The 52,855-nt window shown below is 35.3% G+C and overlaps 2 protein-coding genes and 2 long non-coding RNA genes across 8 annotated transcripts; 2 read left to right on the forward strand and 2 right to left on the reverse strand.

Moving 5' to 3' along the window:
* Positions 1-254: 254 nt before the first annotated feature.
* On the reverse strand, positions 255-2,499 carry LOC140009660 (uncharacterized). The gene is made up of 2 exons (XR_011817146.1): positions 2,183-2,499; positions 255-1,662 (listed from the first exon to the last, which is right to left on the reverse strand). It is a non-coding gene; the product is annotated as an uncharacterized lncRNA (long non-coding RNA).
* A 3,101-nt stretch (positions 2,500-5,600) lies between these two features.
* Positions 5,601-7,354, forward strand: LOC140009190 (uncharacterized). Of its 3 annotated transcripts, none has more exons than XR_011816546.1 (3): positions 5,601-5,790; positions 6,337-6,494; positions 6,575-7,354. It is a non-coding gene; the product is annotated as an uncharacterized lncRNA (long non-coding RNA). The 3 variants fall into 3 exon arrangements; XR_011816545.1 differs by having other exon boundaries at positions 7,112-7,354; XR_011816544.1 differs by having other exon boundaries at positions 6,337-7,354.
* A 5,295-nt stretch (positions 7,355-12,649) lies between these two features.
* On the forward strand, positions 12,650-19,458 carry LOC113691484 (uncharacterized). Its single transcript, XM_027209629.2, has 4 exons — positions 12,650-12,975; positions 14,932-15,065; positions 16,516-16,965; positions 18,622-19,458. Exons 1-4 carry the CDS (start codon positions 12,901-12,903, stop codon positions 19,031-19,033), a joined length of 1,071 nt encoding a protein of 356 aa, XP_027065430.2. The 5' UTR covers positions 12,650-12,900; the 3' UTR covers positions 19,034-19,458.
* Positions 19,459-25,067: 5,609 nt separating this feature from the next.
* LOC113692343 (uncharacterized) lies at positions 25,068-31,662 on the reverse strand. 3 transcript variants are annotated; one of them, XM_072055808.1, is made up of 5 exons: positions 29,211-31,656; positions 27,533-27,790; positions 26,079-27,426; positions 25,717-25,948; positions 25,068-25,600 (listed from the first exon to the last, which is right to left on the reverse strand). In XM_072055808.1, the coding sequence occupies exons 3-5, from the start codon at positions 26,190-26,192 to the stop codon at positions 25,569-25,571; spliced, it is 378 nt and encodes a 125-aa protein (XP_071911909.1). In that variant the 5' UTR covers positions 26,193-27,426; positions 27,533-27,790; positions 29,211-31,656; the 3' UTR covers positions 25,068-25,568. The 3 variants fall into 3 exon arrangements, 2 of the variants coding, with proteins under 2 accessions (XP_071911909.1, XP_071911908.1); XR_011817147.1 differs by having other exon boundaries at positions 27,533-31,662; XM_072055807.1 differs by having other exon boundaries at positions 27,533-31,656.
* Positions 31,663-52,855: the final 21,193 nt, after the last annotated feature.

The raw sequence follows: 52,855 nt of genomic DNA on the forward strand, positions 1-52,855 counted from the left end.
CAGTTCTGACACCCGATCTTGTTTTGGGTATAACTAGAGTTACGAAACTCGGATTTGGACGCACTTTATACCGTTTTGAAGCTGAGACAAAGATCTACAAGTCTTATGAAGAACTCAATGCCTAGTTCCTTCGTTATCAATGTGAACTGAGCACGGCAGAAGCAAAATCAAGAAACGTAGCACAATTCAGAGTTTAGAATAGAAGCGAGGGTTTCGGCCATAACTCAGGCTACACAGATCCGTTTGCCTTGAAATTTTGCAGGCACAACAAGAACTTAAGAAGCTACAATCCTGAATCAGTATGTAGCACAAAGAAAAACGTAGCCAAAGTTCAGATTCTGGGCTGCCTTGTTTTCTAATTTAACCGGTTTCGCACATCGCAAACGCATGGTCCGTTGCTATGGTTCTCATGCAAGTTTTCTAACCAACTTCATACCAACCAAACACACATAAACCACCTCCTATTTGCCCTACAAGAAAACTGAAATTCCTTTCCCAAATTAATCCCAAAACTTACCAAACACTAACCATAATATAGCTTCTAGCATGAGGAACAAAAGGAAAGGCGGCGAGAAAGGCAGCTTTGCCATCCTTTGGTATTTTGATCATAACTTTTTCAAAACTTATTAACTTTATCATTTTCAAACCATGAAACATACCTATCTTCAAGTTTAACTTGTATACTCATTCAATCCAATATACTTTCTCAATCCAATATTAATTATGGCTTATAGATACTCCACTCCTTTTTTTTTAACAAAACTTAAAGTTATTTGTAAATTAACTTAGTCCACAACCTTCACCTCTCACAATTTATAATCTTTGAATTACTAAGAAAACCAAGTTTAAGCGATTAGAAGTCATTTCATGAATACGACTATAACAAATTACTTTAGAGTTTCTAAAATATCAAATAAGTTTTAACTCATTGCCATACAACCTATCTACATAAATTCAGCAACAAAACTTCAAGTTTTCATCCAATAACTTCATTTTTCACTTGATTAAACCGCCAGCTACTTAACTTACATTTAATCTAACATGTATTAGGATGAGAAACATTTCATTGTAACCAATGGTTTGTTCAAACTATGGACACAAATCAGTCTTAACTATCACAGCTTTTAAGCAATCCCTTAGCTACGTATAAATCGGTCCAATGTTTGCCGTTTCACTCAAGTTCCTCCTTCCAAGTTTTTATCCCAATTAGACATGTTAACCACGTTTATTAAACTACAAATGAGCCTTGTACAGAACACAAAAGATTGTGTAGCTCACTCTTCACCAAAGAAAACTGATCAGTCTATTTTTTCTTCTCTCTCGGCTGTGAAGTATGGAACTACGCATTTCATAGCTTTTCCTCCCTAATTCATTCAGTTTAAACCCAATTCATTGAGTTAATATACTGATTAAACTACAGAGTATCATCAAATGTCAGGTAAGAGAGTTCACAGAATTGAAATTGGAAAGGAAAAATGGTTCTCACTTAATTCCCTCCCTCTCGGCTATCTTTCTCTCTCTCAACAGATTACTTCATTTTTGTTCGTTAAAATCCACATGCAAGAGTTGGTTGCTAAACTACAGAGTATCCTGAGCAAACACACAAGATGGCAGCCAAGGAAAATCAGAACAACTTTGGTTCAGCTCACGATCTTCCTCCTCCTGCATTTTTTCCAGAATTATAGCAGCAATCCATTTAACACAAATTTTCTCCAATAATCTCTTCAGTTTATGTTCAAGTCTTTCATGCATGTTCAGACCAAGTTAATATACACTATATATTACAGTTTAACGCAAAGATTCAAGGCCAAAATTCATGAAGACAGCTAGAAATCTGTCCATTTCCCCCCTCGGTTAACCTGGAAAAATTCCAGCAGAAGTCTTCCCACGGTTTCTACCAAAATTCCAACTTTTCCCTAGTTTCTTCAACTAAACCCCTTATAAAACCTGAGATAACCATAATTCTTGCATTTCTCACATTAGTTTCCATTTTTACGCTAATAACAGACTGCAACTTCCGATAATATACTCCCGGTTCCTGTAACTTCAGTCCAGTTCCAAACTTGTCTTCTTTATCAAATTTTCTTCGGTTAAAACTCATTATTCCTTGCTAAAACTAACTTGCATCTTATATATTCACTGGTATTTAGTAAGTAAAGGATTACTACAGAAATTCTTTTACCTCTTTTCGGTTAAAACACAGCAAATTGTTGACTGCTCCTATTCTTAGCTTCAGTTTCCTCGAACTGCAACAGCTTGCACTCTTTCTCTCGGTGAAAGCTGAAAGCTAATCAGGGATGGAACTAGCAAAGTTTCTCCTCCTATCGATCACTAGCTTAGCCCTTAGCTTTAGTGTTTAGAAGGAAGAAAATAGTTGGCTCCCTATTTTCTCTCGGTTATTGCCGCCCAAGAAGAAAATGCAGAACTCTCTCTCTCTCTGGTTGCAACTTTTCTATCACTCTCTCGGTCGATAATAACTAGGTAGCTGATCCCTCCAGCTCTTCATCAGTCGGTGGTGTCCAAAACCCAAGGTCTCCACACAATTCCACTTCTAATATCAGACAACTCTCACGGCTGCATGGTAGTTCCCCCACAACTCTAGGTTAGTTTAGTCTTTTAACATTATTTCATCTATTTTACCAATCTGTAATTTTTTTCCTTAATTCACTCGTTAGTTCCAAATCTTATTTGTATTTCCTTAATCTCATAAATTCTCACACATTTAATTTTTAGGAAATTAACTAAACAAGTAGCTTAGCACTAACATATGTTTAATTCATACCAATTATGGTATACACCATGTTTTTATTTGGTTCGTACAGTTTGTTTTATAAGTTTTAAATTTAAACATTTAATTAATCTATGAATTGGTATATAATAATTCTAATGGCGAAAATGAAAATAATACATGCATGGTTTACACAAAAATTTTCTAGGGCTTTCACATATTCTATTTATGCGAACACAATTTCCTGTCCGTTTATGTTTTGCAATGACAATCAATAAATCTCAAAGTCAAACTCTTGATTATGTTGGAATTTATCTCCATGAGCTTGTCTTTTCTCATCGACAACTCTATGTTGCTTTCTCTAGAGTTAGAAGTTCATGTGCAGTTAAAGTTTTAATTATTCCAGGCACTTCTGATGACTTGAAAGTTGATGGTAAAATAAGTAATGTTGTCTTTTGTGATATATTTCGTTTGACTAAGATATGATATATAAGGTATAATTATCCATACCATTGAATAGTTATTGTTTTATGATATGAACAATGAAATATTGTTTACCAATTTGCCATTTTATTTCTACTTTTACTTAAAATTGCATAATGGAACATGTTATCCGAATAAAAGATGTTTTGCTTGGCTCTGAAGGGTGGGCCTGCAAGGTCACCGTGCAAGAAAAGCAACAGATAACTGGATCAGCAACAACGCCTACAAAAAAACAGAAGTTTATTTTTTGGATTCAGAGGTCTCCTGTTTACTGCCATCATATATGCTTTTTCCTACTATATAATTAAATAATTCATTACTAAAGGAATACATTAATATGATCCTTATATTTTTATTATAATGAAGACATCTGCTACTTTTATTTAAAGTTCAATACATACATAATTAATAATTTTATGAATGTTTTCCTTGTGAATAGGGATCACAAGTAGAGGGAATTATATTCAATAATGACATTTCAAAAATGAGTCCTACCTTTCAAGCTTATAAAAAGTATCTGATTTCGAATGCTATAGTAAGGCTCATTCCAGAAAAGTATCAAACTGTTGAACTAAAGATCCAATGAGTTGTCACCAATCGAACAGTCATCGGACCAGTCAATGATGATGAAGATATCCTAACTATGAAATTTGACTATACAAAATTCAGTGGTCTTGTCAACTACATGGATGACAGAGAAAAATCAGTTGGTAAGCTTCAACAAATGTAATCTTTCCATTTATTCATCAGTTATCTGCTTTTTCTTGACTGATTTTGTGTTATTCTACAATAGATGTACTTGCTATAGTTATTAAAGCACTGGATGTCAAACATATCAACAAAAATGGAAAAGATTCAATTGCCTAGAAATTCATTATTGTTAAGTAAGTTTTTCCTTACAGATATCATACAAGGTTTATTTTTTTGCTTATTTTATAATTCATTATTTTCCTGTATTAGTGCGCAAACTGTTATGCTGTCTCTGTGGGATGGTTTCTCACTAACAAAGGTCACCAGATTGCACAAAACATGCAAAATCACCCTGTTCTTGTTTGCCACAGGCTGAAAGTTAATTTTATAATAGTATGCAATTTTGCAGTCATATAATGTATCTCTGTTACGTTTTAGAGCTCATTATTTTTCTTTTTCTTAATACACATATGTATTCCTTTTTATCATTTTTATGTCACAGCTGAACCCTTTTTTTAGGTGTCACGCTATCTACCTGGTTTGACTCTGCAATTTTTATAGATCCGCCTATAGAAGAAGTTGGAGATGTATGCAGAAGCATATGTGAATTTTTAACTCATATGAAAAGTAAACTGCTCATTTGGAATCTTAAGAAGCATTGCACAGATCATTGATTGCAAGAGAAAGTTATATGACATATAAGTATTAGAATGCACTACTCTATCAAAAGATATTAGAGCAGTGGACCCTTATACTGCATTTTCAGCTTGACAAAGTCACGAAACTAACTTTTACATCTTTATGATTTTGGCAATAATAGCCATTAGCAGGTGAGGGAGGTCCTAGTAAGTGTAAGTATTAGAATGCCCTCAAGTAAAAAGGCATACCTACTATCCTGAGGTGCTGTTTTCTCTTGCAGGTAAAGGAGTTGTTTCAAGTAAAAAGATGAAAATGCCCTTAATAGTGATGCACTATTCTGGTCAAAAGTCTAAAAATTGAGGCCATTTTTTGGAGACAAAATTTTTTAATAGTTCTTTCCAGCCCCAGACACCGCCATATGGCCAATTGTGCGAGTAGAAGTATTTAATTTTCTATTTCTGTAAGATTTCCTAGTTTTCTATTTGTCCTCTTTATGATTACTTTTATTAACTCTAACTACTCAATCATTCACTATAATGTATTTACAATAAATTTTCTCCCGCATTTTTATCACTGCAGCATTCTATTGTCTCCATTTTCATTATTATAAATGTTTTCCTTGCAACATTCTATTGTTTCCATTTCCTCTTGACAATCCTTTTCAATTGTCCTCGTTTAATCCAAAACAACTAACTCACAAATATCTAATGTATTATAGAATAATTCCCTTCATCCACGGATACATTATATTATACACTTCCATAAACTCAGTACTTAACAAAAAAAAAAAAACTATCTAAAAAGTTAACATGGAAACAACCTATTAACACAGGCCACATACGAAAACCCTGTACAAAACATAGCATCACTAGACTATTATTTAATCGCTTAGAATGTACTGCTTTCTTGCTGTAACAAAACAATCACTCCTTTTGACTAAAACTTAACAACATATACTTTATCTATCAATGCATTTCTGTTAAAAAAAAAAAAACGCCTTACAACTCCATATCTTAAGAGAAACTATATGGTTCTAGAATACTCGTTACTGATAGGAAAGCCTTGCACACAAAAACTTCTTATCTAGACCATCTTAGTTGTCTCCTGTACCACGCTAGGCACCTCTGTCAACTACTTTGCAACCCAATACATAAATTTCCTCTCTTTGCAACTATTTAAGAGAATTATTTCACAAAGAAGAATTCCCAGATCAACTTTCTTCCTTATACTACACCGCACTTATTCTTAAGGTGATCTTCCTTCTCTTTTTCCTGTGATGATGTTGTAGTTCTTTCTATCCTCCTCGAGTTTTTTATATTGTATCTGTTCATTTTTGCCCTTTAAGTTATTGTTCTTCTACTTTTATTATCTTTTTTTTAACTTTCTAGATATACATACATATACATCTCCATGCTTATCATATAACTGATGTTTACTTTCTTTGTAATATTTTAATACACACATCTTAATAATAGATCTCTAATGGATTCATTGATCAAAGTTCAATAGAAAATTTCTATATGCCTTTTTCTCCTATATTTTCTCCTATTAGCTATATATAATCCTATACATATTTATTTCGTTTTCTCTATATTGTGAAATTTACGTACTGATTACACTATTTAATTAATATATTATATTCTATTTTACCATATATTAAGTTTAACGCTAATTGCGTATAACTTCAAATATTTCAGAATTTACCAACCGCTCAGATCTTACTCTTACTACAATTAATCTGCTATTTGCATGTTATGCTCTTTAAACATTGGCATATTACTATCATTTTACTGCAGGTTTTGGCCTCATGGAAGATACTATCGTTCCATTATCAAACACTGATCCAACTCTATTCAATTGGACAACACTTGTCCAAGTTATTGAAGTAACACATGTCATACATATCGGTGGATCTCAAACTAGATATCAACAATATGCGCTTGCTGATACATAGGTTTCAAATTTTTGCTCCTCTAGATTATTCTCTTGTTATTCATTTATTTTTTAACGAGAACTAACAATACTAAAATACAGGGAGTTACAGTCAATATGCATGTACCTGCAGACTTTCTTGAGCAATTTGTCAGACTATTTTTGTCTTTTAAGACATGCTATATATCTAATGCAATTGTGCATGCATCCCTTGCCGATATCGCTGCCAGAGAATACCCATACTATTGGGTTGCCACAAACAAAACCCAAATTCAACAGATACAAGAACTGTAACATCCTCTCTTCCATTTTTTTTTTCTAGTTGCACCCTTTTGCTATGTTGGACACAATTGCTAATACAAATCATTTGATAAGCATATCAACCAGTGCATTTTTGTTTTTTCCTTTTTTACTGCATCAAAAAACACTTGTTCATCATCTAACAATTTCTTGTGTATAACTACATTAGATATCATAGGAAGAGTGCTACATGTTCTGCCTATAAAAGAAAGAAGTGTTCGAGAAAGATGGACCGTTAGTAGAGACTATGTAATTGCTGATCAAATGTTATCATTCAATTTCTATTAATGCCTTTATGTAAACTAACAAATATCATTTCATTTCTTAATTCTTTTCCAGTATGCGGCCATTACTTCTCACTCTCTGGAATCAAATTGAAGAGGCCCATGGACCTATTATTGCAGCCAAAGATGAACCCTTTCCAATTGTTTTTGCTATTAGAGTAAAAGTTACAACACAAAAATGTAACCATACACACTTCCCTTTTTCACACACATTTTTAGCAATTTTCAAATTTATCTATCGTGAATTTCAAACAAGAATTTTTTTCATATAACATCAGATCTTAGCTTCTCAACTCAACTATCATCTATAATCCTCATAAATCCATACGCTCAAGAAACAGTGGATCTACGTAATTGGTACGAATTTAAATTTTCTGTTATCTACTTTTATTATCGGAATTCTCAACTAATTTTGCTATATATGCATTAGGTTTTATGCTAATTCTAACCAATCAACACAGCTGATTAATAACATAAGTTATGCTAATCCGGATGTGCTTCTTCTGCTTGTCAATGATAATCAGATCATTGATATTGCTACTGCAAGACAAATTGTAAGACTCAATACTTCTATTTTATTCAATGCTATTATCTCTAAATTTACTTTAAAGATATTTATATTTTTCATCATTCCTCTATCTACTTAATAGGAAATTGGCACAGCATGGATTAGATGTTTTGTTGAGATCAGCTACAGAGATAATAAAATGTACCATATCGCATGTCCTAATTGTGAAGAGCCTCATTACTCTACCCATTTAATGCAAACGTTCTGTCAACATTGTCAGTTCACTGTTCAACTATTGCCCAGGTTCTTTTCAATTTCTTACATTAGTCATAAATCAAACACTCTATTTTCCAAACAATTTCATCTTTCTCTAAATATTATCACTTTTTCTTTATAGAGTATCTATTTCAATTTCACTTATTGATCGAACTGGATCAATATATGCAACTGGCATGGATAGTGAAGCTGAAAATTTGCTTGGATATTCAACAAGTGAAATTTACCATGCAAACCAACAAGTAATTATCCATTCCCTTTGTTTCCGCAAGTATTTTACTTATTCTTTTCTATTCTAAGAACTACCATTAGTGATCCTTCTTTTACTATTCAACCAGAATTTTGATACCGTCAGCCTTGTTGTACCTAAATTATACGGAAGGATGCTTATTTGCTGCATTAAACCTTCTCCTCCAAGATTCAGGTTGTCTCAAGCAACTGCATTCAACATTATAACTTCATACTTTTTGGATGATCTTCTTGGCATTGATCAAATCGACTTTAGCAACCTGAACATTCAGGATTAAAAATGAACTTGTTTGGTTTTCATATTTAGAATGACTATAAAACTTAAACTTCTTTCGGATGACAAACATGGAAGCGGAGGCCTCGGCATTACTGGAGGGTATGTTGCTCTCCACAGGTTACCACTCTCTGCAAGTTGAAATGGACTCTCAGGTTCTGATGGCTATGGTGAATGACAATGGACGAGTACCTTGGAAGCTATGGAAGACTATCTCACGCATCCAAGCCTTAGCGCTGGGCCGCCAGGTTACCTTCTCTCATGTCTATCGGGAGGCAAACGGGGTGGCTGACGCCCTGGCAAATCTAGCAAGTTCCACGGGTGTCGATCACAGCTTTGGGGCCTCCACCCTCCCGGACTACATACAGGGGCTAGCCCGCCTAGATAAGATGCGAATGCCTTATGTACGGTTGTCTTAGCCCTTCTGGCGAACATCTCAAAACAGAACATCTCTTGTGTCTATTTTTGAATAAATTTGGGAGTGGCGTCCCCCCTCGTGTTCGAGGTTAGCCGGATTAAAAAAATAAAAATAAAAATAACAACACTACATTGTTCAATTCATTTTACTCGGTTTAATATTTCAGTAATTTTCATTCTGACCATGATTATCAACTAACCATTAACTGGACACACACACACACACACACACACACACATATATATATATAATGTGTAGTCACACCGCACACCGTGCGATGACAACCTCCTAGTCCCTAACACATATGGTCAACTATAAACTATTTATCAGTAGCCTTTTTGGTCTCACATCAAATCAGAAAATTAGTTAGCAACACATTAGTTTGAGAAGATACAACTAACTTGTTTATTGTCTCAAGTTTTTTCGTATCTGGCTAAAATACCTTTAGAAGTGCAATTGATATTTAGATTGACTATTGTTCATGTTTTTATAAGCCTTATCACATAGATTTAGAATGCATTCTTACAAAAAAATTATATTTAGTGGAACATAGCTAAATAAATCATGTGATGCAATAACCACAAGTTTGTGTAGATTAGGACAAAAACTATCAGAAAATAATGTACAAATCATGTAAAATGTCACTAAATTATTAACTTTGACTGATTTTGATCGCTTAACTTTTTTAGCTGAAAATGTTGTTCAACTAGGCAAACAAAAAGATAGCCACCAAATCTACACGCCAAGGATTTATGAGCAAAATTGTCAAAAAGCTTTTGAACAAATTAAAGGAAAAATAAAAGTTCCATGACTTTTATGTCATCCTCCTCAAATATTCGTACCCGCCATCACCGCCATCTCCCTCATGATCAGCTACAGAGTTACCATTACCAATACCAGTGTCTAGCTTTCATTTTCAGAATATAGTCTGTTGTTTAATAGGCAATTTATTTTTGATAGTTTACTTTCCTTAAACACTTATTAATTTAACTGCTTCAATCATGACCAATTGTATTGTCTATATTGTTGAGCAATTATATTTTATAACTGTTTTTTTTTCAAATCATAGTGCAAAGCCCCTTTATGTTTCATAATCATCATAAAGTGCTGATTTGCATGATAAAAGTCCAAAATTGGAAACTAGAATAACTATAGAGGGAGTCAAGGGTATTGAGAAAAGAGTCAAACAAAAGAATGAGAAGAGATATACGAGTCCAACTTGTCAAAAGTAAAATGTAAAGTCCACTTTCCATGGAAAGCAATAGTATTTTTATAATTTTAGGTTATAAGGCAACATTATTGTACATAACCCACAATTGTCCATTTACATAATTGACCTTATTCTTATGTTGTATGTTTATAAGTATTTTTCTCATTGAAAAAAAAATATAATAGATATCAAATGGGAACCTTTTTCATCCCCTATTAGGGGGAAGGGTGAGATTCAAGGATAGTGAGGTGGGAATGGGGGATTTAAATCTAAAACTTCTAATACATATCAAATAGGTACTTGTTACTCTACTGAATATAATTAAGTTTCACGTTCATATATATATATAAATATATTGGTTCCATGACATTTATACACGTTGCAAATTTAATTTTACTAAAGCCACACATACATACATACATACATACATACATACATAAATATATATTAAACTCCGGTAGCCATTGAATTTTTTGAATAGTCAAGGTTTGACCTCTCAACTATTAATAGTATGTTTTTTCCCACTAAATTATCAAATGTGCAAATTTTTGGCCATTTCGTCTGATTTCATTGTTAGCTCTGATAGATCTAAGGGTCTGCACAATTTATAAGACATACTATTAATAGCTAGATTTGGCAGAACTAATGCATGCATATAGCCCAAAAATAGAAAAATGCTAGTAATTTAATTTCTCAATAGAAAATCTATATTCAATTTCATAATCTCTACAATAATAAAACGACAGCAGATGATTTGGTATAGACAATCTCTTGACACAACCAATGAAATACATTTTTATAATTTCAGTTTTAGCCTTCAAAATAACTCCTCACCAATGGCCGTATTGGATGATACAACCAATGAAATACACCCACCAAGTTTATCGCTTAAATCTTCCCCTTTTTTTTGAACTCTTTCACTCCTCTTCATATTTTATTGACCCACAATTATGATTAGGACTGTCAAAGAGATCGAGGCTAGCTCAAACTTGACCCGAGAAAGCACAATTATGATGAGGCTCAAACTTGATATAGACTCAACCCTTTAATCTGCATATATATATATATATATATATATATATATATATATATATATATAATTGTACATAATATATTCATATTTTGATAACACACACACGCGCGCGCGCACACACACACACACACATATATATATATATGGGGTTAAAAACAAAAAAGCCCCCCTGTGGTATATGTAATATACAGAAAAGTCCTCCGTGATTTCAAAACATACAAAACGACACCTCACGTTTTGAACTAAATTGTAAACTAACAGAATTTGTTAAACTTAACGGAATCCGGTAAGTTTAACGACCGAAACCGTCATTTTCGTTAAGTTTAAAGAATTCTATTAGTTTACAATTTAGTTCAAAACATGAGATGTCGTTTTGTATGTTTTGAGACCACAGGGGGCTTTTTTGTGTAGTAGGTATACCACAGGGAGTTTTTTTGTTTTTAACCCATATATATATAATTATACTTAAATATATAATATTACTTTATACTAATGAGTTATGTGTCAAAATATATTAATATATATATAAGAAATATTAAATATATAAAATCGTGTCAAAAGATTCAGAAGGACAAACCTTAGTACAAACAAATTAAGAACTTTTGAAGATGTATTGACTGTTGATAATGTTTTATTATTATTTTTTATGCACTTTGAATTAATTGGATACATTATTATTGGAAAATTCCTGGTTAATAAATTTTTTAATAAACTATTACTAGTTTGTGTAGTTTTAATGTTGTGGTCGTGTGAATGTTAAATTAGCTGTAGAACTTAATAGATATAGTAATTATATATTAAGGAAATTAAGGAGTAATATAAGTGAGTTTGGGTAAGCCTAAATTAAACTCACAGTTCAAATATTTTGAGTCAAGTATGAGTTTTACATTTATCAATATGAAACTCATAACCCAAAATCCGAAAATGGTACTAACTATATGAGTCAAGTCTGAACTTGTTAAAATCCGACTCAGATGGCTTGATTAACGGGCCTAAGATTTACTAGGGACAGAATTTAAACCTAAAAGTGAAGAAGACTTTCAAAACTCCTCTGACTATTAGGACGACCCCATGGTTATAACTTAAATTTAACCGCTATTTTCACATAACCATTGAACTGCAATTGCTAGCTATTCAACTTCAAATTCAAATTACAGACCCATGCATAACTTATTCTTAGAATTATGCTATAATAAACGTCTACTCGATCTCCCCTGTAGGAAGCCTTTTTCATATTTTTCCTATCGCTTGTCATAAGATTTTGATACTTTTCAAATGTTGAATAAAATAATTGCACAGATGATTGTCGTAATCCAACTTAATGTTAGGGTACGTCCTTTTTTTTTTTTTTTTTTTCTTGCATATAGAGATTCATTAATCAATTATCTCAGATAATTTCTTGATTTAATTTTTTCGCTTGATTTTTATGAGATTTTGCTATATTAATTTTTTAAAAATTTATTACTTCTAGATTTTGCTGTCTACATTCATCAGTTCAAATGATTTTTTTTTTTTATAGCAATTGGATGCATATATGAAGGTGCATCCATCACTAGTGTAAATAATTACACAACAGTATAGTTTTTGACTGCCAGAATTACCCTATAAACATCATAAACATGGCCTCAAACAAACATATACAAGTCCTAGAAAAACGAAAACCTTCCCAAAAAGAAAAGAAAATCATTAAAAAAAAAATTCCAATTATCCTCACCCAGAGAGACGGCCACTCGGCCATTGCCTCCCAAAACCGCCCCCCAAATCACCACCGTCCTCCGCCGCCTCGGTCGCCACCTGAAGAATTCCTTCCTTCTCTCTCTCTCTCTGTTTCGGGTTCGCCCTTGTTTTACCAAAACGGGACCTCATCCGGCCCAAAATGTATTCTGTGATAACTGGACCGGGTCGCGATTTCCTTAACTCGGGTTCTAGGAATGATCTTCCTTTTTCTCAGGTAATGTGGTTCCATTCATGTTTTATTTGTCGTTTTATTTTTGAGAAAGTTATCATTTTGGATGAATTTTGCTGACCCTTTTTCTGGTGTTTTTACGGGGTTTTGGAATTCGATTAGTTGGGTGCTTTGTCTGTGAAATTTTTAGCTGGGAAGTTTGTATGATTACTTTTGATGAGGTAAAAGTTTGTTGATGAATGTTGAGTGGACGTGTTTTTTATTGGAAAATTATATGTTTAAAGGAAATGGTTAGTTTAGAGGTTGTTCTGGACTTGGGTCATATATGCATTGATGTTTTAGGGTTTATTGGATAGGAAATTTTCTGAAAAGGATGCCTTTAGAATTCTGATGGATAAAGAGACACAGTTTTGGACGATTTATTATAAAGGGCATTTAGCGGGCCAATGTACAGAATGTAGACTTTCTCTGTAATGGGTAATGCTTCAGAATCTTTTGATTTTGAGGGAACGGTAATTGTAATGAAAATTAGAGCTAGCTTTTACTAAGAAAATTAGGAATAGAAGTTGATTCAGTAACATGGATAAGAAAGAAATGATCAGCAATGAAGGAAGTGGAGATTGAGGAAGAAACTTGTGGAGAAAGTAAAAGTTCCATTCACCGCCAAAAAGGTTTACAAAATTTCAGAGATAATGTGATGTCGTACTACTAAAGCTACTTATCCTAATGAAATAGAAAAAAACATATAATGACCCTTGCTGAACTGGCATTCTAGCTAAATTGTGTGAAACTCGGAAACTAAACGCGACAAAACTGCAAGAAAAGGACAGTTAAAGCAACTAACTCTTAACATTATTATTTCGCCAAAATGACTTTATTTTGAGCTACTGACTCGCCAATTGATGAGACTGGTACTTTTGTTATGTAACAAAATGCATCAATACATTTTGTACAAATGTCAATTCATATGCCTTTATTATAGCTGCAAATAATGCCCGTGCCCTCTTTATTAATTAGGACTACAAGCTCTTCTTTTACACTATTTTCCGTGTTCGTATATGATCTTGACCAATTTTACTTCCTTCTTGATTACTATTATAGTTGATTGAGTGTAGAGGCATAATTTAGTTTGCTTGATATCATATTTAGGTGCTCAAATCAAGCTCAAACGCAGCATAGGACTTGTTTCCAATTAAGCTTGTTTCTACTGCCAACAAATGTGTAGAAAATAGTAAGCTAATCAAGATTAATAAATCAAGAGCTATTGATTAATATTTTGAGCTTAAACATGAAGCTTTGAGCTCATCAAGAATCTGAACCAGACCTGATGAGGGTGATTCTTATCTCAGCTGGCTGAGTTCAGTTAAAGCTCTAATCTTTTGGTTTATTGATAACAACTAGAATGCAAGTTTTAGCTTCTTGTTCTTAATGAGTGTTTATTGAGAACTGTGCAGTTAATGTTGCTCAGATGCCTGAAAGCATTATACTGCTTCATGGTAGAGTTGTTCTTATTTGTATACTCCCTCCAATAATGATCATTACATTTTGAGATTGCTGCTTTATCAATAGTGAATGTTTAGTGCCAGATTTTTCTCCAGATTCCCAATCTATCATTCCAAAGTAATGCTTCTAAATGCTAAAGGTAGCTTGACTGAAGAGAAGGCCAGACTTTTAATTTGCTTTCAAAAAATTTTTTTTATTTAATTTGCTTTCAAATGTTGGAAAGGAAATAGTGCGAATTTGCATGTTGTCATTGTTGTCCTTATGTCTCAGCATGAAAATCTAGTCAATGTTTGACTGGCATATGTGTGCCCACCAGGGTAAAAAATTTATTACCTTTCGAAAATGAAGGGTACAAATTGGAAGGGGGACTTGATATCTCTGGTAATCACAGGAGTTTTGGGACAGACCAAATATGAAAGCACGACAGTATCAAAGAAACTGTGGGAATATATTTTCTTCTTTTGCATTATATGCTGATGAGTAATTGGTATCTTTCAGGCTTCTCAAAAAGTGTTTCCATCTATGCGTATATTGTGGAACTGTGGCAGCAAGCTGGAATGCTCCAGAAGAAGTAATCATGCCGTTGGCCCTAAAGCTAGGTTTACCTCCCTAAAATGCAAATCTTGTTTAAGGTTAGAGGTGGTCCCTCGATTCTGTTGTGTTTCCTTAACTCTAATTTTTCTACTGCTTTTTGTTGCTGTTCTTTGTGCTAAAATTTCATGGTTATGGTTGGCATTTCCAAGTACAGAACCCTAACTGCTGGTCCGCAGACCAACTCTGCCCCGCAAACTGTATTTTATTTCAATTACAAGTATATCAGGACTAAAATTTAGAATTATCTTCTCGAAGTTTTACTTTTTGTATGCCCTATAATGCCCTCTAAACAATTGAATTTTTTCTATAAGTCCTTCCTGCTAACATATCGGATCTATTACAATTTTTTGAAAATGGACATTATTTAAAGGTGAAAGTCTATAAAATCGTGAATCCAAATGCACAGACATGCACATAATGTTCCTGCTGAGTCTGCACTACAATCTTAACTCAAGGGACATAATTTTCTAGCTCATCCCAGGCCATGATACCACCTGGTGCTTAGTATATTGAACCTACTGGTGTTGTGATACAATGATCTCACCCGAATCATGGGATATGGTCTGATATTGTTAGATTGATCTAGCTTCAATTAGTAGGAAGGGACAGTTTCTTTTATGATAGTGCATACTCATTCTTGCCTCTGTTATTAATTATCCATCTTGGATACTTGTATGATGATGCAAGCGCTATTGCTGTATGATGTTTGCAAATAGAAAAAAATTATTGAATTTGTGAGAGTTCTTTTGTGAGGTGAAGTTTTTTGTGACCTGAGTTTACTTTTAATTCTATAATACAACTGATCAATGTTTAAAATGAGAATTTTGTTCTTTATAGTGTCCAGCTTATTTTAATTCATTGTCATTAGCGTTGCTACCATTTAATTCTATTCTTACTGATGCTTTTTTTTTTTTTTTTTGAAAAGTTATTCTTACTGATGCTTGAACTTTAATTCCATTCAAAGCACTGGAGAATGAAGTCATCTTCTATGCACATGATTAGCTTTCGATGTTCTTTTTTAGCTTAGATCTTTGACTGAAGTCTTTTAGCAGGAACATTATTAACTTTTCATCTGTGTTTTTGGAAGTGAATAATATTTCATTACTCAGTGATAGAAGCAATATAAACCATGAAAATCTGAACTCCTGCAATGATATTATTATTATGAGTGCTTCCTTGAGGAATTTAATCTTCTTCTTTGTTCCTACATTGGACCAATGATGTTCTTTATCTTGATTGAAGTATTTTGGTATTTTAAACGAAAATACAGATTGAGATATGTGTTGGACAGAATTTATGGCCAACATTAGTTTTCTTTTTCAAAATCGTAAGAAAGTGGGATATGCTTTCCTTGCCAAGAGCATTATTTGCACTTAAATTTGAGAGTGTGAAGTTGCTGTTTTATCAGTTTCTAAGAAACATCTGAAGGCCAAGGGCTCTAACTGGAAAACTACTATGCTTCAAGCTGATTAGATGAGTTGTTTGCAGGGTAGGCACCCCTTTTACACTTGGACCAAGGAAAAAACTTCTAAAGTTATCGGCTTTTAAAAGCAATAGCCAAAACGATGGACCTGGGGGCAGGCCTACTGGGTCAAAGTCCTTGAAAAATTCTGTTGGTCTTTCTTATGTACCACAAGATGGTGAAGCAACATTGGTGGGTTCTCCAAAGCCTCAGAGTGATCCCACATCCTTCTCTTCAGAAGCAGAATCAACAACAGGTTCCTTGGTGATACAAAATTTATTCAAAAGCTGGTTGATGCTACTGCGGAGTCCACCATCCAACCATGTTATAGATGAAGGCCTGGAAGAGTCATCCTCATTGGGGACATCACAAAATCAAGATGCAATACTGCAGAAAGGAAGAATCAACATTCTGAAGATGATGTGGTGCTACTTTTTGAGTCTGGATGTCACAATAAAGATACCTTTAGTGATATTGTAAGTTTGTTTTTTCCCCTCCCTTCTTCTCTATATAAAGATGCCACTTATCTGATGCTTCAGATATGTAAATATTGCTACTGTTGTATTGCCTCATGGTGTTTTGCTTATCATTAACCTAAACAAACCCTAGCTAATGGAAAACCGTACACTACAAGTTTTAAGGGAAGGAAAAAGATAGTAACAACTGAACTTGTTTACTCCTTTTTAATTTGATGCTCATGCCAGATCAAGTAGTCATTGTTCTTCAACATCGAAAAGTATCAGCTTTCTTGGTTGTTTCTAAATGGACAGTACTTGTATGTTGAAATGGACAGAAAAACTACACTTTATCCTCTAACAGCAGATTTCAACATTTTTACCTCTAGATAAACAGTCTATTATAGTCTTCTCTCCTCCAGTGTAATATAATACCACTGTTAAATGGTTACAAACTTGCTTAAGCTGAATCTGGTAGTTGATTGCAATGCTTTGATCCAAATAGTAGAATATAATCACCCACAAAAGTTAATATACCACAATCTCCACGGACTCGACTAGTCTCATACATAGTTTAACATTTAGCTTTTAGTTAGTATTAGGTGTTTGAGTCTCACAGACATAGTAATCTTCTAGGTGTAAACTTCAAGTAACTTCCGACTTTTCTGTTCGAAATGACTGTCAAGGTGGAGGAGTGACTTATATTTTACTCTTTAAGATGTCTAGGAGTTTGTTTGAGACTCTCTATAGTGAAAAGGCTAAGATCTTACCTGTGTATGTTTTTATGTTCCTCTACTTTGTTGCTTATTCATTGTCGGTAGTTTTGGACTGAGGGATGGAGGGCTGCCAAAGACGGTTAATAAATCATAAGCGTTTAAGTAAGCAATGGGTCTGTAAAGCTACGTAATTCTCTTGCTTGCATGACGAGGAGAATCTATCAAGTTGTATGATCTACATTCCTTTGGAAGTTGAGTTTTGGAATTTGAATTCTTAACACAAGTTATCAATTGAATATGCAAATTCAAAGGAAATTATGGGATGGAAGTTTCTTGTACAAAATCTTGACTTCAAGTCTTCTTGATCTAGCGTGCTTAATTCAATTTTAGGCCTTAAAATTCAAGCTAGATAAAATATTAACTACACTGCTACAACTTTCGAAGAATCAGCCCTCTATTTTGGAGTCGACAGTCTAGAGGAGGTGGATAGCTTCACCCAGAAAGTGCTCTCACACTCTTCAATTCCCCTGCATCCCTTCTGCTCAGGTGGTAAAAGAAAAAGAAGACACAAGCACTTGCATATAGGCATGCACATGCTCACACAATGTGCCAACCACACAGATGTCTTGCCAAATAGATTATGCATATAGGCATCTCACTGTCACTCACAATTATCTTAGGCAAAGTACAGATGAGCAACAGGAATATATCAATAGTGCTATCCTGTAGAATTTTTCAGACTCTGTCACTGTTGATTCCTTGTTGTGTTTCATGCATAATCTAGTGCTTTTGCTTTATCCCTGGCAGTATCTAGGTGTAGAAACACCGGATGCCGCCAGTATGATGGCTTTGTACAGAATGTAATTCCTGTCAATCATTATGCTTTTGTTGCCTCGTCTGATTATTTTCTCACAAGAAGGTTAGGGATTCACATTCAGTCATGTTTTTCTTGCATTTGCAGCATACCCTTGTATCTAGCAGTTAATATAATTTATGGAGCTGAAGTTTCGAGAGAGTTGACCCCTTTATGGGTTTTGGGGCCATTAATTGCTGCTCTATATGTTAAATTATGGCGTGGCATAGGTGCACTTTATGTTTTCAGCTTCAAGCAGACGGTTAAACTGCTCATCAGCTTACCAACCTGGTATTTGGTAGCTCATGACTATATTGGCAATGGGAAGCTTAATCAAGTTGTAGGACATTTATTTCAGCCTCTGGTAGATCTCAGGAACATGGATTACAAAGAGGCATCTAAAAGAAAGCTGAAAGAATTGGAAATCTTTGTGGTGGAGAAATACCTGGACTTTGTGGAATCAATTTGGCCTTACTACTGCAGAACGATCAGATTTCTGAAGAGAGCAAATCTGATATAGGTTTTAGCTGCTTGTAAGTTGAGAGAGATTTGATGAGTAAAGCGGACAGAAGTTCTGGGGTTTCTTGGTTTTTTCTGGGTCCTCTTCTCTCCTTTATTTTTGTTTGCAGAGTATAGATTAACCTAGGTTATCCTTGGGAGTTATGCCTCATTTTGAGCTTGGGGCAAATGATCCCTTGAGCACTTGGAGGATCGCAGCAGTGATGCAGTTTGATGTGATTCATGTTTTTATCACCTTTCTGGCGAGCCGGTGTATATTAATCTCAATTGAACTTGCTTCAGTAGGTATTTCGGCTCTTTCCAGTAACTTGCTATTGGACTTTTAAGGATAGGCCATTTGTATATCTATCGACATCTGTACATTTTACAGCCAAAAGCAGCCGTTATTGGTATCTCAATTATTTACTCAGTCTAGCTATTGGCTCATGAACTTTCTTTATGCAAATATCTATTTTGCAGTTACTCATCATGATTTAGGCAGCATCATCCATAATACAGTTAAAAGGAGATGCAATATTTGTTGATTTACCCGTTGTCTTTACATTATATCTCTGCCTTCTTTTTTTTTACAGCTCAGTGGGGTTTGTTTATTTATTTCACTCGATGCCAGCATCTGGTGCTGCCAGATACTCTTGATTTTTTTGGTACAGTGAAAGTTCATAGGAGAAACAGGTTTTTATAGCTTTTTCCTTTTTGTTCTTCTTTTCTGGTTAAAATCATAGCTGTTACATTTCTTCATTTACTTTGCTCCTCGAAGCTCGAACATGACTATCTATGATAGACACGCCGTCCTGTTTGTTTTAGTTCCAGGATAATTTCAGAAATCTCTCATAGAGTTTGTCTTAATATCATTTAGCTCTTCTTAATTTATAGAAATCTCATTTAGCTTTCTTAGAATGACAACTTGTATAACATTTCTTATCCTTATATGTAAAGTAATATTAAAAACTCTAATATAATTTATGAGTTTCAGAACATGAAAAAAAAAGAGGACAAATAGGGTAGGAATTCAAACTTATAAGCTGAGGGGATGTAAGTGCAATAAGTACTAGTTGCAACATAGTTTAGTAACCAAAAGGCGGTTGCTCGCCACAATGACTTGTGAAGCTGCCTAAACAGTATGAACAATGTTTGAAACTAAGCTGCCTAAACGGTATAAAGAAGGTTTGAAAATAAGCACAATTATTTTGCAGCAAAAAGGGAATTAAACCTTCGATTCTTTCCTATAAAGGAAGCTGAAAACCACGTCTTCTGCCAGCCCTTCCAATGATCCTTCACCGGAATGAAAGGATTTTTTTTTCCTAACTTCTCTTCATGGCTAAACTAGACAACAAGAACAGATTGGAGTAAGGAAAAACAAAAGATAGAGAGATAGCTTTTCTATGTGTTAGGTGGTCTGCTTGCCAAAAATCCACCTTCTAATCATATATACACCCAAATTGGCATCATTTTAGATGGCATTCTTGTTATTTTTTCCTTAGGTATTTTAGCTTAAATATTTGTTTTTAAATCTGCAACAATTTTTTTTCCTTTTACTCCTTCAGAAGTATAATGCTTTTGGGGGGCACCGTCATTTCATCGCCTCTAATTGAGACATGTTCTCAAATAATTTTGTTAAGGGAGGTAAATGAAAATTTAAAAATATGAAGGTACTAGGTGATATTAAGGTGCCCCAGGGGGTAGTCTAGTAGCAAAGCGGGCTCTTGGACTTAATGAGGTCCTAGATTTGAATCTTTCCCTAGACTTGAATCCACCTGTCTAACCTGGGTGCTTCGTGGGGGGTCGCGGCGTATCCTCCGATTTGATATGTCGGCTCGAGTCCTAAGTAGTTTGGGTCGGGGCATGTTCCAGATCATAAAAAAAAGGTGATAATAAGGTAAACTTGAGGAGAGATTTCTGAAATTATCCATTTGGTTTGATTATAAAGAGACCTACAAGATGCCAGCGTTATGTTATTTGGTTTTTCATAACTGTGGGTGCATTAGTTATGTGTTATTAGTTTGACAAATTTACTCCCTGGCACAGTTTCATTATGGTTGGATTGCCTGACACAAGGTGGCAGGAAAAATGTCAAGGACTCTGGTTATAAACTAAGGTGGCGTTTGGATTGCGATTTTTCAATGGAAAATCACTGTAGTTTTCCGACGGAAAATGCGGAAACTTGTTTGGATTGCGATTGTTCAAATATGTTGTTTGGAATGCATGATTTTTCACCAAAAAATTTGGCGCCATAATTTTTGATTGTTAGTTAGGCAACCAATTGGCTTCTTTTTCATTTAATACACAGCCAAACATATGTTAGTCCTACATATTGTCTTGCGTTCTTTATTAAAGATCCGAGTTCGCTTTGAATCGTTTGGTTCCATAATAAGGCCCCCGAAACGCATGTATACTATACAATGGGATGAAGGCTATGAGGCCCCTCAATAACAATCATCATCCAAATTGTGTTGTGAATACATTCAATAATAGCATAGTCAAACTTAAATATAAACTGCAAACACGATTTTCGTGGTGAGAAATCTGCGGCAGATCAGAGCTACCTATGAACATTCATGGTTGATTCACATTCAGTACAATGTGCAGTTCAAACTTGGTAATAAAACTAACCAGGCCCCAGTTTCCAAAACAACCCAACACTATACAAACTGTAGTGTAGTTGGTTACATAGCTAATCACCTTTTGCAAACAATGTCTTTCTGCAGCATGCAACCACGGTTTATAGCAGGGCATATGGCCTGCTATAAACCAAGGAGAAATCATACCAGGTGGTGGGCTAGCAAGCAGCATCCGGGATTAAACATAGAGCTAATCACAAGCAGTCAATTAGCTTGTTTGGACCATACTGACGTGATTTCATGACGTGTGTTTTTATAGGCATCCAATACACTGCATAAACAAAAAATAACCTGAAAATTTGAAGTGAATGCCACCACGTTTGAATGCATAATCATTAAACACGTCTAAAGCAATTCTTAAAAATGTCTGTTTCACAGGGTAAAGCAGCAAATTTCCTTACAATTTACAATTTGTCAATGGATATGCAGCACATCAAGCATAACATGTACAAAATGAGTGTCATTGATCGGTAGAATAATTGGACCACCCTTGCAGTCCATAAGTAACAGTTGGGTAGCAAATTTTATGATACGAAATATGGGCCGCTTATGGGCCATGTTTTGGGTTGCAAGAGATTGAATCTTTTAGTAATAGTTAGTAGTTTATTTTCCAGATTTCTATGTTATTTGCTAGGAATAAATTCGGTCCAAGACCTCATGTTGAGTTGGATCCGATTTATAGAGTCTAGACTCACTATTACTTAAATTGGTTAATTAGCTTTTATTGGGTTATGTTGGGCCAGCTTAAAGCCTTCATTGGATCGATTATAAACTGACCATTAGATAGTGGATTTGAGTAGTGGAATCGGGCCAAAAAGGCCTAGCCTAGCCGAGTTACGGTTTTCAAGTCACTTTAGGTTTTCAAGTTGTATGGCTATATATAGCCAAGGCAAAAGACCTTCATGGTTAGTTTTTGATGATTAATAACATTACATTGAGAGTTCTCTCAAAGCTTCATTGAAGCACCTTGAATATCTTAGATTTGTATCTTAGGTATTCAATTGACTTATCAATCTAGGATCGCGCTAGATTGTGGCGTCTTTTACAAATACCGAGGTTCGTTGACCACGTGATCAACGGGTTTAGGTGATCCACTGCATTCGTCGTCTTCAACGTGAGTCTCTACCTTCTAGATCCAAGCCTTTTTGTACGGGTTGCATCACAAGGTTGGTGCCGTTCGTATCATTTTATGCAACAAAAGATAAAAGGATCAGCCTACAAAAGCCCCTAACATCCATGTTGATTTGTCATGGCTAATTAAAAGTGTTTTGGGCTCGAGTCCATGCTGCCAAATTGTCTTCGATGGTAGACATTCGACCTTCAACAGCATTCACTCTCCCATCCAACCTATCAACTACTTCACGCATGGCACGAACTTTGCTAATGACTGTTTGAAGCAGGTCGTGAACGGTCGGGCGAGTGGTAGCCTGAGATGTGCTTGCTGCATCGCTGGAATGCATGTGTTCCTCTTCATCCTCTTGCTCTTCGTCTCCCAATTCCTGTTCTTGGCGATAGGTGATTCAATTGATTGTGGCTTGGTTCACAATGCTTGAAGCAAAACTGTACGATTCACCTGTCAAATCTACACTGAAGTGCTCAAAAATACGCGTCAAAGTCCTAGCATAGGGTAGTGCTTTCTTAGCCCCCTTAAACGCTGCAGTTCTTGACATAGCCTCGAGTATGATTGTAGATATCGAAATCCCTGATATATTGCCTAATCCAGCCTCTATTTTGTCTAAGAAGTACACATCCATTGCCCAGACTTCATTCTTGCTGTTTGAAGCCAGAAGAATGTTGTGATTAAACAAGTACACCAATAAACTATGCCTTAACCTTAGACTTTTAGTAGGAATATGTGCTGATTCCATTCTTACATCCTCAGTCACAGGATCCGCTATCTGTTTAAAAGCATTAAAGCTAGTGCTATACTTAGGGAGAGTCAACTCGAATTACCATGTTGGATCCCCTTGGACAATGTACTTTCCATGTTTAAGCACAGGACCCTCGTCTATTGCTCCCAAAATCTCAGACAAAGACTGTCTTGTTAGAACTATATGTACACCTTTAACATAAGTCTCTAGTTCGACGGAACTGGCAATTTCTTTATTCGAAATGTTGGCATAGAATTGCCGCACCAAGGTCGGGTAATACAGTCGAGGTAAATCCAACATACAGTCCCACCCCATTGTTGCAAACTTCTCTCGAAAGCGATATAGGCCATCAAAGTTAGGATCAAGGTCGACTTCAGCTAGAACCGTATTATTAGCACGAACGACGTACCAATCTTGATTTTCAACAAAACTGAACCTAGATGCATCAAAGTTTGGGACTTGACTGATGCTATCACCACTGTTTAGTTCCCGACTCCTCTTACCACCGCTTCTCTTCCTATTCCTAGGTGGCATTGTTACCTAATTTACATAAATTGCACAACACAGTCGCCCTTACTTGTTAAGCATTATTTAGGTTTGTGGCCATGATAAATTATGAAGTACCAAACTAGTTTCAAGGGGCCTAGGTTTAACTACTGATGTGGCTCACATCATAAGTGCAAACATAAAAGGATCGGGCATCAGAAGCCAAACATATAACCAACTACTAACCATAATGCATTAAGGTCTAGACGTTATACACTGGCGAAATGAAGTAGCAACATATGCAACACACCATTCCAGCAACAGATCATGAAGTTATGTTTAATCCAAAGGGGTTTGTAATAACAATAGAACTACGGAAATTTACCAACTTTCTGTCAGTCTTTGAGCGCTGAACTCTTGCAATCCCTTCCCTTAAATCGTCTTGCCAATTTATCCAATCTGGTTCGAACGATTGCAATCCTAGGGCTCGACAACGCCGTTCAATTGATAGGCACTTCTATCAATTTATCCAATCGTGTTCCAGTATTGTCAGCCGATGTTCAGCAGACAAACACCGGTGCAAAGCAAGTTTAACAAAATCGGCGCCGGTGTTCAGTGAGTTCAGTAGGTAGCCTTTACAAACCAGAAAAAAATCGGCGCAAACCCACCGGCCATTACCGGTGCCGGGGTTTGTACAAGATAATCTTAACAGTTGGCCATTTTCTGTTCTATACACAAACATCTGTGGTTTTTTTAAACAAATTACACAACAGGGCAACATAAAAGATATGTATAAGCAATTCCTAGGTATCCGAACAAAGTGGGGAACACAAAAAATATCGTTTAACCATTCATACCGTTCAAGCATTAGAGCACAATACATATATATCTTGCAAAATTAGTTAAGCATTCAGAAACTGTCGTTCATCAACAGTATTTTTTGAAGCATCTTTACATAGTAATTTATGTCCAAATATGGACTAGGCCTATATAAGCATAAAAAAGTAGGAGATCTGTTCCCCATGAAACACAAAATAAGGGCCAAACTATTTGTTATACATAACAACAAAAATAACAAAGCTTTACTACATTTTAGGCACACCACCATTCAAATGTTGAGTCGTAACTATAGTCTCCCATTCCGGTGGTCATACATATGATCAGTTATGGCCATCCGGAAAGCATTCCAATCACGTTGTGCTGTAGCAGATAAGTCTATTTGCTGAGGTTGTGCATCGGGATCCACATTTATGTCTTCAATTTCACCTGACTCCCTTGCAAATTAATCATCCTGTGGATGCTCATCCCTAATGAAGTTATGTAATACACAATAGGCAATTACCAATTCTACTTGTCTACTTATCATATAGTTTGGCGTTGGCCCTTTCAAGATCGGGAATCTCGCCCTTAGCACTCCGAAGGTCCGCTCAATGACATTGCGCAGTTGCGAGTGCCGATGATTGAATAGCTCATACTTACCTCTTGGTCCTCCTGCTCCGCCGCCAAACTGATCTCTTTGGTATCTGTGTCTCTTATATAGGGCCAAAAAATCAGGCATATTCTAATACGCCGAGTCGACAAGATAGTATTTACCTACAGGTTAACACAGACCAAAGCTAACAATGTTAATTAATAGCACGATCTGTTTCCCAAGAGTAATCCCAATTTGAGAGTTGTTAGATCAACATATTGGTGAAGGCTAACTTAACCTGCAGGTGGCATTGGAAATAAAGAATCAGGGGACGGGACAGCATGTTGAAAAACTCTAGCGTCATGTGTACTCCCTTCAATGCCAGTATAAATATCAGTGAAACGCATGTCGTGGTCACAAGCAACTAGCACATTCTGTGAAATTTCACCCTTTCTACTACGAAAAGCATGTTGCCGTTTCAGTGGCGCAGAAGCAGAAATCAGAATGCCATCTATAGCACCAACACAGTCCTATCATGCAGGCAGTTTTAAGTATATGTTAGTACTAAACGCTAGCTATCAAACACCAATCGCATCCCCTACAACCGAAATTGTAGACGTGACAAGAGGTTGGAATGTTGGGACAAATAGAAGAGTATACCTTAAACCATGGATAGAAGCTGCTGTTGTTGTATATTTTGGGATGCATAACAATCTCGTTCCTCGGCCTTATGACAATCGGGCCTAACTGCACAATAGGTTGCAATGCCTCCATTCTATCATCGATCTAGTCTTTTCCAGTTTGTTTAGAGTCACGACAATGCCGCTTTTGGCCAACCATACTAGTTAATGTGTAGCATGGATTCAAAGGTGCATTCACACCAAATAAAGCTAAAAACTCAAGTTCATCATCATCTGATGATGAAGATGAATTTTGTCCTTCACTTGCATTATGCATTATGTCTACTACAAATAAAATGATATGGTTTCCAGTTACAGATACAAATATGGTAGCAGAAAGTTGCAAGTTTCAAGAATTGAAGGACATACAACCGAGAGAAAGACAAAAGATATATTTTGTGAAGGGAGAAGGCGCAAATGGAAATCAAGTTCATATCTCATGGCTTAATCAATGAAATGTAGCCAGGTGTTCATAATATCGGTGAAAAATATAATAAACTCGCATTTTGCCCTATAAACAATGAAGTACAAATGCATACAAACATCTAACTACGAACTAATGCCTTATATAACTGAAAATGTTGAAAATAGCATCATACAACAGCTAAGTTAACACAGACCAAGTGCTCTCCAATACAAGTTTAACGGGCCTACGTAAAATAAATTGAGGATACATCAGCAACCCATCAAGTTATAGGCTATTAATCCATGAAATCCTCTGGGCAGTGGACATTGCTATAAACATCTGTCTCCAAACATCTTCCTTAAAAAAAAGTGTATGCCTTATTGGCTTGACCAGAAAGGAGGAATGTTTTCAATTTGTCCATTTTTTGTACACAGTTGGCGGCGGAGAACTGAGAATTGGGGTCAGGTGAATTATATGATCCAGACTTACTGGAGTAGTATTCACGCTTTGCCTCAGCTGCAAGGCCGAACTCCTCATAAGCACGATCATATATTTCATCATGCTTTCTCTTCTCAGACAAAGACCTTGAACCCTCTTGCAAAGAAGAGCTAGCTCAACTATTTTTACGTTTCCCCTTCTGGGCACCCCGAACTTGTGGCTCCTCATCAGAGACAGCTTCACAATTCTCAGCATCTACATCAATTGGCGTTTCCTGTATAGGCACAGACCTCTCTGTACCTATTGTATAGTTACCCCCATTTCTACCATAGTTCGTTTGCCTTGATCAGGCCTCTTCCCCAGTTAGAGGTGGGTCATTAGAAGACTGGCCGTAAGTTCCTAGGGCGCCAATATATTCAAAAAGTTCAATCAAATTCCAGTAATGGTCGCTGGGCTGATTCTTGATAATACTTATGTCTTTGTCCTACACAGAATAGGCAATGGCAGAATTGATAATTAAAAACATTATATCCAAGATAAAATCCTAAGGAGTATTAGATAATTGGATTCACTAAAAGGAAGTCCCTAACCTGGCCATAGTATCTCCAAACATAATTTGGTGCAGCAAAGCACTTAAATGTTTCATTCCATCCTATGCCAATTTGGCCCCCAATTTCCTTAAACAGGCGGGCAACCCTCATGAAACTGCAGTACTTCCTTTTGACTTGATCATAATCGTATGACATATGGCTAAACCTCATGTTGAGTCTATTCCGCACATCCTCAAACACACAGCCATTAATGTTATTTTTTGACAAGTTGCCCACTTCCTTGTGTTCCTGCAACAGCTGAACATAATAGCACTTTATTTCGTATTTCCACTTGGCTATGGCAATAGAACCCCCACAGCCATTTGTCTTGCCTCGGGCCATCTAAGAGGCCCAGAAAAAAAAGTATTATTAGTCGACCATTAATGGGAATATTCCAAGGCATTAATCACAAGTACAAATAGGGCAGTCATTATAAAAACTTGTGCTGAAGTGCGATTATGGTAGTACTTCAAGCACACCTCAAGGTCGTTTGAGCCACTCTCTGATTGACAATAGTTGCTGGTACTAGAACACGGCGTAGGGGAGTTTCCTAAATGATATGGCTAACGTTAGGGAAAATAAGGTGTAGTACGTCTAAATGCAACCCAAATATGACATATATACGTTTTGACAAAATTAGTATGGACCCATGGCAAACATAAGTAATTCACCTTTTAATTTTTGGGGACTCGAAGACATCAAACGGTGTGACCGCGATCGAAATAGATGCAGCACAGATCAGAGGCTATGCCAATGCCTAGAAGGAATGTAACCAAAACAAAGACGTTGTAAAAAAACTTATGCTGAAAGGATAAGTTTTATATAAGACGTCATTGATAATATTAACCTATCGCAACAATGGTTTGGATTGCATTAAACACTGGTTTGGATTGCAAGGCCAAAACTTTCTAAAAGAGTCCGAGGTCTTCCAAAATTGGCCCCCGTTTCAATCAATCAAATTACATTCTATTATACAATTCCAATAAGAGACTGTTGCTTCTTTTACAATTCTAGACAATCATTGATACTAATAATGGCCAATTTGGCACCTATAATAGATAACACACAAGTAAATAGTATACAGTAGAGGCGTGTTCAGATGCAAGAATATGACAAACAATGGCATCAAATTTTAACACGGCAAACTGCGGATGTGCTTTCATAAAAAAAAAGATTCATATTGGCAATATGTGAGAAACTTGCTACTCGTAAGGGGTAGTCTTATGGCGGAGTCCATGCCCAAAAAACACGAAATGGAAAATTATCGCCACGGTAAGACAGCAAAGCAGCAAATTACCCTACAATAGTATGAGGCACACACCCAAAAAACAAAAAGAAATCATCGACAACCAATTCAAAACTTATAGGGGATTAAGCGGGATAGGCAACTTCGTTTCACCAACGAGAAATAGCATTAAGGTTAGACGCATATCTTGCAACTAGTAGTCGAAATTACCCTCAAATACAATGCTACGAAACATTGGATTGCTTAAAAAGAAAGTCAATTTCTGCAGCAAAATAACCACGGGCAGCATGCCCAGCCCTAATATCCGTACAACTAACCCCAATTTGCAAACCCATTCAATAGTAGAAATTCTTGAATGCACAAGTTTTGCAGTATAGTCGAAACCAAGAAAAATGCTGCTTTTCGATCTAATGCAAGTAAAAAGGCACGAACCTGGTGAAACGACAATGTCCGGTGCAAAAATCAGCTTTCTCTAACCTCCGAGAACTACCAACGTTTGAGCCTGTTGGCAGCAATTGACGGCAGCACGAAGTAGGCTCCCCCCCTCCCTCGTTCACAACTTTCTGCGCTGGAATAAATGGTTGGTGATCTGCTGCAAGATGCTCACAGAAAGCTTGGGATCTGAATGATCCGTCGAATCTCCGAGGAGGATTTCGGTGAAATGCGGGAGATGAAAAATTGTTCAAAGGATATGTTTTGAAACAAAAATTCAACCAAAAAGCATTATGGCAAGATTCCTGACCGTTTTAAAGAAAGTAAAGTAAGGTAGCTAACAGGTATATGTTTTGTCAGCTACAGTCCAAACAGTGCAAATTTTGGTGGGTAATTTCTGAAGCTGTGAAAAAAGTAGACAATTTTTCAGTGAAAAATTGTGGGCCCCATCCTACAGAAAATAGCATTTTTCCGTGGAAAATGCAATCCAAACAGGGCCTAACCATTCTTAGTTTTTAAATAAAATAAAAGGCAAGAATACAAATAAAACTGACTGAAGAGGAAATTAATTTAACTACTAGTAAACTATGTTCTTAAAAGACCAACTCTGTACCAGCTTCAAAAAAAAAAAAAACTGTGTGCTAGCTTCCCTTATCGTGGGGCTTCAGCAGTTTTTCATTGAAGCTACGAGAAAGAAAGAAAATGTCACAAATAATCACTAATTACACATGTACAATAATTTAAATAGTTTCAATTGTATTATTCATACTTCTTTTCAAATATTATCAGAATTCTTTTGCTCCATTTTGTAGCACCTTTTTCTTTTTGCAATTTTACTTGTTCTCCTTGCTCAAATTCTAATATACATTGAAATAATATAAGTTGGATTTGATATTGTGTAATGAAAAAGATTTGGAAACAAAAAGGATTTGAAAAATAGATACAAACCTTTGCATTTATTGAACTCCAATATTGGGCAAACATAGGCCACTAGTCATCTTCAACTCTTAGGACAATGTGACAAATACCTTCATCATTTCTCGCTTACCATGCAAGTGGTTGCCACGCCGTAATCGATTAACTAAAGTAAAATTTAAAAAAGAAATAAAGAAGGCATAGCAAGGAATGAGCTAATTAGCTTAATTAATTAATGTAGATCGGAAGAAATTACACATAATTCCCATGATTGAAAGGTCAGATGTTCAAATGCAATTTTCTTGGTACAAAATTAAGCCTACATTAAAAAAAAAGATCCAATAAATAAAGTAATTAAGAAGGCACGAAAAAAGTAACAACTTACCATGCATTCATATAATCAATCAACAAAGACACCATATAAAAACATTGCGTTCTCAACAATCATCTTATACATCTAAAAAGCGTAAAATGGTGGACAAAATTTTTAAAACCCAAAGTACTCTAGAAGTTACAAAATTGTTGTATCAAAAGAATAACTATTAGTAAATTGTTATAAGGAGGCATAAAGTTTCTCAAAAAAAAAAATGTAGAAACCAATAAAATGAACCAACTACTTCTTGATTGACATCTGCCTAATCATTTTATAAGTGCAGGATAGGATTTCAAATTTGGAGTTAATCTGATATGAGAATAAGATTTTCAAGTTTGTCCATAACCATTATTTTATATCTAAATTTTGATGATATATAACAAGTTTATCTAATCATGATTGAGAGAGAAAGATAATATTTGTATAAAAAAGGGTAAATTCTCTTAAATAGGATAAATTCTAACTATAGAGGAAGATAAAATTTGGAGATTATGAAGTGAAAAATTTTGAAAGATGATGTATTTTTTTAAATGTAGGATTTTAAAAGATATATGATTAAGTGGATAAGATATGTTTATTATGAAAATTTAGAAAAAAAAGATCTTATTAAAACTAACCAACAAAATAGGACAACCGGAAGAAAACTTGACCCATAAATGCTGTTCAATTAAGCATGCCAAGTAAGAGCGAGAAACAAGCCTAACAAAAATAGCTACATAACATATGTCTATTTTGAAAGTTTGGGAAGAAGTGATGTAACTTGACCGACAAGTAAGAGTGAGAAACATGTCTAATTAAAATAGCTATTTTCTATAATTCCTTGTATTTATTTTCCAAAATATAACACCTGAAATATAACTTAATGAATGTCCTATATATATAAATATTTATACATATATATTTATTTATATATCTATTGCATGTTGGGTCATCGTTGAGAAAAGTTATTCAAAATAAATTATCAATTTGTAATGCTTAATGCGATGAGTAATATAATAAATGCAATGCCTAAAAGCAAGATCTCTTAAAATTATTATGGGTTAGCTATTCAAGATATGTAAGTGCATCAAGACAATAAATCTAACCTAATAGGAGGTAGAAAAATATTAAAAACATAGTAATGGAGTCTACGAGTAGCGATTCTTATGTAAAAGAAAAATGGAAATGTAAACAAGTCAAAAGATTTTTTTTTAAAAAGTAAAAATAAATTAGATTAGATGGGTCTATGATAAACTAGAGACAAAAAATTCAGGAGTCATGGTTAAAGAAGATGAAGAAAAAGACTGCCTCAATCTTAATTTTGGGTTAACAGTTTTGGATTTTGTTAGTTCATATATTTGATGAAATAAAATGTGCAAATGCCATACCGCATATCCTTATAATATATAAGAGGCACTTCTTCTTTATTGTGCAAGCCGTTTTCATCTGCTTGCTTAGGGGCTTTTTTTGTCATTTGCCCTGCATAGTGTTGCCTGTCTTGCCTGCTGTACTATAGTCTTTTGCATGTGCGTTGGTTCAGATTACGGTTTGGCCCATTTGCTTGAGCTTCAGTCTTTTCATCTGCCTTCAAGAAGGATGTTTTGGTAATTAGGTGACTCTCACAATAAGTGTATTGACAATAATAACCCAAAAAATGCCTTTTGTTTGGTGTCTAGACAACCATCTCTAGGCTAGGATCGTCCTTTTAGCCCAAAAGGAAGTTTCCAGGCTTCCAACTAGGGCTGTTCACGAATCGGCTCGCGAGCGGCTCGAATACGAGTTCGGTCAATATGTCAAGAACTCATCAAATAAGGCCTTGTCGTTTTATTCATATTGTTTAGCGTTTGGTACACACAAGTCTCAGACACAAGAAACGGTGTCGTCCCACTAATTGACAGTTAGAAGTAAATGTAGTCGGTTAGGAAATAATTGCATAAATACCCTCCATTGATTGTAACAGAAGGTAGTTAGGATTTTTGTCTGAATATGTGCTAATCCCAATTCTTTCTTTCTTTCTGTTAACCCTCATTCTCTATCTCTCTCTCTCTCTCTCTTTCTGTTAACTTTTCGATCACCATTGAGCACCTTTGAGGCGGTGCAAGCTCAGAGCCTGACAGTTGGCATCAGAGCAGCCGATCCTTGGCTGCTGAGGGAGGAGGACTGCCATGGCGGAAAGCACGAGATACCGAATCTTGGAAGATCAACTGAAGAAGCAGGAGAGTCGACTCCAGGAACTAGCCGAATAAGTCACGACAGAGACTCCAGGAGGAGATGGAGAAGAGTAACAAAGGAGTCCAAGAGAATGAAGGAGGCACTTCTGAACCTCTTCTACCCACCCCGCCCTCGCATTTGCGACTAGCAACTGAAGCTGAACTAGCAAGCCACCAGCAGGAGTCCAGAGGTAGGGTATTCACCCCTAATTTACCTAGGTTGAAGTTGTCAATGTTCTCGGCTGGGAACCCCAGGGAATGGCTTAGGAAATGTCACAAATACTTTTTGAACTTCCAGATACTTGCTTGCCAAAAAGTAGACTTAGTAGAAATGTTCTTAGACGGCAAAGCTGATAACTGGTTCCAAGGGGTGAAACTAGCTAAACCTGGACTAAATTGGGAGGAATTTAGCGAGTTGCTATGTGAGAGATTCTCGGGAAAAGGATCGCTCGACATAGTAGAGGAATTTAACAAACTACAGCAAATAGGGACAGTGCAGGAATATGAGGAAAAATTTGAAGAACTAAAAACTTTGATGCTGACCAAGAACCCCAAACTGGATGAATCCTATTTCGTCTCCAGTTTTATCAGTGGATTGAAGGAGGAGGTCAAGCCCATGGTGAAGATGTTCAAACCACAGACATTGTCTAAAGCATTTGAAGTAGCAGAATTGCAAGAGTATGCACTAGAGGTACAAGTAAGCAGACAAAAACCTCGGGCAAGATTGCAATAGAGCCTATGTTTGGGATGTACAAGGGTCAAACTAGTGGACATAACCTGCCTAGTTCTTACAGGTTGCCTGCAATAACTCTCAATGTCAGGAAGTCTGAAGCTATACACAAGGAGGTTGGAAGGCTCTCAGCAGAAGAACAGCAGTACAAACGCAAAATAACCTGTGCTATAAGTGTGGAGAGAAGTTTGGGATGGGGCATCAGTGTAGGACAAAAGATCTGAATTGCCTAAGTGTTGAGGAAGAAGAGGAGACTGATTTTGAGGATGCAGTGGGGAGCAGGATGAGCTCACTGGTAGAGTTGGTGAATTGGCTGAAGTATCACTAAATGCCTTGTTGACCTTGGTTGATCAGTCCTTGGTTTTGATGATTAACAAACCAAAATGTAGATTTGGACTAATGTTTTTATGTGAGAAATTTGTTAGAACAGGTCATTGATCCAAAAGAGAATCGAAAAGATTTGAATCAAAGAGAAGTTAAGAAATATGAAGGTTCGGACGTAGAGGATTGGACGCTCGATAGAGGATCGGACGTCCGACAGACGACGATACTCTTCGGACGCTCATTCATTGCTTCGGCCGTCCGACACAAAAAGAATGAAAGTTGAACATTCTGACTTCTATCGGACGCAGGGTTTCGGACGCAGAACAAATGATTCGGACGTCCGATAGGTGGTTCGGACGCATGGTTCGGACGAAGAGCAAATGGTTCGGACGAAGAGCAAATGGTTCGGACGTCCGACAGGCCAACGGCTAGTTTCGATAGCATTTAATATTTGACCGTTGGAGAGCCTTTTGGAGCCATTTCTCACCTTCTATAAATACCCCAAAACACAAGAAGACACAGACTTTTGCCAACACTAAATACAAGCTTACAAGTGAGATCTTTGAGTAGAAATATTCTTTGTTGGTTGTATAAGGGGTTGAGAAAGTTGGGTTGTGAGGTTGCTCAAGTGAAGGTTACTCTCTAGAAGGAGTAAAACCTTGGTGAAGGTGAACCTATCATTTGGAGTGGTAAAACCTTGATAAAGGTTGTCTCACTTGTATAAAGTAGTTCTTAATTAAGTGGGTAAGTTTTCAATTGTAGCTAGTTGATGGTTTACTTGGAGAGTAGTAAAATTCCTTTGCTCAACCAAAGTATGTTTGGGGTGAGAAAGGAGTGAACCTTCACTTGTACAAGTTGGTTAGCACTACCATCAATTGAAGAAGCTATTTGGTGGATTCAACTCCAAGTTTGGAAGAAGCTTGGGAGTTTGATTGGTTTGAATTTCTTTTACTTTATTGTTACTCTATTTTTGTACTTTAAAATTGCTTATATTCTTTGTCATTGTATTTACTTGACTACTTGTCTGGTTGAGTATTTTGGTTGTATTTGGTTGCATCGGGGCTTACAATTGGTATCAGAGCTTGGTCTCCTAAAGATTAAACTTAACCGCTTAGAGTAAAGATCATGGCAACCATAAATGTTTCTTTTTTAGAAGGGAAATCTATTGATAGACCACCTATGTTTAATGGTTCTCATTTTAGCATGTGGAAACAAAGAATAATGGTTTTCTTACAATCCGTTTATATTGAATTATGGTATGTTGTAGAAGATGGTCCTTATGAAGCTAGAATAGTTGACTCTACCACTAATTTGAGTAGATTAAAGACTAGACAAGAATTGAATGAAAAAGACAAGAGATACCTTTCTTTGAATGCCAAGGCCATGTATATATTGTGCAATGCATTAGATGTAAATGAATCTAGTAGAATTAAAGGTTGTAAATCAGCTAAAGATATTTGGGATAAATTGTGTGAATTTCATGAAGGTAACCAAGATATTAAAGAACAAAAGAAATCTTTACTTGTTTCTCAATATGAATTTTTTAAAATGCATCCTCTTGAAAATGTTGATAAGATGTGTAGTAGATTTTGTGACATTATTCAAGATCTTAAATTGCTTGGAAAAGAATATTCTTTGGGTGAGAAAAATAGAAAGATTTTGAATGTCTTGCCAAAAGAATAGGAAAACAAAATAAATGCTATAGAAGAGGCAAAGGATTTAAATTCTATGTCCATTGAATCTCTTGTGAATTTCCTAACCTCTTATGAATTAAAGCTGAAATTCAAAGTGCAAGAGGAAGAAAATGCAAGAATGTATAAGAGAGGCATAGCTTTTAAAGCATTTCAAGTGGGGGATAACCCATCCTTCATGGGTAATAAAAACATGGAAGTGGACAATGATATAACTCCTCACATCAAAAGTTTCAAGAAGATCTTCAACAAGAGAAGTTCAAGAGCAGATTGCAAAATTACATGGGATGAATGCAATTCAAAAAGAGAAAAAGAAGAGTTGGCCCAAATGGCACTAATGACCTTTGGAGAAGATGGGGTAAATTCTTATCACTCTTCTAGTGATGAAGATAATGAAGATGATGATGTGCAAATTCTTATGATTAAAATGCATAAAAGTTTGAGAGAATCTTATGCTAAAAATAAAGATTTGAAAACAAAAATAAATGATTTGTTGGAAGAAAACTCCAAACTTTTTCAAGAAAACAAATGTTTGAGAATCGAAAATGATGATTTAAAAAATCAAAAAGGTGTTTTTGATTGCAAAAATAATTTGAAAAGGAAGTTGGAAGAGAAAACAAAGTTTTATGAAAAAATGTTGGAGGAACAAAATTTGTTAAAGAAAAGAATTAATGACTTGAACGAGTTTCTCCAAAATGAAAAACAAAAGTTTTCTCAAACAAAAGAAAGCAAATCTTTTCAAGGCACAAATAAGTTTGCTATGATAAGAAGTAAGAAAATTAGTTGCATTAAATCCACTTATGTGCAAAATACTTATATTATGTGTCACTTTTGTTGCCAATTTGGACATATGCAAAATGATTGCTATGTAAAGAAAAATATGAGAAAAGGTATGAAATCCATGTGGATTGCTAGATCATATTGTACTAACTCCCAAGGACCCTATAAAGAAAAAATACCAAATGAAATTTATCATACTTAGGTACATCATGAAGATTTGATCCAAAAAGTGCTAAATGGTTGAAAGTACATTTGAAAGTTTTGACATTCAATATGGTCTTGATTTGAAAAATAAAGGGGGAGTTTACTTTTTGATTGATGCCAAAAGGGGGAGTGAGATTTATTGAAATTTCTTTGTATGTTGGCATTTTCTTAGGGGGAGTTTTATTTGAACTTATTTGATCAAAGAAATCTTCATTTTGTTTGTCATCATCAAAAATGGGGAGATTGTTGACCTTGGTTGATCAGTCCTTGGTTTTGATGATTAACAAACCAAAATGTAGATTTGGACTAATGTTTTTATGTGAGAAATTTGTTAGAACAGGTCATTGATCCAAAAGAGAATCGAAAAGATTTGAATCAAAGAGAAGTTAAGAAATATGAAGGTTCGAACGTAGAGGATCGGACGTCCGACAGACGACGATACTCTTCGGACGCTTGGATCGGACACTCATTCATTGCTTCGGCTGTCAGACACAAAAAGAATGAAAGTTGAACATTCTGACTTCTATCGGACGCAGGGTTCGGACGCAGAACAAATGGTTCGGACGCATGGTTCGGACGCAGAGCAAATGGTTCGGACGTCCGACAGGCCAACGGCTAGTTTCGACAGCATTTAATATTTGACCGTTGGAGAGCCTTTTGGAGTCATTTCTCACCTTCTATAAATACCCCAAAACACAAGAAGACACAGACTTTTGCCAACACTAAATACAAGCTTACAAGTGAGATCTTTGAGTAGAAATATTCTTTGTTGGTTGTATAAGGGGTTGGGAAAGTTGGGTTGTGAGGTTGCTCAAGTAAAGGTTACTCTCTAGGAAGAGTAAAACCTTGGTGAAGGTGAACCTATCATTTGGAGTGGTAAAACCTTGATAAAGGTTGCCTCACTTGTATAAAGTAGTTCTTAATTGAGTGGGTAAGTTTTCAATTGTAGCTAGTTGAGGATTTACTTGGAGAGTAGTAAAATTTCTTTGCTCAACCAAAGTATGTTTGGGGTGAGGAAGGAGTGAGCCTTCATTTGTACAAGTTGGTTAGCACTACCATCAATTGAAGAAGCTATTTGGTGGATTCAACTCCAAGTTTGGAAGAAGCTTGGGAGTTTGATTGGTTTGAATTTCTTTTACTTTATTGTTACTCTATTTTTGTGCTTTAAAATTGCTTATATTCTTTGTCATTGTATTTACTTGACTACTTGTCTGGTTGAGTATTTTGGTTGTATTTGGTTGCATCGGGGCTTACAATTGGTATCAGAGTTTGGTCTCCTAGAGATTAAGCTTAACCGCTTAGAGTAAAGATCATGGCAACCATAAATGTTTCTTTTTTAGAAGGGCAATCTATTGATAGACCACCTATGTTTAATGGTTCTCATTTTAGCATGTGGAAACAAAGAATAATGGTTTTCTTACAATCCGTTTATATTGAATTATGGTATGTTGTAGAAGATGGTCCTTATGAAGCTAGAATAGTTGACTCTACCACTAATTTGAGTAGATTAAAGACTAGACAAGAATTGAATGAAAAAGACAAGAGATACCTTTCTTTGAATGCCAAGACCATGTATATATTGTGCAATGCATTAGATGTAAATGAATCTAGTAGAATTAAAGGTTGTAAATCAGCTAAAGATATTTGGGATAAATTATGTGAATTTCATGAAGGTAACCAAGATATTAAAGAACAAAAGAAATCTTTACTTGTTTCTCAATATGAATTTTTCAAAATGCATCCTCTTGAAAATGTTGATAAGATGTGTAGTAGATTTTGTGACATTATTCAAGATCTTAAATTGCTTGGAAAAGAATAATTTTTGGGTGAGAAAAATAGAAAGATTTTGAATGCCTTGCCAAAAGAATGGGAAAACAAAATAAATGCTATAGAAGAGGCAAAGGATTTAAATTCTATGTCCATTGAATCTCTTGTGAATTTTCTAACCTCTTATGAATTAAAGCTGAAATTCAAAGTGCAAGAGGAAGAAAATGCAAGAATGTATAAGAGAGGCATAGCTTTTAAAACATCTCAAGTGGGGGATAACCCATCCTTCATGGGTAATGAAAACATGGAAGTGGACAATGATATAACTCCTCACATCATATTGATTTTCTGTTAATTTATTTCTTAATAATCGTCATATTGATTTTGGGTTTAATAAGTGATGGTTTTCACCAAAAGTTAATATAAATTGCCACCCTAACAAGTGGTATCAGAGCCCTTTATGGTTGATTATTAAGGAATAATTTGGATTTAATAATTTATGTTAATATATATATACATATATGTGCCTCTTGAATTCGGTTGTGGATATATGCTTATTTTTAATTTGTATTGAAACGTGAATCGAAGCGGCACATAGAGTCCAGTACTTTAGTTGTTTATGTTGTCGGCAAAGTTTCTATTTGTTAATGTTTTTATTTTTGGTTCCATGGGTCTGGCCAAGTCACGACATGATAGCATCCGTGATGAATTGTCTGTTTATAATTGATATGATACCTCTTATGACTTCGGGTCCCATGGTAACCAAATCTTGGTTGTGTGGTATTATGTGGAGAATTTGACTTAGCATACTATCACCAGTTGGCACGTATTTCGGGATCTTAATTAATTGTGAAGTAGTTGTCCTTTTCTTATCTCAAATGGAAAGTCGAAATAGAAAGCTGAAATACGCAAGAACATGACTTTGTAGTGGGCCATTGTCTTACTATGCTAAAAGCCGAAAGCCAAAATAGTTTCTTTTGCTTCTCTTTGGCTTTGGTCAAGTCTAGGGATGGCAATGGGGGCGGGTGCCCCCGCGGGGGGCTCACGGGGCGGGGGGGAATTTTTTCCCCCCGCTTAGAAACGGGACGGGGGGCGAGGGTATACTCCCCCGCCCCGTCACCCGCAAAAAAAAAAAAAAAAAATATATATATATATATATATATATAAATGACTATATATTATATGTAAGTTAATTAGTTATAAACTTATGATAATGATATTATTAGTTAGATGTATTATATAATGTATATTAGTTTATGTAATATAATTGATATTATCAATTATATGAATAATTATACATGTCTACTAATAGAATTTATTAATTAGTTATACTAAATTTACTAATACATTTATACTAAATTTCTAATTACACTTAATAGAATAACACTTTTTTCTCAAAAAAAAGCACAAACACAATGATGAATTAGTGATTGCATTTGTACTAAAAGTGAAAATTTGACTATTTTAGTTATATTTATTTCATCATATTGGATTGTATTCAAATAACTTCTGTTTGATTGTTTTTATGAGTTTCAATTGTAAAATTACAATGAATAATAATTTGGTGTTGTGTTGATATTTTAGTACTTGATTATTTATTAAAATTTAATTATAATAAAATTATATAATAAAATTTTATTAACCCCGCGGGGGAAGCCGGGCAAGGCGGGGCGGGGGCGGGGCGGGGCGGGGGGAGCGGGAGGCGGGGGACGGGGCGGGGGACGGGGGGAACTAGTAGGCAACGGGGCGGGGGACGGGGGGACGGGGGAGGGGTCCCCCGCCCCAACCCCGCCCCGTTGCCATCCCTAGTCAAGTCCCACTAACCTAACTTTGATTATTTGCTGTGATGTTTAGTTGACCAATTCGTTGTTTATTATCCAAATTGATATTCAATATGATCCCTTGTAACTCAATTTGCTTATAATTGGACTCTTTGGCCTGTTTCATTGTTTATAAATATGTATGTATTTATGTTCAGGAAATTAGGATTCCTCTAATTTGAGTGAACCCTAATAAAGATAAATAAGACATTTATGCCCTACTAAAATCCATATGTTTAGCCCACTAAATATATAATTTTATTAAACATTATGAACTTCAAGAAAATTTTGGGTTTGTGTGATAAATTTGGGTCAAATTATAGATATGGACTTTTAGTCCAATAAATCTTGATCCAATTGACTGGTTTGACCAGGTTTGACCACGTTTTGACCAGAGTTGACCAAAGTTGATTTTGATCAAAATTTTTGATTTAATTTGGATAATTTTAAATTTGAATATTGGTATGATTATATATATATTTTAGAATAAATTAATTGAAATAATATGCCATCAAAGTGACCTTTGTTATGAAAATTAATTTGTTTTAAAATATAACTAGTTGGGTACTTGCAATTTTATGAATATTGATCGGTCCAAAGGAATGTCAATATTTAATAAAATTACATGTGCACTTGTGGTAATAAATACGTGATAATTATTTAGATTTTACATGTAATTTATAAATTGGCCCAAAGAAAAATTTATTTTTGACATGTTATTATTATCAGTATTTATTACTGCACCAAGATATCACTTAGAAGTTAATATTTTTATCCAAAGACAAAATATTAATAGAACATCGGTATCTTGAGATGGGGTTATTTTTATTTGAATTTATTATTATTTTGGTTTATGTGAGAATAGTTTTAATTATTTTATGTTTTCTGTTCAGTTGCAAATGATCTTATGAATATTACTACCAACATCAATAATATTCCTATGTTGAATGGTATAAACTTCAAGTTCTGGAAAGAAAATCTCTTGATAGTTTTTGAAGTAATGGATCTCGATCTTGCGTTAAGGGATGATTCTCCCCCACCTCTTACAGATCAGAGTACCTCTGATGAAAAGAAAGATAAGGAAAGGTGGGAGAGATCAAATCGTTTGTGTCTGATGATTATTAAGAAGGCCGTTCCAGAAGCATTCAGAGGAACAATGTCAGAAACAAAAGTAACCACTAAAGAGTTTATTCAGGACATTGAAAAAAGGTTTGTCAAGAACGAAAAGACTGAAATTAGTACGCTCTTGACACGCCTAGTTTCAATGAAATATAGTGGTAAAGGTAATATCAGATAGTACATTATGCAAATGTCTCATCTTGTTTCAAAATTAAATGCACTTAAATTGACACTCTCTGAAGAGTTACTAGTCCATTTAATTTTAATATCTCTTCCTATACAGTTTAGCCAATTTAAGGTGAGTTACAACTGTCAAAAGGAGACTTGGTCTCTAAATGAACTCATCTCGCACTGTGTAGAGAAAGAGGAAATGTTGAAGCAAAATCAGACAGAAAATACCCATCTGGTGTCAACCACTAATAATAAAAGTAAGGAATTTAAGAGAAAGAAGGAAAAAGGAGCTGCAGGTACAGCGCCATAAAAGAAACAACAAAAGAAATCAGATGATCAGGGAAAGAATAGTTGTTTCTTTTGTGGAGTTGAAGGGCATAAAAAGAATCATTGTACCAACTATCACGTTTTGCGTGTTAAGAAATGTATGCTTCTTAATTTGGTTTGTTCTGAGGTTAATTTAATTTCGGTACCTAGACACACATGGTGGTTAGATTCTGGTGTAATAACTTATATCAGTGTGTCTATGCAGGGTTGCCTGAATTGCCGAAAGCCTAATGATAATGAAAGATATATCTACGTGGGCGATGGCAAAACAGTTCAAGTTGAGACAATTGGAGTTTTTAGATTATTGTTAAAGACTGGATTTTATTTGGATTTTAATGAAACATTTGTTGTACCGTGTTTTCGATGAAATTTAATTTCTATTTCTGCTTTGGACAAATTTGGTTATTTTTGTTTATTTGGAAATGAAAATTTTGAATTGTTTCGTGATTCAAAATTGGTTGGTTCTGGTTCTTTAATGCACTACCATAATTTATATTTAATTGATACGATTGCCTCATTTAATGAATCTCTGCATTTGAGTGCTAGAGGAGTAAAGAGAAAATTAATCAATGAGAATTCAACTACATTATGGCACAAGAGATTGGGACATATCTCCAAACGGAGAATGGAAAGACTTGTGTCAAATGAAATTCTCGATCCCTTGAATTTTATCGATTTTAATGATTGTATTAACTGTATAAAGGGGAAACAAACCAATAAAAGGAGACTTGAAGCCAACACGTCCTTAGACGTCTTAGAACTTATACATACAAATATTTGTGGACCATTTTTCACATCTGCTTGGAATGGTCAACAATATTTTATAACGTTCATAGACGATTTTTCAAGATATTGTTACATATATCTCATTTCTGAAAAGTTACAGTCATTGGACGTGTTCAAAAATTTTAAGGTTGAAGTTGAGAATCAACTCAACAAAAGAATTAAAAGCGTCAGATCTGACCGTGGTGGTGAGTACTATGGCAGATATGACGGTTCAGGTGAACAACGTCCTGGACCATTTGCTAAATATCTAGAAGAATGCGATATCGTCCCACAGTACACTATGTCGAGTTCACCCACTATGAATGGTGTAGTTGAAAGATGAAATAGAACGCTTAAAGACATGGTAAGGAGTATGATATGTCATTCTACCTTACCAGAGTCACTCTAGGGAGAAGCACTTAAAACTGTAGCATATATTCTTAACAGAGTTCCAACTAAAACAACTATCAAAACCCCTTATGAGTTTTGGACAGAGAAAAAGCCCAGTTTAAAGCATTTACATATTTGAGAATGTCCAATTGAGGCAAGGCCTTATATGCCAAATGAAAAGAAACTAGATTCAAGAACGAATAGTTGTTATTTTATTAGATACTTTGAAAGATCCAGAGGTTACAAGTTTTATGATCCCACAACTAAATCAATTTTTGAAACTGAAAATGCCCGGTTCTTTGAAAATGTCGAGTTTGGGGGAGAAAATACAATAAGGGACATTGTCTTTAAAGAGGAATATATTAATATTCCCACAGGTGTCATTGATTTTGTTTAGGATCCTATTCCTGAATAAGATCATGACAGATAAATCAAGACAATGTCGAAGAACAAACTGTTATAGAAGAACAAATCTTCCTTTCCAAGAACCAGTGCCATTAAAAAGATTCACTAAAGAAAGCAGAAGTACAGTGCCAGATGATTACATTATTTTTCTCCAAGAACATGAGTATGACACCGGATTGATGGAAGTTGATTGGATCAACTTCCATCAAGCAATGAAAAGTTCAAATTCTCAAAAGTGGATCGATGTCATGAATGAGGAGATTAAATCCATGAAGGACGATGATGTTTGGGATCTTGTCCCATTGCCAGAAGGTGCGAAACTTATTGGTTGTAAATGGATATTTAAAATCAAGAGAGACTCGAAAGGCAATGTGAAAAGATACAAAACTCATCTTGTCGCTAAGTAATTTATATAAAAAGAAGGTATCGACTATAAAGAAATCTTCTCTCCGGTCTCTGCAAAGGACTCTTTTAGAATTATCATGGCATTAGTGGCACATTTCAATTTTGAGTTACATCCGATGGATGTAAAGACAGTGTTTCTCAATGGTAACATTGATGAGATGATTTATATGGTGCAACCAGAAAACTTTGTATCAGGAGATCAAAAGAATATGATTTGTAAAATTAAAAAATCCATCTATGGGTTCAAACAAGCGTGTTGACAATGGTATTTCAAATTTTATCAAGTGGTCATCTCATTTGATTTTGAGATAAATTTAGTAGATGATTGTATATACCATAAGTTCTGTGGAAGCAAATTTATTTTTCTGGTATTGTACGTTGATGATATTTTGCTTGCCAGCAACGATATTGATCTATTGCATGAAACCAAGAAATTTCTAACTAAGAATTTTGAGATGAAAGATCTTGGTGATGCATCTTTTGTGTTAGGCATACAAATATATCGGGATCGATCTTGGGGTATTTTAGGATTATCACAAAAGGCCTATATCGAAAAAATTCTCAAAAGGTATGGCATGCAAAATTGTAAATCAAGTGACACTCCCGTGGCTAAAGGAGATAAATTTAGTTTTGAACATTGTTCTAAGAATGCTTTTGAGGAAAAATAGATACAAAAGATTGCTTATGCATCAACAGTAGGGAGTCTAATATATGCTCAAGTATGTACGCATCCGGATATTGCATACATTACTGGAATATTGGGTAGATATTTAAGCAATCTTGGATTAGATCATTGGAAAGCAACCAAACGGGTCTTGCGGTATTTAAAGAAAATAAAAAATTACATGCTCACGTATCGGAAGTCAGATGAGTTAGAGATCATTGGGTATACTGATTCCGATTATGCTGGATGCCAAGATATTATGAAGTCAACGTCAGGCTATATCTACTTGTTGGCTGGAGGTGTCATATCTTGGAAGAGTGCTAAACAGTCCCTCATAGTATATTCTACTATGGCTACAGAGTTTATAGCTTGTTATGAGGCATCCAATCAAGGAATTTGGCTGCAAAATTTTGTCACAGAATTACGTGTAGTTGATAATATTGAAAGACCACTCAAATTATTTTGTAATAATAAGTCAGCAATTCTATATTCCAATAATAACAGGAATTCGACAAAATCTAAACATATAGATATCAAGTTCCTGACTGTTAAAGAAAGAGTACAGAGTGGACAGTTATCGATAGAGCATATCGGGACAAATTTCATGGTTGCAGATCCGCTTACTAAGGGATTGCCATCCAAAATGTTTCATGAGCATACTGCTCGTATGGGTGTCATGTTGATGAATGATGTATAGTTTTAATGGGAGTTTGATATTTTAAATGCTCTTATGATACTTTTTGATTATTAATGATTTAAGGATATTTTATGCATAAATAAGTTTGGATTTATTTACACTCTGACTTTGGTATGGTTTGATCTCATAAAAATTTAAGGTGGACCAGTTGGAAATAGGCATGTTTTGATGACATTACATGAAATTTTCATGCTACACATCCACATCATGATTCATGTCATTCAATTGTATCGATATATGTGACCATTGATGGGTCGAGTTACGAAATTGTGACAAATGCCGTTTTGATCCTATATTGGTGTGATTGATGGATCAAATTGGCTGCAGATACATTTTAGCAATGACAGTAAAGTTGAACTCATACGGTTAATTACGAAACATAATTATAAGGTTACACATATAGTTCAAGTGGGAGATTGTTGGATCCTTAATCCAACGTTGGACTTATATGTGAATAATTATGGGTTGCAAACTGTCAAATAAGGTTAAATCCAATTAAAGTGATCAAATATGGTTTGGACTTAATGTATCTAATAGGATGTGGACCTTTAATGTGTAGAGATTTAAGGGCTCTTATTTCTATAATGGGATGAAATAGGGTTCCAAAAGGTAACAAGAATGTTACATATAAATAGGGTTATGGTCCCCAAGTCACACGTATTATTCTTTTGTCATATTTTCTAGTACTACAAAATATAGTTCTTCCCTGATATCCCATCGTCAGGAAAGATACCAGAGAGATACTAAAGGGCTCTCTCAAGGATCGGTAAATATGTGTTGACCTGGAAAGCCACCCCAATACCTTTGGAGATTCATATATCAGTTTATCAATATGAATCCAGGTACGCTTCCGCAATTTTTCCTGTTAATTTATTTCTTAATAATCGCTATATTGATTTTAGGTTTAATAGGTGATGGTTTTCACCAAAAGTTAATATAAATTGCCACCCTAACAAGTACCTCATGCAGCTACTCTTTTAGACATTTCCCCGGTCACTGATGTCACCGAAATTAGTGAATCTAATATTTTTGTCAGGTAAAATTTCTCATGGCTATTCATGGTGATTCGTTTCTTCTCTTTAAAACAATTTCTAACTATACAAATCTATTCTGATTTTGTACTACTACTATGCTTAAGTGGTTTCAAGCTCAAGTGAGGCACATTTTATTAGTATGATGAATTCCAGTATCTTTGCAATCCGGAAAAGGCTTAAAATTGTTGTTTTTGCAGAATGATCTTCAGGTAAAATATGGTGTTTGTTTCTTGGGCCTATTTTTTCCCCACACAACTGAAGAAGACATTTACACCACTTCTTGGATGTCATCAAGCATCTACGATAATTTTTCAAATCTTTGTGTCTAATTGTAAAAACAATTATTCACAATTTCTTTTGGATGAAAACTCTAGCACTATTGGTGATTTATATTTTTAATCTATCTAATATTTATTCGTCTGCGTGGCAGTACAACTGCTGATTCAATCCAGGGTTCCAAATCACGTGACATACCAAACTTTCGATGTGCAGAATCCATGATAAACCAAATGGAGCAAACCGTAAACCAAAAAATGCATTATTTTGCCTTTACCACTAGCTCATTGCAAACTCAGGTCTTTTTTTTTTTTTTTGAGGTTAAGCCTCGAGTCTTTTCTCTGTGGCCATTCCCTATTGCAAACGCAGGTCACAGTTGAAAAAGTTTGCACTTGGAATAAACAAAATAAAAAAATTTGCAACCAATCAAATTTTAGTAACAAGTATAACGTATCCTATGTACAATAAAAAAAAAATTAGTAACGAGGCTGTCTCCAAAAAAATGCAATTTTTTCCACTAGAAAACAAAAACACAAATTGCAAATCTATATGCTCAAAACAGAGAGAGATTGAAGAAAAACACAGGCACCTAGCTTGTGCCGCGGGCGGGGAAGCCACTCTAGTACCACATATATAAGGGTCTTGAAATGGTGTTAAATTTGCCTTTGCAGCTAGGGAAAAAGAAATCTATGCTCTGTTGATGGAAGGACAATCAACGCAATCATCTTTCTCAACTATTATGGTGTAGGAAAGTGTCGCGCCCCACTTTTCGATTCGAGTGAAATGTGTGTGATGTGTGGTGTGTAATGTGTGAACGTGTGCAAAATGAAAAGTAAAAGGCCATGGGATTTAGAATGCGACGATTTGGCCAAGTGAAGTTCAAAAGGGTTTTTTGTATCAAAAATGGAGTCGCCACTTGGTATAGAGTTAGGGTGTACCAAGTCACCCAAAAAGTGTTTTTGTTTTTGAATAAAAAGTAAATAAACCCTTTTTGAGAACTTTTGGGTCTGCGTAACCAAAAGAGGGATCGGGGGTCACATTTGACGAAGGGGAAGGCAAGGATAAAAATCCAAGGCACCCCTTCGACCTAGCCAAGGCTAGTTGCGTGACTTAAGCCAATTTTCCTAATTTTTCTACCCAATGTATGTTCGCACGTTGGATATGACTATATGAATGCAAAACGGAAAGGAAAATGCAATCCTAAATTCTACGATGTCTCTCGTGAGGCTTTTGGTCCCAAACCACATGAGTTGTGGCGGCCAACAAAGGAAAACCCCATAGAGGTCGATTAATGCAAATGAGACTCAAGTGTGCAAGTGTGAAAGTGTATGAAAGAAATTAAAAATCCAAGTGTTTGTGTGCAAGTGTATGAAAAGGTGCACGTGTGCAATCGTATGAAAATTCCAAGTGTTTGTGTGCAAGTGTATGAAATATAGTGATAAGTGCATATAGGTGTAATTAAGTGCAATTTTGTGAAGTAGAAATCAAAATGAACAATAAGGAAAGGAAAATGTGAATTGAAAAGAATGAGTAAGTGATAAATGAGAATGAATGAACCTAAGGGAATGCATCAGGTCGGGTATGGGAATGACTCCTAACTTTTCGACTTCGATTTTCCCTTTAATTAGAAGGCAAAACTAGCGTGCTAAGGCTATCGAGTAGCCACACTCGCTCGTTTCCCTTATCAGAAGGGGACACTCAAGCAAATGGACCCTATAACTAGCATGAAATGCAAAAATCCTAAAATGGAGGGAAAACGGGTTCGAGGATCATGCCAAATGATAAAACTAAGGAAAATGCGTGATATGTGGTGAACAAGCAAATGATATGCTAATGAGGGGAAATCCCTAAGGGTCTAGCGTTGGACTAGCCCATTCTATGAATTCCGACTAGCGTTGGACTAGCGGAAACGTACATTCATCCATTCCATTCATTCAGGCTATGGAAGCAAGTAGACATGCCAAAACGCTCGTAAACACGTAGCACGTAGCACTTAGCATGCTCGACTAGATGCAAGAGCCTAATAAAGCGATTAAACATGTAGCAACAAAAAAACAAGCAACCAAGGGGAAGGGGAAATGGACCAGATGCTCTCCGAGCACTATCTATTACAAGCCAAGAGGTGTACACATACCCCATAAAAGCATAAAAGGGAAAGGGTGAATGGACCAGATGCTCTCCGAGCACTATCTATTACAAGCCAAGAGGTGTACACATACCCCATAAAAACTTAAATAAAAGTAAAAAGCAAGTAAATGCACGCAGGGAGGTAAGGAAAGCGAAGTAGACATGCATATTCACATAACACGTATGAGCACGTAAGGTCAAATGTAGTGCAAATGAGGGATAGAGTGTACCTCCCTTGAATTGGCGCCCCAATGAAGTGAAATCACTTATTTATCCTCCAAAATAAAAGAAATGGTCAAGGTACCAATTTATTTGGGAAAATTAAAGAAAACATGCAAACACGGGCTCACATGGTCATAAAGCTCTTAAATTCATGCATGAAGTGCAATTTAAACAAAGCATGGTAGTTAATTGAAGCAAACCGGTAATGAAGTTGCAAAAATTAAAACTACTAAGGATTAAATTGATGAAATCATTCAATTGACTGGGCCATAGTGAAGAAAAAGGAAACTTGGGGGGTCAAATTGCAATTTCCAGAATTATTTCATGCAAATCTTCATGCTAGCTACGTGAGAAGCATTCTGCAACCTTCGGCAATTCCTGAAGCTTCGGAATTTCAGCAAACTCATGCAATCACAAATTCAATAAGGATTCATCCTCAAGTTCTCGTTAAGCTTTCCAAACTCATCCTCAAGATGCTATGCTATGCACACACGAGAGAGAGAAGAAATGCAGCAAGAAATGCAAGAAGTTTCATGTATGAAGAAGACACTACAAGCAACAGCAGCTCTATGATGCCATTGAATGTAAAAATGCAGCAGATGCTCAAAGAGAAAAATTCACGGCAAACACGACCACAGCTTGCCAACATCAACTCATTCAATTAGTGTTTGCTAAGCAGAAATTCTGGAGCAAAATGTGCAAAGAAAGAAAAGAAAAGAAAACAACAAGAGGATGGGGGGAACGTGTCTGCAATGGCGGACCGGCCAAACCTGCTGCAGTTTTTCGACTCCAATCAAAACTCATTGACTTGGAATAACTCAAACCAGAAAACAACACCCATGTAATGGTTTCAAAACCATGTTGTTAACATCCCCAAATACCATTATTTAATCTCCGGGAATCAAACAGGGAATTGGGTACGAAATCAGCAAAAAGAAAATGAACTTGGAGCATTGAAGGTTTCGGTGAATCAAAGTTTCCTTGTTTTCACCATTTTGCAGCTTGTTAACAACCCAGAAAAATTACATTAGACTCCAAAAAAACCATCATAAAACATTAGATTAAATCATGCAAGCTAATAACCCATTCAAAGTGCATCCCAGGTTGTATTCAAACACGGTTCCCTGCTGCAATTTTCTGCTATCAACCTACGGTTCAAACAACACAGCCGAAATAACTAAAGCTTCTAGCTTGCAAACAAGGGCAGTGTTATGTCCTGCTGTTATGCCACACTCTATTACAATAAATTGCAGCCAGCGCACACGAAGACACCACCATCCAACAACAAACAGACCCAGTTGCATAATCAAACCAGAAATTGGGCATTTGCTCCATTTAACACTGAAGCTCAACATCAAAGTTCACCCAAGCAGCAAGAAACAAAGAAGCAGCAATCAAGGCAACTTGCCGAAACTTCATGTTATCAAAATTCGATCTTTGGGACCATCAGGGATCCACCAAGTAAAGTAACAGCAGAGGATGTCTGTTTTGTAAAAAAAACTGATCTTCACAAGTTTTCAATTACACCAGTTTAGATCATACGCAGCCACTTATAAACAGAGATAAAAAAATGAAATCTTCAGCAAACATACAACGAAAAGGGGAGGACAATAAGCAACGAAACAACAAACTCCACTAACAAGGTCTTCAAGGGTATGTGTTTTTGAAGAAAACTCTGGAATTTTTTAAGAGGAAGAAAGATACTTACAGCGATGGACCTTCTCGGCTAGGACCGCAGCGATCGTGAAGATTAGCAGTTCTGAAAGCTCTTTGCTTTTCGATGAATAGCAACCGACCAACTTTCTTCTCTTCTTCCTTCTGCCTTCCAGCCGTCAGCCTCTTCCTTTAGCTTTTCGCTACCTGGCTTTCTTCTTGCTTCCTTTCTTGCTTTCTCCTCTTTCTAACCTTCTCTCTCTATTTCTCCTTCAAGCTTTCTCACTCTGCCCGTCCCCTCTAAAACCTCTCCTTTCCCTCTTGTCTTCTAACCGTCGTCTATATTTTCGTGTCTTTCTTTTGCTCGTAAGTTTTCCCAGCTTTTTTCTTCCGATCCTCTCAACCTTTCTTCTTTTGTTTTCCGAAACCCTCTCCCCTCCAAACTCCCCTCTTGCGGCTGCCATCTTCTTTTTCTTTTATATTGGAACCTCCAACCCTAAAACACTCAGCACTCTCTTCAAATATTGCAGCCCAAGGGGCTCACCGAGGCCCTCTCTTGCAAGCTGCAAAAACGCAGCTTGCAAGTCGCGTTTCTCTCTTTTTTTTTTTTTTTTTTTTAACTTTCCACTTAATAAATACAGAAATGATAAAATATAAATAATAATAATAATAACAAATTGCCAAAAACCAGGTAATAATAATAATAATAATGAAAATAATTTAAAAACTAAACAACTAAAAACAACAAAAATGGCCATTTTTCCATCTTTTTGTTTCATTTTTCATTTTTCATATTTTTCATTTTTTTCTTCCAAGAAAGCGACTAAATCATATTTTTTGAACGCTTTTCTTTTTTCTTCTTTTTTTCTTTTTCAACAAATTCTATGATAAAACTTAAAAAATAAAAATAAAACTGGAAACTAAAAACTAAAAATGAACACAACAAATAAAAAACTAAAAATGAAATTTCACCAAAAATTTGGTGTCTACAGAAAGTTTTAGCAAAATGGTTATCTCTTGATGGTTTTTCAATTTCCTTCATGGTTTCTCAATTTGGCAGTTTTCTCCTTCCAATTTATGTCAAGGGTGATTAATTTATATCATGTGTGGTTTTTTTTTTCTCGATGGTGTCCCCATCCTTTGATGGGTGTAATATTGCACAGTTCTTTTGAGAGTGTGCATTTAATCCATGGGTGTTCATTTTTTAAATTTATATTGCAGGGTAGTTACTCCTACTTGCAATATCTCCTATGTGTTACATGCCATTTCAATTAATGGGATATATTATGGGTTTTATTCCCATCAAAGTATTTCTGTTTTTTGTTGTGTCATTTTTTCATCATCATCAATCCTCCTCATTTTGAGGTAATATCAAGAATCAATGACTTGAAGAGATTCAAGATGCACAATTGTGATCGATTTCAATTTTTGGTATTCAAGTTGGGAGGTATAAGTGTACACTCTCTAGCTTGAGGAGGAGCATTGAAGATTAATTAGTTTATAGATTTTAATTTTAATAACATCTTATCTAATAAGTTGTTGTATCAAGTTATTTGATTTGTAATTTGAATTCTAGTTTGATAGCATTTTATCTTTTGTATCTATATTATTTTTGTGAGATAATTTCTGTATAAACTCTCAAACAATGTCAATCACATTGGAACATCATGAATAACAATATCCTTTTCTCAAATTTATCAGTCTTTATGCCTTAACAACAAAAAAAAAAGAAGAAAAGATTCAATTCTTACCTCTTCCAAGAACAAAGTTCAGCTTAATGCCTATTTGGCTTGCAGTGACGGTAACTGATATTAAAGTATTTTGTCTACTTAAGCTTTTCAGGAAATGCTTTATAAGTTTTTGATTCTATTATTTACGAGCTACCCGATTAAGTACTTACTATGTTGGATTGATCTTGAATTTTTAAGTATTAGATTCTTAAAATGAAAAAGTTATACCAGAAGCACAAATTCGCATGTTTGATACACAAAAATGGCCTAAGATAGTATGGCCTTTCCACATTGTCACATTTTCTCGTGTGGAATTTCTAAATTAGAAAGTCCTTTCTTCCTAAAAAAATCCATTTCAATTTTTTATTTGCAAACACAATTTCTCAAAAAAAAAAAACTAGGGAAAGCCCTTTCCAACTTCTTTCTTGAAAGGCCAAAAGAATAGGGATATCAAGTTATCTTCATGCACCTCTCTACTCGATCACTAGATTTTAGACTAAGGATGATTTAATGTGTAAATCACTGTAACTTCTTATAGCGAACAATTCTATTATATTTAAAATAATTTTTTCTTTTTTCTATCAGACAAAATGTTCAAACTACTATACTTTTCTTTTTAACTTTTGTCCAAATGTATTAACAATTTATGCGAATTTCATACAGATATTGAATATGTATAAAGGGAGAACTTGAGAGCTTACTTATTCTTTTACCTTGTTAATTATATTGCTAAAGAATATAAAACTTTAAAATAAATATTTGCATCTTAGAATTAATTAAATACTATAGTTAAATCATTTCAATAATAAAACCAGTAATTGTTAAAGCAAAAAATGTCAAAGTTCCTTGTAGGTACACAAGTAGCAT

This window comes from Coffea arabica, chromosome 6e (assembly GCF_036785885.1).
Source record: "Coffea arabica cultivar ET-39 chromosome 6e, Coffea Arabica ET-39 HiFi, whole genome shotgun sequence".
Taxonomy (NCBI): Eukaryota; Viridiplantae; Streptophyta; class Magnoliopsida; order Gentianales; family Rubiaceae; genus Coffea; species Coffea arabica.

What these genes read in the sequence shown, in the direction of transcription:
- LOC113692343 (XM_072055808.1), bottom strand. Translation starts at nt 26,192, where the DNA reads ATGGAGGCATTGCAACCTATTGTGCAGTTAGGCCCGATTGTCATAAGG. An exon ending in GCTTCTATCCATGGTTTAAG is followed by an intron (nt 25,949 to 26,078) that starts GTATACTCTTCT and finishes CCTGCATGATAG; the next exon opens with GACTGTGTTGGTGCTATAGA. An exon ending in ATTTCCAATGCCACCTGCAG is followed by an intron (nt 25,601 to 25,716) that starts GTTAAGTTAGCC and finishes GTTAACCTGTAG; the next exon opens with GTAAATACTATCTTGTCGAC.
- LOC113691484 (XM_027209629.2), top strand. Translation starts at nt 12,901, where the DNA reads ATGTATTCTGTGATAACTGGACCGGGTCGCGATTTCCTTAACTCGGGT. An exon ending in AAATGCAAATCTTGTTTAAG is followed by an intron (nt 15,066 to 16,515) that starts GTTAGAGGTGGT and finishes AGTTGTTTGCAG; the next exon opens with GGTAGGCACCCCTTTTACAC. An exon ending in AAGATACCTTTAGTGATATT is followed by an intron (nt 16,966 to 18,621) that starts GTAAGTTTGTTT and finishes TTGCATTTGCAG; the next exon opens with CATACCCTTGTATCTAGCAG.